General features: G+C 38.3%; 3 protein-coding genes and 1 long non-coding RNA gene across 6 annotated transcripts; 3 read left to right on the top strand and 1 right to left on the bottom strand.

The window, feature by feature from the left end:
* The first annotated feature begins 7,004 nt into the window (after window positions 1–7,004).
* Window positions 7,005–8,763, top strand: LOC124861628. The gene is made up of 3 exons (XR_007036691.1): window positions 7,005–7,137; window positions 7,445–7,498; window positions 8,026–8,763. It is a non-coding gene; the product is annotated as an uncharacterized LOC124861628 (long non-coding RNA).
* Window positions 8,764–17,476: 8,713 nt separating this feature from the next.
* LOC124861623 (ribonuclease-like 3) lies at window positions 17,477–18,847 on the bottom strand. Of its 2 annotated transcripts, none has more exons than XM_047355498.1 (2): window positions 18,805–18,847; window positions 17,477–18,177 (listed from the first exon to the last, which is right to left on the bottom strand). In XM_047355498.1, exon 2 carries the CDS (start codon window positions 18,166–18,168, stop codon window positions 17,698–17,700), a length of 471 nt encoding a protein of 156 aa, XP_047211454.1. In that variant the 5' UTR covers window positions 18,169–18,177; window positions 18,805–18,847; the 3' UTR covers window positions 17,477–17,697. The 2 variants fall into 2 exon arrangements, with proteins under 2 accessions (XP_047211454.1, XP_047211455.1); XM_047355499.1 differs by having other exon boundaries at window positions 17,477–18,174.
* A 3,806-nt stretch (window positions 18,848–22,653) lies between these two features.
* On the top strand, window positions 22,654–48,941 carry LOC124861188 (NACHT, LRR and PYD domains-containing protein 3-like). Its single transcript, XM_047354711.1, is given in 16 exon segments — window positions 22,654–22,699; window positions 24,162–24,329; window positions 24,466–24,548; window positions 24,818–24,978; window positions 25,713–25,835; window positions 25,920–26,039; window positions 26,768–26,846; window positions 27,008–27,236; window positions 27,375–29,166; window positions 30,247–30,456; window positions 32,557–32,718; window positions 46,084–46,156; window positions 46,260–46,488; window positions 46,623–47,259; window positions 47,833–47,876; window positions 48,025–48,941. Coding segments are annotated over 12 exon segments (4,188 nt in total). The 5' UTR covers window positions 22,654–22,699; window positions 24,162–24,329; window positions 24,466–24,548; window positions 24,818–24,978; window positions 25,713–25,746; the 3' UTR covers window positions 48,549–48,941.
* Window positions 35,341–47,792, top strand: LOC124861600. Of its 2 annotated transcripts, XM_047355463.1 has the most exons (8): window positions 41,765–41,866; window positions 41,995–42,050; window positions 43,444–43,565; window positions 43,649–43,750; window positions 43,849–43,965; window positions 46,084–46,156; window positions 46,260–46,488; window positions 46,623–47,792. In XM_047355463.1, the coding sequence occupies exons 3-8, from the start codon at window positions 43,489–43,491 to the stop codon at window positions 47,294–47,296; spliced, it is 1,272 nt and encodes a 423-aa protein (XP_047211419.1). In that variant the 5' UTR covers window positions 41,765–41,866; window positions 41,995–42,050; window positions 43,444–43,488; the 3' UTR covers window positions 47,297–47,792. The 2 variants fall into 2 exon arrangements, with proteins under 2 accessions (XP_047211420.1, XP_047211419.1); XM_047355464.1 differs by lacking the exons at window positions 41,765–41,866; window positions 41,995–42,050 and adding an exon at window positions 35,341–36,549.
* Window positions 48,942–72,089: the final 23,148 nt, after the last annotated feature.

Genomic DNA, 72,089 nt, shown 5'->3' with positions numbered 1-72,089 from the left:
TGGTTTAGTTCAGGGATTCTCAACCATGGTCCTCAGGACCCACTGTCCATTTCATTTTTTTATTTATATAGCCTTTTAAAAACAGCCGACCAGGCATTCAAATGCTTTACATTATAGTCATAAAAACAGAAAACATCAAACATCCAAAAACAATAACAATAAAAACAGTAAGGAAACTGGAATAAAATGCTACGGGATTTTAAAAGCCTTTCTGAATGAAAACGTTTTAGATGAGCACCTGATTCAAATGACAGCAGAACCTCCTCAGCTGCCATCAAGTGCTGCAGAAACCTGATTTAAATGAGGTGTGTGGCAGCAGGGAAACACATAAAACATGCAGGAAACGTTTCCTGAGGACCAGGGTTGAGAACCACTGGTTAAGTTCATCTCCAGCTGCAGATCAGAAGGTCCTGCAGTGTGACCTGATGTCCTCTGTCAGTTTAACGAAGAGTAATGTTACCCTCTGAAATGTCCTTCACACTTCTGATCCTTCTATTTGGTTCAGACCATTTCTCTCATTGATTAGAGAAATAATTATACTTATGAAGGAAATGCAAATTTGCCCAGAGGCAGCCAGAGTCACATTGCATGTTTGTCTTTTCAGTTCTTGTTACTTCTTGTTACTTACATACTTGGTACACACTGACATAACACTTCTGGTTCTTTTTAAAGCGTTTCTCACCTCCCCATGTCTTAGAAAAGCTGTAAGGTGTGATGGGTTTTAGCTGTGTTGGCATGCTTTGTCACATTTGATGTTTCACTGGGACTGCAGCTGACAAGTTCTTCAAAGTTTGACCCATCATGTGTTTCAAATGTTTATTATATACTACACATGAATAAATAACCAATCCCTGTAATTTAAGATCAATATGGAATAGAATAGAATAGAATAGAATAGAAAAACTTTGTTTGTCCCAGATGGTAACAGAAAGCACTGCTGCACTTAAAATACAATAAACAATTCAAAACATGCATAAGAAGCTCATTAAAAGACACCAAAGGGGATCATCTTAATTTTAAAAAGCAAGATTTATCTTTATATCAGTTTTCTTATAAATACTATGTTAAAGGTCTTCAATACATCTGTGAAACAGCCATGACACTGAACAGATCAGAAGTATGATCACGTACATTTCCTAAGCGGGAAATATGTTTGTTTTGATATAATTTTATGTAAATATTTTGCAGAAAGAACTTTAATGAATGTTGTAATAAATATCCTTATTTTTATTATAATTTTTTATTATTATACAGGTCCTTCTCAAAATATTAGCATATTGTGATAAAGTTCATTATTTTCCATAATGTCATGGTGAAAATTTAACATTAATATATTTTAGATTCATTGCACACTAACTGAAATATTTCAGGTCTTTTATTGTCTTAATACGGATGATTTTGGCATACAGCTCATGAAAACCCAAAATTCCTATCTCACAAAATTAGCATATTTCATCCGACCAATAAAAGAAAAGTGTTTTTAATACAAAAAACGTCAACCTTCAAATAATCATGTACAGTTATGCACTCAATACTTGGTCGGGAATCCTTTGGCAGAAATTACTGCTTCAATGCGGCGTGGCATGGAGGCAATCAGCCTGTGGCACTGCTGAGGTCTTATGGAGGCCCAGGATGCTTCGATAGCGGCCTTTAGCTCATCCAGAGTGTTGGGTCTTGAGTCTCTCAACGTTCTCTTCACAATATCCCACAGATTGTTGGGAATGATTAAGCAACAAACTATTTAAAACATTGGGTGCAAATATTTGACGTTTTTGTGGATTGATCCAGGGTCAAATATATACACTGCTCAAAAAAATAAAGGGAACACTCAAATAACACATCCAAGATCTGAATAAATGAAATATTCTCATTGAATACTTTTTTCTGTACAAAGTTGAATGTGCTGACAACAAAATAGAACAAAAATCATCAATGGAAATCAAATTTATTAACCAATGGAGGCCTGGATTTGGAGTCACACACAAAATTAAAGTGGAAAAACACACTACAGGCTGATCCAACTTTGATGTAATGTCCTTAAAACAAGTCAAAATGAGGCTCAGTATTGTGTGTGACCTCCATGTGTCTGTATGACCTCCCTACAACGCCTGGGCATGCTCCTGATGAGACGGCGGATGGTCTCCTGAGGGATCTCCTCCCAGACCTGGACTAAAGCATCCACCAACTCCTGGACAGTCTGTGGTACAACGTGACGTTGGTGGATGGAGCGAGACATGATGTCCCAGATGTGCTCAATCGGATTCAGGTCTGGGGAACAGGCGGGCCAGTCCATAGCTTCAATGTCTTCATCTTGCAGGAACTGCTGACACACTCATGAGGTCTAGCATTGTCCTGCATTAGGAGGAACCCAGGACCAACCACACCAGCATATAGTCTCACAAGGGGTCTGAGGATCTCATCTCGGTACCTAATGGCAGTCAGGCTACCTCTGGTGAGCACATGGAGGGCCATGCAGCCCTCCAAAGAAATGCCACCCCACACCATTACTGACCCAATGCCAAACCAGTCATGCTGAAGGATGTTGCAGGCAGCAGATCGCTCTCCACGGTGTCTCCAGACTCTGTCCAGACTCTGCTCACAATATGCTAATATTTTGAGAAGGACCTGTACAGCAGCTGTTTGCTCTGTGAGACTAAATTTAATCGTGTAAACAAGATGCTTTCGCATTTTGGCTGGCTTCATTGCTCTTTATGTCCACCTTTCTAGAACATTTGGTTTTATTCAGTGTGAAATCAAGTGTTAAAAACATCTCAACAAGCATCAAAAGCAGGAGGAAGCTGCAGACTGTCAACTCATCCAATGATAAGCCACAAACAGATGTGAGAAAATAATGTTTGTGTCTTTTTTCTCCAAGAAATGCAGAGTTATAGTCTGTTTTACTATAACGGAGTTTATGAGTTTAGAGGCAAACTGAGGGATTTGAATTTCTCAGCAGCGTCTGCATAACTTATATTATTAACAGCTTTGACTTGCTCAGTTTCCACTGCCTTTCTCCATAGGTCTCCCTGCGCTGTCCTCCATTGTTATCATGTCCATTTTTACACTCATCACATCTGTTCTCTGCCCCACACTTTGGACACCTCTGCTTCCCCTTACATGCTGCAACATTTTGTCCATACCTCTGATATTTCCATCTAAGAGAATCTTAACAAGCGTCACCTCTCCAAACTCATTTTTTAATTCTCCCGACAGAACTAATGGACTTAGTTGTACTCCCTCATCCTCCTTCCTATATTTTAGGATTATTTCAAATTTTCCCCTAACAACCTTTTTGCAAACTTCATAACCTTCAGCAGAACAGTTTACTTCAAGGCTCAGTTTACTACTGAGTCCCCATCAGATTTCCATCCTCCCTTCTACTTCTCTCTCTTCCTGACCTTCTACCACGCATCAGAGTCCAGTCACCTAAACCCATCTCATCATCTCCATCATCCTTAAAATGAGATGCCACTGCAGTCAAGTCACAGTTTTATGCCAACCGCCAACATGTTTTAGTAATAGTGATGAAGATTAGTCAGCTTCCTCTTCCCCACATGATAGGTTATGTTCAGTTTGTGTTAAATTCAGCCTGTTATTTTACATTGTAAGTTTCTGACTTGTTCGTTATGATGCCAATACTTTTTTTCATAAGGTGACAATTTGTGTGAGATGATGGAAACTTAAACTTACTGATCCCAACCCAATTGAAAATGTTTGGACTCCAATAATAAGTTCAAGAGAAGTTGGTAAATATGCAACCACAACTTTGCCAAAACCTTTTTAAATGGCTACAAGAACTGTGAGGTCAGCTTGCTGAGGGACATTTAACCAAAATCTCATGAGGGTGTATGTACACTGCTCAAAAAAATAAAGGGAACATTTAAACAACACCATATAACTCCAAGTAAATTAACCTTCTGTGAAATCAAACTGTCCACTTAGGAAGCACCACTGATTGACAATCAATTTCACATGTTGTTGACGGACTCTACAACCCACACAAGTGGCTCAGGTAGTGCAGCTCATCCAGGATGGTACATCAATGTGAGCTGTGGCAAGAAGGTTTGCTGTGTCTGTCAGCGTAGTGTCCAGAGCCTGGAGGCGCTACCAGGAGACAGACCAGTACACCAGGAGACGTGGAGGAGGCCGTAGGAGGGCAACAACCCAGCAGGACCACTACCTCCACCTTTGTGCAAGGAGGAACAGGAGGAGCACTGCCGGAGCCCTGCAAAATGACCTCCAGCAGGCCACAAATGTGCATGTGTCTGCACAAATGGTTAGAAACCGACTCCATGAGGATGGTATGAGGGCCCGACGTCCACAAATGGGGTCTGTGCTCACAGCCCAACACCGTGCAGGACGCTTGGCATTTGCCAGAGAAGACCAGGATTGGCAAATTCACCACGGGCGCCCTGTGCTCTTCACAGATGAAAGCAAGTTCACACTGAGCACATTTGACAGACGTGACAGAGTCTGGAGACACCATGGAGAGCGATCTGCTGCCAGCAACATCCTTCAGCATGACTGGTTTGGCAGTGGGTCAGTAATGGTGTGGGGTGGCATTTCTTTGGAGGGTCACATGGCCCTCCATGTGCTCGCCAGATGTAGCCTGACTGCCATTAGGTACCGAGATGAGATCCTCAGACCTCTTGTGAGACCATATTCTGGTGCGGTTGGCCCTGGGTTCCTCCTAATGCAGGACAATGCTAGACCTCATGTGGCTGGAGTGTGTCAGCAGTTCCTGCAAGATGAAGACATTGAAGCTATGGACTGGCCCGCCCGTTCCCCAGACCTGAATCCGATTGAGCACATCTGGGACATCATGTCTCGCTCCATCCACCAACGTCACGTTGCACCACAGACTGTCCAGGAGTTGGAGGATGCTTTAGTCCAGGTCTGGGAGGAGATCCCTCAGGAGATCATCCACAGTCTCATCAGGAGCATGTCCAGGCGTTGTAGGGAGGTCATACAGACACGTGGAGGTCACACACAATACTGAGCCTCATTTTGACTTGTTTTAAGGACATTACATCAAAGTTGGATCAGCCTGTAGTGTGTTTTTCCACTTTAATTTTGTGTGTGACTCCAAATCCAGGCCTCCATTGGTTAATAAATCTGATTTCCATTGATGATTTTTGTTCTATTTTGTTGTCAGCACATTCAACTTTGTACAGAACAAAGTATTCAATGAGAATATTTCATTTATTCAGATCTTGGATGTGTTATTTGAGTGTTCCCTTTATTTTTTTGAGCAGTGTATATATTTGACCCTGGATCAATCCACAAAAACGTCAAATATTTGCACCCAATGTTTTAAATAGTTTGTTGCTTAATCATTCCCAACAAAAAGAGCCGTGTTCAGATGCATCATTTTGATGATCAGCAGGTATTTGTATGAATTTGGGTTTTAACTGCAGTGCAGTCCTGATTATATCACAACCTTGTTTTTGCAAAATGTATTTTCCGAATAATTTTGGTATTGTGTAATGACAATTGCTTAAGCGATTTATGCTCAGATAATATTACAACAGAAACAGTTTCCCTATATTAAACTATATATAAAGGATCTAAGGGAAACCAAGTTTCAGCTTTAGTGACTTTGCCTCATCTCCAGTGAGGACCGTCTGCTGAGCCCAACAACCTTCTGCCTCTACGACTGCGTGAACTTTCAAATTCAAGCTACCTAGCAGATGAGAAGAAATAAAAAGAAACAAGTGACTTCAAATGTTGAAGATGGTTTGAATTTAGCTCTATAAATAATGATTGAAAGATTTTTGAAAAGTTTAGTTGTTTTTTTTTAAAGACTTCGTATATCTGTTCTTTTAGCTCTTTCTCTAACAGCATCTGACCAAACCACTCGGTACCAGTTAACCAGTTAACCAGCTAACCAACTAACCAACTTGTGTAAGTGACTCTTTGAAAGTCTTAAGGTTCACACAAAAACGGACATGTTTAATCTGCTGATTAGTTTCCTATTGGTGAACTTTGTTGTTTCTGTCAATCTTTTAGCAATAATGATGAAGATCCCCACAGCTGCCTTCCTGCTGGTGCTGCTTCCTGCAGCAGTCTTGTCCTGGCTGAACTTCTTTGACAAACATGTGGTCTCTGTAAACTGGCAGTCCTGCGATAGCAACATGAGGAATATCAATAATGAAAAAAGACAATGTAAGGACATAAATACTTTCATCTTTGACCCAAAAAAAGAATTTAACACCATCTGTAGCTCAGGTGAAGAGTTTGTAACAAGTTACTCTGTGTTTGATATTGTTGACTGTAAACATGATGGAAGAAGCCAGTATCCCAACTGTGTTTACCAAGATCTAAATCTTAAGGCAACATACATTAAAATCCAATGTAAAAATGGATATCCTGTGCACTTGTTTACGCCTCCTAAAGGAACGGGTTAGTAACCTGTAGTGTCAAGTTTTACAGTCAAATTGTCTGCGTTTTTTCTTTGCCCCAGATTGTGTTGATAATTTCCTGTTGTTTTTCATTGTATATCTCTGTATTTTCTGCAAGAAATGTATCAGTTTATTAAATGATTTCATGTTGGTGTGCACATTTCCATTATGTGCTTTGCATGTCGTTTGACCAACATTTAGTGTCATGAAAGGAAAAATAAAATAATATAATAATAAGTTACCTTCATATTAAGTCCAGACTACACATCATAATGAATTGCTCATTCTGTTTTCTTAACTTGTTGATTTAAGTCAAAGCTTCAAAATAAAATAACTTCAAAAATAAGCTGCTAATGTTGAGTTTTGTCATTAATGCCTAACTTTGACAGACGTCCTCATGTTACGGATTCATCTTGCATGAACTTTACTTTTGTTCTGTGCTGCTGTTCACATTTTCACACCATGTGGCCACTGAGCTTAAAGCTAATTATTCAATGTGTGGACTCAGATATTTCTTAATATGGTATCAAATAGAAAGCTTCAGCTGTGGATAGGTTAGTGAGTGAACTCCTCCTTCAGATTGTTGTGTATTAAAGGAGAAGAGAAGTAGAATTTGGGGTAATTTCATTACAATCACACCTCGCCTTGACGCTTAAAAATCAAAAGACCTTTTCTTTTGATTCCTGCTCAGATGCGAAAGCTGTGAAACTTTTTCTCAACTTAATTTTTCAAAGTGGTGAGTAAGAATAAATACCATTTTCTATCTGGGAATCATAAATGTTGCATGGGATCTCTTTGAAGGTGACCCAAAAATAGAAGTCAAGTTAAAGCTATGACTCTGCCATTTTGATTCTTAACAGAAAGATCTATCTGTGTTAAATATCTTTAATAAGTAATCATTCCAGTTTAAAGCAGCAAGGTTGAAATATCGCTACAAAGCAGGTCAGACAAAGAGCAGATGAAAATATGTACAGCTTAATAAACCAAGCAATCAGTTTAAAAGTTATGCACAAATGTTAAAACTACTATAACTCTGTTTATAGAAACACTCAAAGAACCAGTTACCACGTCTGAGACCAGTAAAGCAAAAAAAGGCAGTAAGTTTCACATCTGGGAAATATTCATATTGGAAATATGTTTGTGTTGATTTCATAATTTAATCATTGCTCTTCATGCCCACTTTAAACATTTGATTTTATTTGATTTAAAGTCAAATGTCATAAACATCTCAACAATCATAAAAAGCAGAAGGAAGCTGCAGACTGTGAACTCATCTAGTGATGAGTCACAAACTAATGTAAGGAAATAATGTTTGTGGCTTTTTTTCTCAGAGAAAGAAATGGGTGTAGAGGTGTAGTCTGTTTATTATAACAGAGGCTATGAGTTTATACTTTATGCACTTCTTTCATTAATATTTCCTCTCAGCAGCAGCACCCTCTTCTGTTTAAACAGACAGGTGTAAAATTATAAATACAATCATCTGTTTGAAACTGTCTTTAAATATAAGCTGCTTGTTGCTTTTTGCAGGATCAGACAAAAATACCCAAACTAGCTGACTGCTGAATGCAAAGACATTTACTGGATTAAATTCATTCATCAACCAATGTTTCTGCTCTTCTTTCAGCAACAATGAGCATCTTCCCTGTTTGCCTGCTTGTCTGTTTGCTGCTGGTCCAGGTTGTTTCCCCTGAGACGATTGAAGAATCAGAAAAAGGCTTTCAGGAGTTTGTTAGACAGCATATTATTGAAGCCATGGATCCAAACGACTGCACAAGAGAGATGAAAAAAATAAACTTAATAAAGAAGGTCAGTACAAAAGATAGAAACAAAAAAGATGACACCAAAGGACCAAAGAAAATCAACACATTCATCATTGCTAATGAAAATGACATGAAAGCCATTTGTGATGGCCTAACTGAAACAAAAAAAAAAAAAGTAAAAAAAGATTTAACGTGGTTGTCTGTAAGCTTATAGAGACAGGGCACTATGAAGGCAGCAGAAAGGATGACCAAATTCTTGAGGTACAATGTGCAAATAATTTACCTGTGCATTTTTGCAAACAAATAAGCGGTAATAAATAATTGTGCTCTGCATCCCCCACATCCTCTGCTCAGCAATCAGAAAGCAGATATTAATAATCTTTTATCATGTGCCCTATAATATATCTTATCACTATGTTAATAAAGGTACATTGTACGCTAAGCATCAAACTATTTTCTTCTTTCTCAAGTGTAACTAGTTTTGCATGACCTTTTATTATGGTACCTATATCTGTTTCATTGCATTTAAAGAATAATCCAGGAATTAAACAATGATAGCTTTTGATCACACATTGTTCAATGAATAAAGAAATAAAACTCAACTTGTATTTTGTTGTGCTTATACTTTTAAATCAGGTGAAACTGTTTTATTTTGCCAGGTTGATACTTATTTGCATCAGGCTTAAAAATAAGCCTTAACTTGCCCACATTTACATTTAGGATTCTTATACTGATTAATGTACACTGATCCTTTTAAATACAAATTATATTAATTAGTGTTGCACTTTGGACTGCGAGCAGAGTAAAGTCTGAAAGCAGTAATTTCACCACGATTTAACTTAATGTGTCTAGCAGCTGTAACCCCATTATGACTTTTTACAGATTTATATGGAAAACATTACACTCATGAAGATGCTTTTATGCTATATGTTGCAGTGACATGATTTGTTTTCATGCAAGCTAAGTTATCCACATTTTTTACATGTCAGCAACTGAATCTGAAGGAATGAAACACTCACACACCTCATATGTAAACTTTGACCTACAGAACTGTTTTCTGTTAATGAAGACGATTCCAGAATGAAGCGGAGCACAGCAGACATGCAGGGATATGAAGTGAGACGATATTAGTTGTTAATTGGCCCTATTTACTCGTATTCATTGTCTTTCGCTTATCCGGAACCGGGTCACAGAGGCAGCAGTCTCAGTAGAGACGCCCAGACTTTCCTCTCCCCAGACACCTCCTCCAGCTCCTCTGGAGGAAGCCCAAGATGTTCCCAGGCTAGTCAAAAGACACAGTACCTCCAGAGAGTCCTTGGCTTTGTCCTGGGCCTCCTGCCAGTAGGAGGTGCCTAGAAAACCTAGCGAGGGAGGCATCCAGGGGGCATCCAAAAATATATGCCCGAGGAACCGCCGCTAACTTCTCTTGATGTGGAGGAGTAGCGGCTCTACTCCAAGCTCCACCTGGATGGCCGCGCTCATGGCCCCATCTCTAAGTAAGTGCCTGGCTAACCTGCAGAGGAAGCTCCTTTTAGCCACTTATGTCCAGGATCTCATTCTTTCAGTCATGACCCAAAGTTCATGCACATAGGTGAGGGTGGGAACGAAGACCGACCTGTAAATCAAGACCTTTGCTTGGCACTATTTAATTAAACTGAATTGAATTAGCATTAGTGCTAAATGCAGACTATTTTAATGTAAAACTTGAATAGCATTAGTAGCTAGGCTCTGCCCTTCCCCTACACTAGGGGATCTGTTGTCACAAATCTACATTTTCATATAAGAAAGTTCCTAAGGTTTTTCAGCTTATGCTAAACACTGTTGGCTGAGTGTCACATTATCATCCTGCGTTGAAGGCCAGCAGTTAACCAAACCCAAGCTGGATTTCAATGTGCCAGAATAAAATACAAGGAGAGCAAGGGAGGGACTAAAGCTCAGACAATATGGGACCAAAGTTGGTGATAACCTAAACTTAAGATTGCAGCGATAATGATAAACAGATAAATGTCCACAAAAGTAGTGAGAAATTGTTTGAGGCAACAGTTCAATGTGATACACTAAAGTACCGTTTAAGTTCCTGGTTCGAGCCAACAGATCTAGCAATAAAATGTGTTTAAATAAAATAGTCAGTCAGTCATTTTCTACCACTTATTCCATAGTGGGTCACGGGGAAGCTGGTGCCTATCTCCAGCAGTCTATGGGCGAGAGGCGGGGTACACCCTGGACAGGTCGCCAGTCCATCACAGGGCTAAATAAAATATCTTAAGATAATTTATTAGCTTTACTTAGTTTTCCATTGCTTTAAAATTTGAATTTAACTTTAAATTTAGTAGCAAAATTCCCATTACCTGAGCCAACGGTTCAGAGATCATGACTAAAGGCTTTAAGATACAACAACAAAGTGTCTGTTTGACAGCTGAAGCTGTTTGCTCAGAGATCAGAAACATGGATGTCATGTAGATATCCATCTACAGTCTGGGGGATAACCAAGCTGTTTAATAATACAAAATTAGGAATAGTGACTTCAACAGTGACATGTAAGTGTGCATCAGTCACCAGAAGAAGCTGCGTAATTATGCTCAGATTAGCATAAACTTTAGCTCATATGTTGCAGAAATCTTAGAAACTCATAGCCAAGGTCAGTGCCAAACTCACCTGTTTCCAACTGACCTGTTCACCTGTGAAACGTTCCAAACAGGTGTGCTTGTTTAGTTGCGCCTTTTCCAGCTTTTTTGGAACGTGTTACTAGCGTCAAATTAAAAATGAGTGAATATTTGCGAAAAAACAATACAGTTTGTCTATATCTTGTCTTTATAGTGGATTTAATTGCATTCAGGTTGAACAGGATTTGCCAATCATTGTTTCTATTTACATTTTACATTACGTCCCAACTTTGTTGGAATTGGGGTTGTAATATCTGTTGTGAGCCAGGGTTATGATTTCAGAACCAGTCTGAATGCGAATCATTTTCTCTTTCCAAAGCCTTACAGAGTATATGGCCTTTCGCTTGTTTAGTCCTTTTTATTTTTCTAAGTCATGTTTCCAATCTCTGAAGCCTTTTTCTTTAAATACTGATTATGATGTGTTAGAAATAACCTGTCTGCAAGGGAACCAGTATGCTACATCCCTTTTTACTGAATATTCTAGCCAGGGTCTGTTTTGGTACCATGCAAAGAAAAAGCATTTTTTTAAGAGAAATGTTGAACAGGAGGATCAATTTCAAGACGTGCAAAATGTCTCTACAGCCTCCAAAAGTCCAACTTAATAGTCCACAGCACCCTCTGCTGGTTGTCTTGTGTCAGTCCATTGCATAGGTGCAACTTAATTTGTGTTGGTGTTGTAATCTGTCTTGGGAGGCCCGGATACCTGAATGGGTGGGCCTGGGCCTGTTCAGGAGGTTGGGGTTGCTCCTCATTTCCAGTTAAAGTAACTGTAAATGTTTCAGCATACCAAAGGCATGATGGATAATTTCATATTGCTAACTTTACATGAAGAGTTTGTGGATGGCTCCTTCATGTTCCAACAGGATAGATAGATAGATAGATAGATAGATAGATAGATAGATAGATAGATAGATAGATAGATAGATAGATAGATAGATAGATAGATAGATAGATAGATAGATAGATATAGATAGATAGATAGATAGATAGATAGATAGATAGATAGATAGATAGATAGATAGATAGATAGATAGATAGATAGATAGATAGATAGATAGATAGATAGATAGATAGATAGATAGATAGATAGATAGATAGATAGATAGATAGATAGATAGATAGATAGATAGATAGATAGATAGATAGATAGATAGATAGATAGATAGATAGATAGATAGATAGATAGATAGATAGATAGAGATTTTGATAGCTTTGCAGAAAAAACAAAACAAACAAAATTTAATCTACAAAATATGAATCCCGGGCCTCTTCATTTAGGAGAAATGATGACGTGATCAAAGCAAGAAGCCAGCAACACATCCTTTGTTGTTAGCATTCAACAGCCTTTCATTTTTTGTCTCTTTGCTGTTGTGTTATGCACCTCCTAGCCGATGCATATCGTCTTTAAAAATTCAAGAAGGGGGCTACTTGAAAAAGTTAACAAACAGCAACATCAAAAGCCGGCGCACTCCTGCAGCAGATCCCTCTGAGCCTTGTGGTTTTAAAACAAACTTCCCGTTTTAAACAGTTTCAGCTTACAGTTAGTACTCAGTATCAACAAAAATTGCTACAGGACCTTTGGTAGAATCTTGCCTTCCACAAGACGCTGATCAGTTTGTTTTTAGCTGTTGCCATAGGAAACTGCCTACTTCGTGTTGTCATACAGGTTCTACTTAAGTGATTTCTTGAGTCTGACAGTAATCAGGCTTGGTTGTGAATGATGAACTTCCTATTTTTATCACATAATGTCAGGCTGGTTTGGAAAGCTTTTTTTCAGTTAATGTTTTTGTTGAAAAACATAATTTTTGAATTTACTCAAGTTTTTGTCTGATATAAAATAATTTATTGATCAAAACATTTAAGTGTGATTAAAATGCAAAAAACGGAAATCTGTAGGTTGGTAAATATTTTTCCTAGTGCTGTACATGTTTTCACCATGGAAACTACAATACTTGTTACATTGCTTGTAATAAAACAACAGAAACCTTACTAGCAAGCTTTATTCATACCATTTTATTCATATTCTTTTTTCTTACCTCACTTGTGATACATTTTATAAAATTCTTACAATGGCATAACTGAAGTCATAATTGTTATGAGTGCAACACAAATTATTACACTTTAAACATTTTGACAAATGCACCTTTATTCTTTTTAAACTAAGAAACAGTCAAAGGCAGCATATATTCACTGAAGAAGAATATTTATTTACTCCAAGTATCCTAATGTTGTTGTCAATTTTTGTGTGGATGTAGGTTGGTAGTTAGAAAGCAGACTGAATATAATTAAGTACTTAATAATAATAATGGAAACTTGGTGTAGATCATATTCATAATTCAAACAGAAAAGATTTATCAGCACAAACAGGAACCAACAGTGGATGTTAAACTGAATAAACCAGTAAGGAATATATACAGGGAAGATGGATTACTGGGACAAAGAACTGGTGAGATTGCTTAACTAAATGGAAACAGCTGAGAAGGAAACGGGAAACTGAAACACTTGAGGAAAAAAATTACTGATTAGAAACTGAGGTTCAAAAAACAATATCTCTGAGCAGAACATAACCCAAGAATGACTATGTGACAATGACAGAGGAGCCCCAAGCAGAACTGGAAGTAAATTAGTGGAAAAAAGGAATCAGATTGCCAAAATAAAACAGAAACAAAGGTCTACAAAGAGAAAGAGGTAACAAACTAAAAGCAAGAAATTAACCAATTCATGAATCAGAGCTTCTGGCATTTAAAAACAATTTCAAAGCGGCATGACAAGAGTTTGTCCTGATGTCATGAAAATGCAGCTGTCTTTAAATGATTCAATTTTACAAACATCTTGCATCTATAAAACACAATTATTCTTCAAAGGTCAAAATGTCTTCCTGATAGTGAACAGGTAAACTTGTGCATTTCACCACAATTCTGCTTGTGCGCAGCTGTCCTGTGTACTGACATGATCCTTTTTTGGGTTTTTTCATGTGTTTACATACAAGCGTTTGGAACGTGTTTTCACTCCTGGTCAAATGACTTTCATTGAGATATTCTCCCTGGTCTTCACAGATGGCTATGATGTTTTTCTCATCATTGAGAATGAACGTGTTAGTCGCCGTACAGCTTCTTTTCCCATTGATGTTCCTCTGTTTTATCTCTGATGTGCAGTCAGTTGGAGCCATGCGCTGGGCCATATGCTGTCTTTTAAACTTCTCATAATCTTTTTCTAAAGTTGGTCCTTCTTTTGGTTTAGAGCTGTTTGTTTTATTTGAGACGGAGGCAGCGACCTGCAGCTGCAAGAAACACACAAGGAGGTAAACGGGTCGGATCCTCATTGTTCTGTGCTAGAAGAACAAGAAGATTTGTTTGTGAATTCAACATATTAACAGAAAAACCTCATAATAAAAACATACAATGACTCTAATTCCAGTCTTTTATACAACAAATGTACCATCTTTCCAAACATCATGTTTGTAAAGTTGTAAATAATTTCCTACATGTCCTAAAATGTGGACCTCCGGTTTTATAAAACAGGCATTTTGGTTAAGAAATTCTCTCCACAGGTTTACAAAACAACAGAAATTCATACAGTTTATAATTTGCAAACCAACTAAACCTAAATTTGCAGTCATGGCACAAAGAAAGTGCACCCTCTATTATTTCCAAGGTTTAAATGTAAAAAAAATAAGATGATCTTTCACAGGTTGTACATTTATCAACATTTTATCTTAAGTGTACAGAAACAGAACCGATTCTACTATGTCATCATTTATTGAACAATTAAGGAGAAATGCAAAAGCTTCTAAGAACAAAATACAATAAACACTAGGACATGGTGAATTTTGTTTTTATCATGAATTTAACTTCCCAATTGCAAAGTTTAAAGCTAAGTTTAGGTAAACCTAGGAAACGTATAAATGATTATTTTTCCTTTTGCTTTGGGCTCAGTTTGTGTCCTTCTGAATTCGGTACTTTTGTCATATATCTACACATACAAACAAGTAGTATAGCCCTAATGTATGATCCCTTTTCATAAATATTCATGAAAAGATTAAGCTAATTTAAAGCATGGTTCATGCAGTTCATGCAGTGAAAAGTTGGTCTGCTAAATTCTGCCTCAGGGGAGCTGAACACAAATGCACGCCACACTTTTCAGATCATAACAAGTAAAAAACTTTAAAAGCAAGCATTATTTTCCTTCCATTTCACAATTATGACCTACATTGTGTTGGTCTCTCATATAAAATAAAATAAATATTTTACCTGAAATAAAGAAGTGGAAAGTCCCCCCAGGTAAAAAATGAGACAAAGAAAGAAGAAAGTGTTCAGTGCTTTCAGATGTCAAAGTGAGGTGTGACTTCAGCAATCAGAAATCCCCCTTTTTCTCTCTCATCATCGAGCATTTTGCTTCAGTACCCTGAAGGGCGTTTCTAACTAGCCAATACAAAAGCTGTTTTTCATATGCTACCAAATAAAGGCATACCTGTTAAGTTGCTTTAAGCATTGATAATGAATAATAGGTTTAAAAACCACTAATTGGTGATTTGACGCCACAATGATCATTACTCAATAGCCTTAAGTATCTGTATCTTCTATAAATCTTGGGAGAATTTCAGTGTTGCATAACAGGACAAGCACCCATTAAGATACGGTGTATTCTTACCCAAGTTTTTCATTCATTATTTTAATTGTTCAGCTGCACTGTATGCTCTTGGTAGATGAGTTCTCTCATGCGCAGAAAGGTGTGAAGAACTTAGACTGAGAGGACGACAAAACCACTGATGTAAAGACACAAAGTTTAGTCTTGACTGCATTTATAGAAATACAAGGTTTAACCTATCTAGGAAACCAAGGGACTTTTGTGACAATAGTGACCTTTCCTTTTTAGTTACTGGCCAGAAAGAAGGGGGAAGACATGCAGCAAATGGCTCATGGTCGGGAATCGAACCGGAGACTGAAGCCTCTGCATATGATGCACCTACTCTACCACTGAGGCATAGACCGCCACAGGAAATTTTGTTTGACCATAATCAGAAAACCAGTGTTAGTTTCACATGACAAGAACTAGTTTGAAGTTAATTTCCCACAGAAAAAAACTGAACTGCAGTAATTCATGTTCAAAGTTCACAAGGTAACAAAGCTAAACTCACAGTCCCAGAATGGCATTATGTTGCATTGCCCATCCTTGACAATCAAAACTAGATATAACCCCAATCAGAAAATCTGGCCATGTTCTTGACATAAAATTGAGCTTGTTTGTGCTTCAGTACCCTGAAGGGCGTTTCTAACTAGCCAATACAAAAGCTGTTTTTCATATGCTACCAAATAAAGGCATACCTGTTAAGTTGCTTTAAGCATGGATAATGAATAATAGGTTTAAAAACCACTGATTGGTGATTTAACGTCACAATGATCATCACTCAATAGCCATAAGTATCTGTATCTTCTATGAATCTTGGCAGAATTTCACTGTTGCATAACAGGACAAACACCCATTAAGATATGGTGTATTCTTAACTATGTTTTTCATTCATTATTTTAATTGTTTAGCTGCACTTTAGGCTCCTAGTAGATGAGTTCTCTCATGAGCAGAAAGGTGTGAAGAATTCAGACTGAGAGGATGACAAAACCACTGGTGTAAAGACACAAAGTTTAGTCTTTGTCAAAGTTTGTTTGATCATAACCACAAAACCAGAGTTAGTTTCACATGACAAGAACTAGTTTGAAGTTAATTTCCCCACAGATTAAAACTGAACTGCAGTAATTCATGTTCAAAGTTCACAAGGTGAGATGCAAAACCAAATTCACAGTCCCAGAATGACATTGTGTTGCATTGCCCATACTGAACAATCAAACCTAGATATAACCCAAATCAGAAACTCTGGCCATGTTCTTGACATAAAGTTGAGCTTGTTTGGGCTTTAGGATGGACCTCACAGTGGTGCCCCCCTAACATCTGATCCTGTTGGTGATCGGGTTTTTTACATAATTATGTAGGCCTTTAGGACAGGGTATTTCTTTGCTCTAGATGATATACCATAAACTGAAAAAGTTAAAAGACATATTTGCCCCACACAGATTTCTCCTCTTTTCCACATCTGACATTGTCTCTGGTTCAGAGATGGTTTTACACCAGGAATGTCAGTTATAGCCCATATTCTTGATCCGGCTGTGTGGGATGGCTCACTCTGTGACTTGTGAGTTTTCCCCAAATTCTTGAATGAACTTTGTGTCTTCATTCTTTCAAGGCTATAGTTTTCTCTGTTGCTTATGGACCGTACTCTGCCACAGTTTTTCCTTCCACTCTATTTTCCCTTAATATGTTAAGATGGAGCACTCTGTGAACAGCTAGCTTTTTTTTTTAGCAATTCCCAGTTTTGGCTTATCCTCTTCATAGAGGGTGTCAGTGGCTGGCTGTTCGACAACAGTCTTCCCTCCGTCTGTGTAGACCATAACATGTCCATGAGATAAAAAAAATAAAAATCCTGTTTTACACAAGAATAAATGTTTTGAAGATATTCAAATTTGTTGAAATGCATGCATTAAGTTAAGTATTTTTTTAGCAATCATAATAAGGACAACTCAAATTATTTCCTGTTTTTGAACAAGGGTTGAGATTTTGTGAAATAGAGCCTCTGTGAGGCAGTTTGTTATAGTACGTTTATTCTTTGCATACTGTGGTACAGACGTTTTGTACAATGCACGAAAAGTCAAAATGTACATGCCAGATGTCCAAATGAAGATCAAGGTTTGCTGTTTTTAGAGAAAACACAATAATGGACACATTAATAGAACAAGGTTTGTTCAACAGCAGATAGACACACAAAAAGGAACATCCCCTTTTAAATGGTTGTGGTTACAAAGATCTGGGGCGTTCAGAGGACAATTAGTCTTCAAAGTTTAAAACGTTTTCTGCATATTGCACAGGTACACCTGTGCACTGCACTACAACAAATCTGCTGTTGTACAGCTTTCCCTCATACTGACATCTGGGTTTCCGGGCTTTCTTAGTCAGTGTGCAAACAACAACCTTGAACTTTCTTTTACTCTTTGTCAAATGTTTTTCATGAAGATAATCTCCTTGTCCCTCGCAGATGGATTTGACCTCGTTTGCATCAGCGAGGATGAACGTATTTGTCTCCTTACAACTGTTGTCGTTGCTGTAGATGCTTTTCTGGTTTATCACATCTGTGCATTTCTTCTCAGTCATTTGCTTATCTACATGCTGTCTTTTAAACTTCTTATAACGTTCAAATATTGTTTTTCCCGGTCCAGAAACGTCATCATTCAGGGATTCAGAGACGACAGCCTCTATTAGCAGCAAACAGACAAGCAGGTGAACAGGAAGGGTTTTCATTTTTCTCTGCTGATAGAAAAAAAAAACAGTTCATGATATTAATTTATTTTAAATGCAGTATTTGTTTAAAATCAAGATGCAATAGAAGCATGCGTGTGTTTGAAGCACTGAACGCATTTGGATACCCAGAGTTAGGATCACACAGATCTCAGTGCTATGCCACGCTCCTTTAGTTGCCAAATCCCAGTTGGATGTTTTAAAAGCATTTATGGCCTTTTGATTTCACCGGGTCAACATTTAATGTGGAAGTGAGTCATTAAAAGTGGGATTTTGTTTATTGGAGCACTATGACCCACCATCCAGCTGTTTGTACCACCCCCAGGCAGAATGACACCCCAGGAGGGGAGCCATATCACCCAAATGAAAATACTCCAGATATAAAGTACAAAGTCTGATGTTTTTTCTTGTTCAAAGGCTCACACTTTAAACTGTTCTAAAGGAAATACCAATGGCAATTCAAAATATCAATTAAATATTACTATAAACTCATCTGCAGTGGAATTAATGTGACTAACAGCAAGTTGCTACACCTTCAAAAAGATTACATCCAACATTTATTTTTTATCATAACAGAAGTAAGCATAAAATAACTTTGCTAAACAATATGAAGAAACAAGAATTTTAGCTGAATCATACCTCACAGATGGAAGGGAGGCAAAACAAGAAGAAAGTCGTCTGGTTTTTCAGAGGTTAAAGTGGGGTGTGACTTCAGTAAGATCAGCTTATAAAGGTCCTTTAATGCACAAGAAACAATAGGAGGAGTTCTCAAACTAACTGTTACCAATCTGACGTCCTCCATGAAATGCCAAATAAGAATACACAACAATGCACAATTAGTTGCATGAAGTGATTGGACATTTCATGTCAACAAGATCAATATTCATAAAGCTAAATTATTGTCTCAAACACTATAGGTCACAAGGTCTATGTAGCATAAAAAGTCGCTTTGCATACAGCCTTGCAGCTAAAAATAATCACTATTCAGTCAGTTGAGCAGCTTTCAGAGAAGGTAAAGGGGAAACAAACATGGCTGACCACAAACAAGATCAGTTGAGCGTTTTCACACTATGGTATCAAAAGGAAACTAAAAACGTTTAATTTTTGGAACAAATATAAGTAAACCCAAGTGGCTTTATTCACATTTAACATCTTATAATATTAATAACTCATTTATTTGCACTGTTTTTATTCATGTTTCATAAGCAAATAGCTACATACTTTATTACCAATCTATGCAGAGAGGTTTTTTTTTTCTTTTTTTCTGATGAAGGTTTAGACTGTGCCAACAACAAAGCCACAGGTGCAACAGCAGCCAAAGGTGCAAGAACAGATTAAGCTGTGAAGAGAAGCTGAAGGCTGTTTTTCAATGTATTTGTATTTAAACAAGTTGTAAACTAGGTTGTCTCAGTAAAAACTTATCTTGAATCTGATGGTCAACAGTTGGTTTTATTTGAAATGATATTAGAAAAACACACATTTCCTAACTAAATGCCATCATAAATTATGAAATATTAAAAAATTCAGGATAAGTGTGACATTTTTGTGGTTTTTGGGGCAGTAGAAAAAAACAAAAGTATTCGAATCAACAACATGCAGCAACTAATATTAACTAACTGAACTAATATTGTTGAAAAACCTTGAGTTGGTCAACATTTATTCTGGGAAGACCTTCAAAGTCCTCTGGACAATAGTTATAATGTGACTTTATTGTTTGTGGTTTTATTAGACTGGTCCTGGTAGAGAAACTAGTCCTACTCCAGTGGGTGAGTGAGGGAAGGTTTAATGGAAGGGGTTTTAAGCTCCAAAACCACAACTTTGTTGCTGTGCATAAAGGCTTCAGACACCAACAAGCAGGATGTTTTGTACTGACACACTTTCACTCCTGTTACATTCTTTTCTGTTGGCTAAGCAAAACTTTGATACCAGTAACTTTAAGCGTATAACCATCCTAACCTGTTAATGTGGAGTAAGACTGAGGAAACGGGGACAAATTGAGACCTCAGTCAACCTGCTTTCAAAGGCTGATTTATATCAAACTTCTTAACATGGAAACTCTAAACCAGATCATCCACATTGGTTTTCCAAAGAATATGTGTCAAACTCAGACTTGCGGGCCAGTAGTTGTAATTATATAAGCCCCGCACAATAGTTTCAAATGTCAACTAGAGCTGGCCTGCTGACACACAGCGCTTGCACCATTAATAATACAAATCCCAAAATGTTGTTGCATTAGGGCATCAATCAAGACCCACAAGCCCCCCTCCTCTGTTGATATGCCTTAGCAACATTATCTCCTAACTGGTCAAATCAAGCCACCCCTCCCAAAAATTGAGAAGCAAAAGGTGTAAATCAGAAGCTTTTGAGACAGGCGGAGAGAAGAATTTCTGTTTAAAAAGGTAAAGTTGTCTTGTGTGTGGAGCCCGCGTAGCTGTAACCAAATAATAGAACTTATAACATTTGTTGAACAAATATAAAGAATGACCTGCAACTTTGTCCAAGTTTTGAATTTTGGTCCACTCTGTATTGGAGCTGGATACCCCGGTTCTAGAGAAACATCTCCTCTCAGAATGAAGAATGAACTCGCAAAGCCTGATAATATTACCTTCTGGGTTAGAACATGCTAAATTCATCAGAGGGACTTGAATAAGTCAAGAAAAACATCCACATGGTCAACATCAGAAATTAAGAAGAAAACAACTTCTTCAAGCAGTTAGCGGATCACAGCGTAAATTCGCTGTTCTCCTCAAAATAACTCAACACACAGCCATTAAACTGCTGCCAACAAAAGTGAGTACATCCCTAAGTGAAAATTGCCAAATTACGCCCAATTAGCCATTCCTCTCCCTGGAGTCATGTGACTCATTGGTGTTACAAGTTGTTAGGTGTGAATGGAGAACAGGTGTGTTAAATTTGGTGTTATTGCTCTCACACCCGCTCATTCTGGTCACTGGAAGTTCAACATGGCACCTCATGTCAAAGAGCTATCTGAGGATCTGAGAAAAAGAAGTGCTGCAAGATGGCCTGGGCTATAAGAGGATTGCCAGGTTCCACTCAAAACAGGCCTTGTAATGGTCGACCAAAGAAGTGGAGTATGTGTTCTCTCAACAGTTTGCTGAAGACCAGCAGACTAAGGACATGGATATCTGGAACCATGTCCTGTGGTCTGATGAGACCAAGATTAAGTTACTTGGTTCATATGGTGTCAAGCGTGTGTGTAGGCAACCAGGTGAGGAGTACAAAAACAAGTGTGTCTTGTCACAGTCAGGCATGGGGTGAGAGAGTCATGGTTTGGGGCTGCATGAGTGCTGTTAGCTGTGGGGAGCCACAGTTTAGGGAACCATGAGTGCCAACATGTACTGGGCCGCAGGGCAGTATTCCAACATGATAAGGACCCCAAAAACACCTTCAACACGACCACTGCCTTGCTAAAGTAGAAGAATCACCGCAGTCTGTCTGAATGAGTTTTTATCATTTTAATCTGAAACAAACACTTAACAATTTCTTTCAAAAAGGCCAGATTGGAAGCAAGTGTCCTTAAAAACTGCTTTAAAAAATTGTTAAATAGATTTATTTTAACCTTTGGTTTGAATTTCTAAATTTCAGTAGGGGGCAGTAATTTGCCCAGTGACATTTCAGACATGCTGACCAACGTGTGAATGTTGAGAAACAGGCTTTGTTATTTTCTCAGGATGATTATTGAGGAAAAGTCTGTTACAGAATGATTTATTGGCAGTTATTCAAAGTGGATCTTGTAGAGATCTTTAATGGAAAGATGTGACCTAATACTACCTAGAATTGGCTTGAGTTAATCATCTGTTTCCTTTCAGAACACAAACTGTTGTTCTTTGTGTTATAGGGATCCTGACTTTTTTGTGTTTGTCTGATTTTCTTTTCAGTTTATGTCTTGTTTCTTCCATATAAAACACAGACTGCTGACGTGTCATTCTCCCACAGAAAAGAGGAATTGTCTCTTTCAGTGTTGTGGTAATAATGGGTCTGCACCATATTCTTGCGGGAGCACATAGGAAAGGGTGGAGTAGGTGGGGTCTTTTTGCTGAAACGTAGCATTATAATGCTCTATATCAACAGGCATGTATGGAGATGCAGCCCTTAGAGGCAGCAGACACTGTGACCATTATGGCTGAAATAAACACAGCTGTCAGTGAAAGGTGTCATCTCCTCCTGCTCCTGTCTCATCGCTCCTCATCATCTCTAGCTGGGTTATCTGCTTGTAAATTGCAAAGGAGCAGACCCACTTTTCACACAACTCCCAACTGGTCAGAAGTTTATCAAAATAACTAAATTTAAATACCAGTTTATTCTAAGAAAGTTAGACTTGCTGCTCTTGTTAGAAATAGGTTAGAGGAAAGCTTGTAATCATTTAGTTCTGTCTTTGTTTCTGTTTTGACTGTTTTCTCAGCAGCCAAAATCGAAAGTAAATTTCAGTTCCTCCCAATGAAAACGTGCTTCATGAAAGAGAACCTGGATGTTTTGGCGTAGTTTGTTTGCTTCACGGAAACCTCCATTTGCAGTAAGTGTTTCATGTTTCTATTTGTAAAATTATTCTGAGTAGTTAGTTTCTCACCTGGCGCAGACAACAATTAGTTCCTCTCTGAACACGGAGGTCTGGGTTGTAACAGCATGTTACATGTTGCTGAAGGGTTGACCATTCATACCATCACATCTACACTCAGTATATTGTGGAATTTTTAGTTTATTGCTGATGTTTTATATTAACGTATCACTGACCCATTGGCCAGGAAAGTTCCAGTTCTGATACATGGTTCCACGTTTATATAGTTGTGAGTAAACTGAGTTTTCTTGTGCTTTTGGGTGGGGCGCACTCACCATCACCACCACCACCACCAAACCAGGAAGCGACTGCCCAGGTTTCTGGTTGTAAACAACAATTGCAGAACTGTGAAAGAGACACCGACCAGAGTCTGAGTTTTCATCATCGTTACCATAGTTACTGGTGCAGTCACTAATGGTGACGGGGTGAATCTTGTCTATATTTTCATAATCAACATGTTTGTGAGGACAAAGTCTAACTGGGAGGAGGAATGGTGGACTGGTCAGAACAAGGTGGCAAGGAATGTTCGGTGACAACAACAAGCATCAACAACAAGCAACAAGCATTTTGTTATTTTTTTTGTACTGCTTTGTCAGCTGTGATAAGTTGATGTTCTGCTAGATCTATCAAAATCTGGATTGAGGACCACATTTTATCCCCTCCCTACTATGAATGATGAGCTGAAGAACAGTGATAGAAGGAGCGGTTGTCAGTATTTGGACCATAAACATTACCAATATACCAGGTTATGTAGTCACACTACTCACAAAAAGTTAAGGATATTTGGCTTTGAGGTGAAATTTATAGAAAACATGCAAATTTCACACTGATATTATATTATGAAAGTGGGGAATTTAATGCAAGGTGCTTTCTTCATCTCAAGCATTTTATTGAACCAAAAGCCAGCAACAGTGTTGGGTATACCACAACAAAACGTCTGTCTCAATAACGTGTGTGTATTTGAGCATCAATTACAGCTTGACAACGATGTCTCATGCTTTTCAAAAGTCGACCTCTTATCTGTTGAGGCCTGGCCTCCCGCTCTTCTTGAAGGGCAGCCCTCGGGTCATTGAGGTTTTGGGGTACAGAGTTATGAGCCTCTAGACGGTGACTCAGCTTTTCTCTGAGATTCAAGTCTGAAGAAAGTGCAGGCCTTTCCATTTGAGGTACCCCAGTCCCCAGCAGCTGTTCCCTGATGATGTGACCTTGATGAGCTGGACAACTATCATTCATGAAGTTGAAATTAGGCCTATGTTGTTCATGCAGGGGCACAATGACTGAATTAATGATGTTGTTCAGGTAGTATGGGCATGTCATTGTGACATTCACATAGTGTAGGGCAGTTCTGTATTGACCAGACATACCTGCCTACATTGTAACACCACCACCACCATCTTAATGTCTTGTCTGGTGATAACAGTGGCTGATGCATAAGGCTCTCCTTGATGTCGTCAACGGCCATCGTTCCTGCTCAACGTGAATCAACTTTCATCAGAGAACAGCCCTGAGGCCCACCGGTTTCTCGTCCAGCATAAATGCTCCCTGGCCCGTGCAGGACAATGCAGCCTGTGCCTGGTGGTGTGGTCAGGTACCCTTGCAGGTTGTCTAGAACACAGACCATGCTGATGTAAACAGTTTTAAGTGGTCTGAGGTGACACTTGGGTGCCTCTCACCCCCCTTAAATGTGCCTGGAGTTGACTGGCATTCTTCATCCGCTTCTGCAGAGCACTGTTCACAATAAAGGAGACAGGAGGCATCAGTTTCAGAGAGAGCACATGAAGGTTCAGAGGTCAGCAGTTCAATAAATGTAGGTTTAAACTATATTATGTTTAATTACAGATTGTAAAAAGAAGTCAGTTGAAGCAGACAGTATGTGTGTGATGCTTATTTTTATGTATGTATAAATTGACAAGGCACAAATACAAATCTCAAAATTATTAATTTTTATTTCCTTACATTTACAAATTTAGACACCTATGCAAACATTTATTTTATTTTTACACTTATCTTACCCCATACTAAAGTTTCTGAAAATGTCTGAGAAACTGGTGCTGCACCTCTTACTTGTCTCTTTAGGCTCCACCTCCATCAAAGGTGATGCTCTGAATGCTGCTGCTCCTCCTCCTGCCTCCATCGTAGGTGAAGTTCTGACTCGTTCCAAGAAGCTGCTCTGGTGCCTCTGAGTTTGTTTTGTTCAGACAAGTCTTCTTCTGGTCTGTGACTTGCTGAAAGAAACCGTAAGTTTACTTTGTTTCATAGTTAAAGTTGATTTTAACTTTAACAGTGTTTTTGCTTTCTGGTCTTTGGAGACCATGTTCTCCTCTTATTTTAGAACCAAGTTTTAGTTTTACTGTATATGAAGGAAAATCTACAGGATTATTAGATTATTGTCTGAAACAGTTAACATGATGAGCAGCTGATGTTTTTTTTTTCACAAAACAAACAACTTCGTTTTCAGGTCTTTAATTAAAATTTCATTTTTACCTTTGAAGTCAACAGAACAGCTGCTTCCTCTCCAGCCTTTCAAAATAAGATGACATCAATGTTGTTAAAATGTTTCATGTTATTAATGGTGTAAAACTTTCATGGAACATATAATCCATCTGCATAGTTTCATGAATAAGAAATACAGCAGGTCCAGATGTTCAGAGTTTGTTCTGCTTCATTTTGTGGAGCTGCAGCAGATGAACTTTGACTGATTTTATATCTTCACAACATGCAGTGTTTGAGTCTGCAGCTCCTTCACTTTACAGCCAAACGGCAATAATTTCATTCATTTAAACAACTTTTCAGCTTCAACAAATGTCCAACAATCTGTTCTTTCTATTATTAATGCTAAATATGATTTAGTGTCATAAACTTTGTTTTTTGGAGGTAGAGGAACAACAACTCACTTGATTGTTAATTTGTTTCTGCAGGTGTGTGTCAGTGAATGAAAATGTATCTTCATCATTTGTGTTCTTGGCTGCAGCTACATTTGTGTGAGCTGATGTGAACTGAGCAGCATGGATCAGTGTGAGGACAGAGAGGACAGAGTCCCTCCATCTGAAACCACTCTGTGTGGAGAACATGGGGACCAGAGCAAAGCTCAGAGGTTAGATCACCATCTCTAACTGTCCAGGACTCTTTTCCATGTCAGAGCTCAGCTCTCACATTACCAAGTCATCTTTATTCACAGGAAACTACCTGAACCAGAGCCTGAATCTGGACCTGAAGCCAGCTGGGTGTCCTTAAAGAGCAATGAATCAAAGGGTATTATTATTGAATTTAAATCAGAGCAACATTCAACTGCAAACAGGTGAGCTGTTTCTAAATGTTCAAACTAATTAGTTTAAACTTTTTTCCAACATATTATTGTATGTATAACTCTTTCTCACACATGTCTGTTTACATGTGAAGCTGTGTGTGATAGATGCTAAATAATTGATATAATAAAACAACTGCATTATTGTGATAATATGAAATGATCTTGTCAGATGATATTGGAGCTAAAATAAGTTGTTCTTCCATCCAGTTAAATCATTCTGTATCACCTTGTGTCACATTAGTTAATCAGAGTTGGTGCTTCTGCAGACCTTAAGGAATAAAAAATATGAATAAAAATAAATAATCTAAAACTAAAAGTTTGGAATAAAACTTAAATATTTTAAGAAAGACAACTGTTCAAATATACCACATATACCAAAATATTTTACAATGAACCCCATGAAGGAAATGTATTGAAATGAAATTCAAATGTCCACAACTGAACCACTGGTCCACAATCTGCTTCATGTTCCTCTGCATGTTCAGTTTAAAGTTCTTGTAATCAGCAAGTGGAACAACTGAGCATTAAGAGCCATTAATCAGCCATGTTTCAACACGGTTACCATGACAACTCATACTCTGCTCAGGTAGGAACTTTTGTCCAGCTGTCCCTGGATGGGAAAAGACATGTAGCTTTTGGAGCAGGAAACCACATGGACTCATCTTTGTCTGTTTGTTGTTCTACTGAATGTGATCTAATGCTTCCTGGTTCCTCCACAGAGTGGACCAGCAGAACTCAGACGTTCCCAGTGGTCTGTCTACCCAGCAGCATCAGACACAGCTGGACTCCATATTTATGGTCTGTAAATGTACAACAACTACTTCTCCATCAGGTCTATTCATAGTCATCTCCATGCTGCACTTCGTAGACCAGAGGACTGTCAGTCTGTCCAACAAGGACCTGATGTTTGGCTTCATGATTTCAGTCTGATGTGTTCTTCATAAATTGATCTGTTCCAGCTGCTGGAGGACAACATTGTTACTTTTGTGAAGAACGAGCTGAAGAAGGTCAAGAAAGTTCTGAGTCCAGATTACCAAGAAGGTTTAGAGAGTAAGTGGAGAGATGAGGAGGTGTTGGAAGGTGATGATAAAGAGGATATAAGGAGCAGCAGAGAGGCTTTTGTGAAGATCACAGTGAACTTCCTGAAGAAAATGAAGCAGGAGGAGCTGACTGAACATCTGCAGAGCAGTAAGAGGATTTCTCTACAGATTTAACCTGCAGGATAAATGTTAAATTTCTTTCAGTCTTAAAAGCAGAAAACACATATTTGAATGCACTATTTAGAGGAATTTGTTTCATTTCTAATAATATTTTGTTTTCCTTCAGGTCTTTCACACTCAGTTTGTCAACGTAAACTTAAATCTGGTCTGAAGAAGAGGTTCCAGTCTATGTTTGAGGGGATTGCTGAAGCAGGACGTCCAACCCTTCTGAACCAGATCTACACGGAGCTCTACATCACAGAGGGAAGGACCGGAGAGGTCAATGATGAACATGAGGTCAGACAGTTTGAAACAGCTTCCAGGTCACAAGACAGGCCAGAAACAACAATCAGACAAGAAGACATCTTTAAACTCTCACCTGAAAGAGATCAACCAATCAGGACAGTGATGACAAAGGGTGTGGCTAGCATTGGGAAAACAGTCTTAACCCAGAAGTTCACTCTGGACTGGGCTGAAGACAAAGCTAACCAGAACATCCAGTTCATATTTCCATTCACCCTCAGAGAGCTGAATGTGCTGAAAGAGAAAAAGTTCAGCTTGGTGGAACTTGTTCATCACTTCTTTACTGAAACCAAAGAAATCTGCAGCTTTGAGGACTTCCAGGTTCTGTTCATCTTTGATGGTCTGGATGAGAGTCGACTTCCTCTGGACTTCTACAAAATGGAGATCCTGACTGATGTTACAAAGTCCACCTCAGTGGATGTTCTGCTGACAAACCTCATCAGGGGGAAACTGCTTCCCTCTGCTCGCCTCTGGATAACCACACAACCTGCGGCAGCCAATCAGATCCCTCCTGAGTGTGTTGCCATGGTGACAGAGGTCAGAGGGTTCACTGACCCCCAGAAGGAGGAGTACTTCAGGAAGAGATTCACGGATGAGGAGAAGGCCAACAGAATCATTTTCAACATGAAGACATCACGAAGCCTCCACATCATGTGCCACATCCCAGTCTTCTGCTGGATCACTGCTACAGTTCTGGAGGATGTGTTGGAGACCAGAGACGTAGGAGAGCTACCCAAGACCCTGACTGAGATGTATATTCATTTCCTGGTGGTTCAGACCAAAGTGAAGAAGGTCAAGTACGATGTAGGATCTGAGACAGATCCACACTGGAGTCCAGAGAGCAGGAAGATGATTGAGTCTCTGGGAAAACTGGCTTTTGATCAGCTGCAGAATGGAAACCTGATCTTCTATGAATCAGACCTGACAGAGTGTGGCATCAATATCAGAGCAGCCTCAGTGTACTCAGGAGTGTTCACACAGATCTTTAAAGAGGAGAGAGGGCTGTACCAAGACAAGGTGTTCTGCTTCGTCCATCTGAGTGTTCAGGAGTTTCTGGCGGCTCTTTATGTCCATCAGACCTTCATTAACCATGGTGTCAATCTGATAGGAACCCAAAAAAACATGTATCTTACATCTAGATTATTTAACAAACCAAATCTAACAAGTCTCCATCAGAGTGCTGTGGACAAGGCCTTACAGAGTCCAAATGGACACCTAGACTTGTTCCTCTGCTACCTCTTGGGCCTTTCAGTGGAAACCAATCAGACTCTCCTATGAGGTCTGCTGACAAAGACAGGAAGTAGCTCACAGACCAATCTGGAAACAGTTCAGTACATCAAGGAGAAAATCAATAAGAATCTGTCTGCAGAGAAAAGCATCAACCTGTTCCACTGTCTGAATGAACTGAATGATCGTTCTCTGGTCCAGGAGATCAAACAGTCTCTGAGTTCAGGAAGTCTCTCCACAGATAAACTGTCTTCTGCTCATTGGTCAGCTCTGGTCTTCATCTTACTGTCATCAGGACCTCTGGATGTGTTTGACCTGAAGAAATACTTTGCTTCGGATGAGGCTCTTTTCAGGCTGCTGTCAGTGGTCAAAGCTTCAAACAAAGTTCTGTAAGTTCTGACAGAATTTGGGTTTAGGCAGCAGGAGCTAAAACCAGGAAAGAGTGACTATTATCCTGATATTCTGCTCAACAACTAAGGATTTACTAGAAAGCATAAATGTTAATGATTGACTGTCAGTTCTCTTAAAATGTGTTTAGTAAAAATAAACACTTGCCAAGTTGTTTTATAAACTATTTAACATTTTATTCCAAAAGACCTGACTGACACTTACAATCTGGTACCAAACTTTTTCCTCTCATAAAAGTAGAACAAAAATTATTATTTTAGTCGTGTGGTGACTGTGGCTCAGGTGCTATAAGTCCGTACTGCAACCAGTTTAAACCCCCGCTCTGTCCGTGTTAGTTGTTGTGCCCTTGGGTATGACACTTCACCCGCCTTGTCTAATGATGGTGGTCAGAGGGCCTGGTGGCGCCAATTGAATGGCAGCCTTCTGTCAGTCTCCCCCAGGGCAGCTATGGCTATAATGTAGTCAACCACTGTCACACATTCACAGTGTGTGAATGTGTGTATGAATGGGTGGATAACTGATTGTAGTGTAACGAAGTCAGTCAGTCAGTCAGTCATTTTCTACCGCTTATTCCATAGTGAGTCACGGGGAAGCTGGTACCTACCTCCAGCAGTCTATGGGCGAGAGGCAGGGTACACCCTGGACAGGTCGCCAGTCCATCGCAAGTGTAATGAAGTCCTATTAAATATTTATATTGAATTATTTATTTTCCACTTTTATCACATAAATTCTTTTCAGCTTCTTCAGACCTAAAAAAGATAAGTCCATTTATGTATTTACTTAAAGTTTTGATGTTTTTTTCAATGTTTTATCACGATAACCCCAGATATCTAAACAACAACAGGTCGTGTTTGCAGCTCAATCTACAGATAAAAGCATCATTCAAAGTTTAAGTGGGTCACAGAACCTTTAAATTGGTGCAAATGACATTTTGTTCTGTTTTAGGGTTTTGACATGTATTGCATTGCTTTTGAGTTTCTAAATTCTTATTTCTTTAAGAAGTTTCATTTGTCTTGTTTAATACTATAAGATTTTTTTTTATTTTGTTTTTTTTCCAACAGAATTATTCTTATTCATTTTAATCTCTGTCTCTTCAGATTGATGAACTGTAACCTCTCAAAGACGAGCTGTAAAGGTCTGGCCTCAGTTCTCAGGTCCCAGTCCTCTAATCTGAGAGAGATGGACCTAAGTAACAACAACCTGCAGGATTCTGGAGTGGAGCTGCTGTCTTCTGGACTGAAGAGTCCACACTGCAATCTGGAAACTCACAGGTCAGAACAATGTTAATGTCTTTATTATTCTAAACATCATCTAGTTTCTGATGTCACAATATATATACATACATATAATCATCTTCCACAAGGTTTAGGATTGTGTTCATAGATGGATAAAAAAACCAGAATTATATCCTCTGCTCTAAACACATACCAAAGGTGTTCAAGAAGGTTGAGGTCAGTACTGGAGGTCAGTCAAGTTTCTCTTTTTACACCTGTAGCCAGAGAAATGTTTGGAACATAGGATTTCAATGATTTGGTGGCTTGACCTGATACTTTTGGTAATATAGTGTATATACTGAGCTTTTTTTTTACCATGACAACAAGGTTTTTGTTTACATTAGGAATGGGCAATTAAAGTGCTGTTTATCCTAATCATGAATAACAAGATTAGCATGATAAAAACTGAGATTTATGTTTATAACAATAAACTAAATGAAGAAGAGAGTAAGGCTGGGATTGTTAGTTTTCGTGTTTAAACAGTTTGTTCCACTGTTGGTTCAATGAAATCTTAAATTAACTAAATATTGACAAATATACAGTTACAGTAATTATGAATACAGTTATTGTGTCATGTTTATGGGTGTAATTGTATTACTTAAAGTAACTTATTTGATGATGACTAACTTTAATAGTTAGAGCAGTATTTGTGTTTGTGGGGCTCTTGTGGTTTGCATTGAAATATTAAAAAATATTGTGATAAATTTTTAAATATTCTTTATCTTAAAATGTATCATTATCACAATAGATACCATAAAATATTGTTATAAAATATAAAGTCCATATTCCCAATTCCTAGAGTCCACTACGGTAACCTACATGGGACAACAAGTCTCTGCTCTTTTGCTCTCACTCTGAGGGCTTTTGTTAAAATAATGTGGCACAGTTGGTGGTGTCATATGCTTTAAAGTTAGGAAGGTATTGTTGAAGCTATAACAGATTAATGTGGCACATTCAGGAATCTGGGACTTGTATCCAAGGTGGAAACAGATTTGTGAAATCTTGGATGACTTTGTTTATTTCTTTAATGATGTCACACAAGAAGGTAATGTGTTCGACAGGCCTTAATATACATCCACAGATGTGCCTCCGTTTAAGTAAAGTAAATCAGAAACTCACAAAGCCATGAGATCATTATCTGGGGTTTTATTTATAAAACGTTGCATAGGATCCATACTAAAAGTGTACATACTGTATGGCCAAAAATGGCATACGGCAAAAAAAAAATCCATACCTATAAAACCATGCTCACGCACCCCAGAAAGCAAATTACCCTTTATAAATCACAGCTGCACCACAATGTTTGAATACAAGGTTCTGTATCATGTTCTGGACTCTACATGCCCACATTCAACCATAAATGGTCAATGCAAAGCACCTCATGAATGTCATTGTGTATTTCAATGAGCCAGCTGATCAATGTTATTCCATGGTTAAAAATGCCAACCACTGAGGAAAGAGCAAAGAAACGCAATTTCACCGAGGCAGAAATCTGTGTGTTGGGGAGTGAGGTGGAGAGCTGAAAAAATATAATGTTTGGTAGCCATAGAAGTGGCGCGACAAATAGTGTTGTGTCACCATAGTATTAGTATGTTTACGGCACTCTGTGTTATTGCCTTGTGTTAATCTGTGGTACACATCACCCTGGTCATCATCAGGCAGAGGAATGTGATGATGAGAAAACTTTGATCAAATGTTGTGCTGACTTTGATTTAAGATTTAAGTTGGCTTATAGGCCTTTTTTTAATTTATGTTAAAGGTCCTTCTCTATATTTATAGTTTATATATATATAATAGTTAATATATATAATATAATATAGTTTATATTTATATATATATTATATATATATATATATATATATATAGTTATGACTCACCAGCACAAGCATAAATAACTGCAGCTTTTAATGCATATGATTAAGTCGATCTATGATTAAAGTCTGATGTGGAGTGAAACTGAACAGTGTAACATAAACACCTACCCAAACTAGGGTTTCTATTTTTATCTGAGCAAACTTTAATTATCCATGACAAAGTTTTTACGTACAAATAATCTATTTTTGTTCTTCTTTTGACTTGTTTCATTTTGTCTTTCAGACTTAGATCCTGTAACCTCTCAGGGAGAACTTGTGAGGTTCTGTCATCAGTTCTTAGCTCTAAGTCCTGCTGTCTGAAAGAGGTTGACCTGCAGAACAACGACCTAGAAGATTCAGGGGGGATGTTGCCATGTGGCTCAGAATGTACACTGGAAATATTCAGGTGAAGATTCATCAAACTGTTTCTTATGGGTTTTAATGAGGAACAGTGTGAACCTCAGCACTTTCCCATTCCAACCTCAGTTAAAAAAAACACAGGAGAACACAAATAGTGAAAAACCATCCATTCATCCAATGTCTTTTTTCTGCTTATCCCATTGGACCAGATATGGGGTACACACTAGAGGCTGACATTTTTTCGGGAGTCCCACGGGTCACGGGATTCCCACGGGAAACCCGCGGGACGGGAGACAGCTTCAGTAAAGATCCCGTGATTGGGACGGTACAGGATAAAAAATGAACGGGAGCAGACGGGAGCGGGAGCTAACTAATAGGAGGGAAAATAAACTAGGATCAATTGTCCTTGGAAATGTAAACTGAGACTTTGTTATAAACTTTAAGAAAAAAAAAAACTTGAATCGACGCCGCCATTGTGTAGTTTTTTTCCAAGAAGCCTATACTATAATGTGAGTCAAACGAACTACACGACCCACAAGCCAACAGTGCTTCTGCTCGATGTATGCTGCTTGTAAAACGTGTTTAGTTGTAATCAAGTTCACCAGTGATTAAGGGACACTTGTAAAACAGATTCTGGATTAAATCAGCCCTGCATCTCTTCATTCATCAAACCAAAAGTACCAACATGTGTCAAGTCTCATCTGACCAACAAAATTGCTGCATGTGCTCTAAAGATTTAAGAGGTAAGGTACGGAAGCCCGTGAGGGGACATGGGGAAATTTATTACTTTTGCGTCTCCACGCAATACTTTTGCGTTCGGCATTTCGGAGCAACAGCACAGATGATAAACTGCTCATAAAACAAACACTGATATGTCATTGATATGGTTTATGTCATATGCAGGTTAACACGCAGTAAACAATGTGATGAAATGCTTAGGATAAGAAGAACCGTTCAGTCTCCTCTGACTCACTGATCCACCTCCATACCTTCAACACCACATTCACTGAACCTCTTTATGCTGGATTCTGCATCTGGTCTGGTTCCTCAATATTTCTGTGTTGAGTCTAAAGAGTCTCCTCCTGTCAGAGAAACACTCTCACTGTTGAACGGATCTCTACATCTCTGTCTCTTTCATTCGGAAACATTTTCACATTCAGTCGGTTTCTTTCTGAAACTCTTGGAAAAGATGCCTTGTAAAGTTCGTCCTCTTCCAGTCCTTTAAAGATGGAAGCTGGGATTATTCCAGGATCCAAAGGTTTTGTTCTGTTTCCAGACAAAGCTTCATTTAGGGTATTTCCGTCAATGTGCTTCCAGTGCTTTACCAAGGCTGCTACCGGAGTTGGTTCTTCCCTGGCTCTCATCTCTTCCAGTAAATGTTTGATCCTGGCCCTTAATTTCACAATCAGGAGAGGTTTTAACATTTCCATCTAAAATCTTTGCTGTCATGTTTCCTGTTTGTGAAACTGTAATGGAGACCAGTAGTTCCATTACTTTATATAATGGGATTATTGATGTTGTGTGATGTATCATTAAGTTACAGATCATATAGTTGAGTTGTTTGAGTTGTTTATTCTAGTTCTGTTCAGACATTTTTAGACACATTCTTGAGAAGCAGGAAGACTGGCCATCCTTTCTGTATAAAGAGAGTGTAGGTACAAATGTCAATTTGTGTTTCCTTAGATTTTTGTTCTGCTTCTTCTTCTAGAGTTTATCTGGCAATTAACTTGGCAAACCAAGTTAAGGTGCATTTACTGCCACCTATCGAATTGGAATGTGGACATTAGAGATAGTCAGAGGGAACTTATAATAATAAATTAAACGTGGTTAAACAACCCAGTATTTTTAAGAAATCCCATCACGTTTTTAACATTTCTAGATGTATCCCCCAGTATATTACCTAAGTAAGTGCTTTTCCTTCTCTACTTAGTAGTCTTGCCAGATATTTCCATTCTTTTATGTACTTGTTACATTCTAATAAAATATGTTCAACCATTTCTGACTGACCACAATAGCTACATGTTCCTGTCTGATGTTTTCCTATTTGGTACAGAGTCCCATTAAGGCCTGAATGACCAAGCCTCAGACGAGTCATCACTGCCTCCTCTCTCTGGCTATCATCCTTCCACCTATTACCCCCTATATTCCATTGTATTTGATACAGATATCTACCAGTGTCTTTATTTTCCCATTGTTCTTGCCACATCCTAATGACCCTTTCCTGAATCAACGATTTTCCCTCAGCTTTGCTCAATGGGATGTTGATGTTAATGTCATCTAACTTAAGGGCCTGTTTTGCTAGTGTATCAACCTCTTAATTTCCCTCAATACCTATAGGGGCACAGATCCAAATAAATTGAACATTATTATTATTATTATATAATGGAACAATATGCATTGCAGTTTATACAACAGATCAAGTCTACATGATTTACCTGATTTAATGCTTTATTATATTTATTGACTGTCTGATGCAATAACAGCTTTGCTAATGCCCATGATGTTACTAACAAGCAACTGTTTAAGTGCTTTTATGATAGCAATTATGTCGACACTCTGCACTGCAAGATAATCTGATCTTCTTCTTTTAATCTTAACATTATATTATGGGATGTTTACTGCAGCCCCAAAGGGTGAGACTTGCTCCAGATGTTGCTTAAAAGCTCTTGGAGCAAACCAGTAGTGCTTGGCGTAGTTGCGCTAAATTTTATGGATTCTTTTGATTGACCTTAGATTCATTTAGTTGTAAAGGTTTAAATTTATGTTAATATTTTCTGGTTATTCTTTATTGTTTTGGTGTTAGTTCAGTGTAAATATTTTTTATCTCTTGCTGTCTGATTATTTCACTTACAACAACTTGAAGCTTTGTCTAAATTAATACTTGTGAGGATAAAACTGATCTACAATTAGATGTGTTGGATTGTTAAATCACCAATTTATATTTTGTGTAACTGTCAGGGATAGAAATTTAAGGCAAAATAATCACTTTAGTCACTCATAATTGATTTATTTCTTTGTCCACGATTGTGTATTTTTTCAATAATGTGACAGCTACAGTGCCTTAAAAACGTATTCCTAACCATTTAACTTTTTACATTTTATTCCTCTGACAACCATGATGTACTGAACAGGACAGACCAACTCGAAGTAGCATGTGATTGTAAAGGAAAATGGTACCTGATGTGGTATTTACCAGATTTTAATTTATAAGTGCAAGTAAATGAGAGGAGCTGTTCAACTAATCTCATTTAGAGGGGGATTTAAAGAAACTTAAAGTATATGTGGAGCACAGAGAATAACACACATCAGTTAATATGAATTCAGATTAGTTTGTCCTCACCAAAGTCTAGATTCTGATTGGGTTAACTGGGCAAACTTAATAAAGAAATGATGTCACGTTTGTTGCAAATGGTGTATTAATTCAAGTCCTGCCTACATCAGAATCTGGATTAGCAGAAAGCAGTTCAATGCAGTGGGTAGAGGAGGCTCTCTTTTAACAGGAATTGTAATAAATAAATGGAGGAAAAGCACAAAACAGGTTCTTCTGTCAGCAGATTAACACCTGACTTTAAGGTATCAATTGGAAACACGTGTAATGGCCCCTTGTCTGGTTTATTTTTGAGAAACACGCCGGCAGTCCAAATCTATCTCCAACTGATGCTTTGACCATCCTGAAGAAACTACATAGAATACCATCATGTTAGCGGATCACAAGAGAGATGATGGTCTTCTTGAGTGATATCAAAGTACGTCATCCTGCCCTGTTATTGGAGCCACGCCCTATAAAAGGAAGTGGAAGCCTTCACTTCCTGTTTGACGGTCTGACCTTTCACCTGAGCTGGTCTGGATGGAGGAAGCACATGGAGCCAACATTTGGGTAACCACACTTTGATTTAAATCAGTGACATTAAATCTGTAACTGTATTAATGTGACTGTGAATGTGGAGTTCAGATAGTGAATGAAGAGGAGAAGGTTTAGATGTGAGGAGACCTGAAACTGTTGCTTTAGTTCTCCAGCTTCTGGAAGAGCTCAATGAGATTGGTTTAAACGTTGGATTCAAATGAAAGTTTGTTGCACTGAAACACTGAAGACTGCTTCTGATCTTTTAATTGTTATCCATTTTTTATTGTTTTACAGACATACGCAAGGTAACCTAGGTATGTTTTTTTTTATTGAAACCTGGGGGGGGGCAAGCTTTCAGAATGATGAGCAGCAAAAATGATGCAATGATAACAGGCTATCACAGGAGCAGAACATTCAACCAACTTCGCAGATTGGTAGGTGTGACTATTATAACCACACAGCCACAGGTCTAAACAGGACATCCACATAAAATAGTATGGTACATCAGTTTTATTAAGAGATTGGGGGTTATTTAAATTATGGCTAGAGCAAAATGTGGTACAAGAAGTAAGAATAGAGGAGCAAAATGTCTCAGTTCCTTCTAGGTTTGCAAACGTTTGCAACAATGTAAGGTTCTGATATAATATGGTATATGGTAAAAGGCCTGAACTTGCATAGTGCTTTCACATCCCCAGAGACCCCAGAGCGCTTTACACTACAGTCATTCACCCATTCATGCACACATTCACACACTGACAGCGGTGAGCTACAATGTAGCCACAGCTGCCCTGGGGCAAACTGACAGAAGTGAGGCTGCTATACACAGGAGAGTCAAGACTGAAGGATCACAGCAAATACACCGACAGCAGGTTTATAGACCAGAACAGACTGTAAAGAGGTCTATAGACCAGAGTAGACCATCACACCTAGGTACCATGTGAGGGATATTTGCAGCAAATTATATGTGGATATAACAGCTGTGCTGTGTTTAGACTTCACATATATAAGTAGCAGAAACAAAAAGAACTGCTACCAGCCATCATCAGTATGAGACTCATAAATGAATGATGGAAGCTGCCCTGATAAGTCATGAATGAAAACAGCATCTCCACATAAATGTCAAATGCAAAAAGCCCAAGCAACTGTTCTTTGCATTAAAACAGGTGAAAATCTGTTTAAACACAAACCTTAAATGTGTAAACCTTAAATGGCTTCAAACGTGTGAGCAATAACTGCAGAAACTAATATCTTTGTGTTAACCTTTGTAAATCTGTGCCATCAGCTCAGAGTTCAAGCATATCTGAAGAGAAAACAGCTTCATCCCTTGAGCTGGACAGCTCTATGACTTCAAAATAACTGACAAGAAGCAGAAAACTCCGCTTCATTGATGTCAGTTTTTGATAATTCCAGGAATGATTTGACTTTGAGTCCAAAAATGTCTCGCTGTGGCGCTCTACTGAAACCATCTCCCCAGGAATAGAGTCTATAACAATGAAAAAAGCCTTTTGGCCTCCTGTTCACTATCCTGCTCTTGGTGACCGAGTGTCTCTTTCAGCAGAACACAGGAGCCTGATGGGGTCTTTTAGAGTATTTTTATCCTTTGCTGATTCTCTGTCATAAATCACTTTCCAGATAATATCCAACCTCCACTAGAGGGCACTTTTGCACAGAAACATGCTGTAAAGTAACTTACTGTTAATGAAATATCCAAATGTACAAAAGTCATAATACACAATAATTAACAATGTTACAAAATAACAATTTTGGCTCAAACAAAGCTGTTTGTTGTGTTGTCAGGCTTAAAAACCCCTAAAACTCCTGGCAGAGATAACAAATACAGTAACTGTGTCAACTCAGACTTTAGGTTTCAGGTTTCCTCCACAAAGGACTAGTTCATGCATGATTTAATGCTTCTTTTATTTACAAGACAGTGAACAGTGAATTTACTTATAAAGGAACATAAAAAACAACACCCAGCCTACAGACACCACCATTACTGTCTTCCCTGACACTATTCAGACACAAAGACTACAGTTATACAGAGGAATAGGATAGATATACAGTACCTTGCAAAATAATTAATACGCCTTGAGCTTGTTAACAATAAATCACGTTATAACCTCAAACTTGAAGGTCTTTTTTTGTGTTTTAATGTGATGGATCAACACAAAGTAGTGAATAAATGTGTGGTGGAAAGGAACATTTCCATGTTTTCAAAATTATTTTACAAATAAAAATCTGAGCAGTGTCAAAGTTAACATTGGGCTTCATTTGTGAAAAATTGATAATGACTGAATGTTGATATCACCAAGTTCCACTTGTGATTTATGAAATGTACGTATACTTGTCATTTCTATACTACAAACATTCAATTAATGATAGATTTAATGAAGCAGTAATTTATACAGCACATTCCTGGTTATTCATAGTTTTGATGACCTGGCCCACAGAATATGTGACAAAAATGGTAAAATAGAGACACTCATAGAAACACACAGATAAAAATAATAAAATATTACTAAGGCTTTATGGGTAAGCTGCAGTAAACAGTGATATTTTCACTCCTGATTTAAAGGAGCCAATAGTTTCTTCACATCTCAGGTTTTCAAGCAGTTGGTTCCAGACATGGTGTCATGATCTTCACGTACTTGTTTTTGGTTTTCTTTTATATACTTTTATATAAATATATCTTATATATATATATATATCTTTTATATACAGTTTTAAAAGTAAGTTTAGGATTTGAAGTCTGACAGAAGCTGGTACTTACTGGATTAAATTCTCTGTTTAGTTGTTAATGTTAAATTTTGCCTGAATATTAGCTGATGATTTTCTAGAAATGTATTTTATCAATTCCATATGAGCCTTTTAAAATATTAAATAAGGAGATTTACCCCTTTACTATTCTATGTAGGAACGCTAAAAGCCCTTTTTTTTTAATATACTACATATTAATGAATAATTTATGTTCATCATACGATTTTAGCCTTATGTAACGTTAAGCATGGAGCTTTAATGATTTGAACAAAGTCTGGTCATAGAGAATATATAGTTTATTTTAGGAAGGACCATAATTTTGACTGAAGACAACCTTTAACTCATTTAAATATTGATTGTCATGTAGGAAGTTTTTAATTTTTTTAAATGTATTTATCTTCCCTGTTACATTGATAAATTCCATACATGTTAGGTTTTAGCTCTTTGTATCATACTCTTTAGTTTTTCCAAGTAAACTTGGCTCCAAATGATCATCAGTGATGGTACAACAGTGGCTTTTTATATTCATCATATAAGAAAAGGAAAACTGGATAAAAGTCAAAGTGGAAGCACATTTCCTTGTGCTTAGGGCATTTCTTCAGTCAGCAAGTTTCATTAAAAAGCATTTTCCTCTGCAGGAGATTTCAGATTCAGATCAGTGTTTCTATTGTTGATGCAAGGGAAACCACCTCAGTACCTTAGCTAAATGAGAAGCACATAGAAGAAGAAACTGGCTGAAGAAAACCAGATTCTGAAGTCTAGGGTACTTTCAAGCTGGGTACATGGCTTCCTGTGATTTTTAGTTCTCCTAGTCAATGCAATCTTGCTACAAAGCCTTAACTGAGGTAATCTGAGGTAATGTTTTAGTCTTTTCAGCTTTAGAGCTCTAAACTAAGCTCAGATGTTTTGATCTAAATCATTAAAAATATCAAGGCAGCAGCTAGTGTCATTGAGTTCTTTGCTTAGTTTCCTTGCTGATAGCTGAAGTGCTTTGATTGGATACAGTTATGGGATGTTCTTTGTTAAAAACCAATCAACAGACTGAAGCTTGTTGCTTCACAATAGAGTGACTGACTCAGAACGATCAGAGATTTATGCGATTTGTTAACTTCTACCATTGAATTATCCAGAACTGCAGTTGGACCGCCGCTCCACTTTCCTCCACCAAGACCACTTTCATCTTGACCCAGAAGCCGACAAAGCCTTCCTTGAGTTTAAAAAACTTCCTGAAGCTTCAGTTCTTATCGAGCCCAACCCAAATCAAACTGTCAATCTTAGAAGCAGATGCTTCAGATTCGAGGTTGGAGCTGTTCTCCCACAACGTTCTGGTGGAAATGAGAAACTCCACTTATGTGCTTTTCCGACAATTTTCCTACATGTCCCCAGCTTTTCAGTCAAAGAGGAGCGCAAGGTTTCAACATCAAGATCAGGATACAAATGTGTTGCAAACACACTCACAAGCCTGGTTTTGACTACAGGGATCTTTCAGTCATTGCTGATACCAATTAGTCCTGTTTTCCTACGATTTTTAGTGTGCAGCATCCCTTCATTGGACTTGTTTTTGACAGTTTCTGGTCCTTATGTTTTCCTTTTCTTACAACTCAGCTCAATGTTGGGAACAGCGGTCAGCCACACGATTGTTACTGTATAGCATTAATAACTGATGCACTGAAAAATTGTGGTCTTGATAAATTCACATTCTAGTGTTTTGTTTAATCTTATAATATAATTATTTTCATGGAAAATAAAAACTAAAAGCCCTTAAGCTAATTAGGGATTCTATTTTTTGCCATATTAAGAGTTGCAGTAATCATGTAGTTTTTTCCCATCTACATTTAGGTTTGTGATTCATCATCAGGTGTAGTGAGGGAGAAACAGCAAAGTGTGCTCCAGGATGGCAGATCTTTACAGATCCATCAGTGAAACTCGTGAGCAGCTCCAGAATGAATGTAGGCGAGTATCAAGCAAGTCTAGTACATTTCAGACCTTGCATAGGATATTCTCTGGAGGCTTTTTTTCTGTAAATTGGTATTTATGTCACTTTAAATGCAGTAAATATCCTTTCAAAAGTGTAAATCTGCACGGATAGATAATCATTTTTCCTATCTGTTATTTAGAGAGAATGTTAAATCCATCTGGATGGATTAGTGAGAGTGATTTCAGAGGGTGAAGTGGTGATTACTGTGGGAAGGTCCAAATTTCACTGTTTGAAAGTGAATCTAGACTGGATTAGTTTACACTGAAGATATACTAGACGTCACTAATTGTTCAGGAACTTCAAATATAAAATGTTTGTTAGCATGTGTTAAATTACTACAGTTACAAATAGTGAATCATAACAGATAAAGAACTCACTCTCCCCATTTCTCATTATTTCCTAATACATTTGACTTTCAGTTCTCATTTTCTTTGAGTTCAGATTTCTTAACATTTAGCAAATGAAAAGCAGGTTTATTCAGGTTTGTTGAATAGTCACCATAACAGTTGCTGTTGATGCAGTATAAACTGTAGATTTTCCTTTGGTATCATTTAATAACTAGATAGCCATAAGATCTGCTGGAGTTTAGTGTAATAAAGTGGGATCATATGATAGGTAAGTGCTGACACATGTCATCACTTCCTTAAACTGTTGACACATGTCAACAGTTTAAGGAAGTGTTGACATGAAGTTTATGAAGTTTATGAACCTGCTGTGAAGCACTAACTTCTGTGACCTACAAGGAAAAACATCAGAGCATCAAGAGCCAGAGAATCCTGAAAAGAATATCTATCAACATGTGAGTACAGAGCACGCATCAGTCTGGTTTAAATTCTCTCATTTCTGCTGCAACGAGCTTCTGAGCTTAAAGAATTACAGCTCAATAAATAATCATGTTGTATATGAACTATTCTTAAATCTAAATATGTACTGATGTGATTCCGTCACAAACTATAACACTGATATTGAAGACCCTCTAAAGGAGAATGTAATTACTGTAACCCATTATTTGTTGCCCTCACAAGTGAGAATTTATTCATTTTCCTGTTTATTTTGACAAATTATTGTGTTTTACATGAGATAGGATGTAAAATGCTGAACAATCAAATCTAAAGAGAAATTTACATGGAGACATGATCTCCTGAACTAAAACAACATCCAGAGTGACTCTAATGGCGACTGGGTCAGAAGTTTACATCCATTCCTCATGGGCATGAAGAATAATTTTAGCCTTTTAGCTATGTATTTGAACCATTCATTTTGCATGTATGTATACTTAGAAGCTCAAATATATTCATACACCCCTTACTAATAGTTGGTCAAATTTACCTTACCAATTTATCCCTTGGCCACCCAGGTTTTTGAATCTCCGGTAAGGTTCTAGCATGATTCTGTTGTGACATTTGACAACTTTATTGTAGAAAAGTTCACAAATTGTCATTTCAGATGTTTAATGTTAGTCTGCTTTATTCATTCTAAACCCAGTTTATATGAGTGTCCAGGTTTGTTGTGCTGGTAAAACACAACAAACACAACATATGTAATGGACCACTACCCCTGACAGAGAAACAGTCCCACATGCTACCATCCTCAGGCATGACAGATGGCACAATGTTATTATGTTTAAAAGCCCATACTTGACTCCTCCAGTCTTCTTTTCTGTGTGAATAGCTGCATATTTCAATCCAGTTTGAAGATGTCAGCTTTGGAGTGAGGCATTCTTTCTTAGTTGGCATCCTCTCAGTAAATGGTGATTTAAAACTAGCTTCATGGTGGACAGTGACACTGGTGTTCTAGCAGTTTTCAGTTCATGTCAGCTTGAGCTTTGGTTTCTGGGTTCTTCCAAAATGTCCTGACCAATTTCCTCTCACCTGAGGACAAGAATCAGACAGTTGAAGCATGAAAAACTGACAAATAACAGATCACGTTTAAGGGCTGAAGCTGCAACAGTGTTTACCTCAAACTGGGTAGTAAATGGTTTGAAGAAGTACAGCAGCTCATGTGAGTTTCTCTTTCACACTGCTGACTGTCTCATGGTTTTGTCTTTTTTGGTGCTTCTCTCTTAAACATGTTCCTCAGTCTTTGGTCTGAGTTTTCCCTGATGTTTTACCTCAAGTCAACATTTTACTGGACCTGTGTTTCTTGGAGTTTTCTTCCTTAAACTGTAAAAAGGCCTTTTGTTTCCTCTGTAGTTGAAGGTAGAAGGTGTGTTTGTGAGCTGATGTGAACTGAGCAGCATGGATCAGTGTGAGGACAGAAAGGACAGACTCCCTCCCACTAAAGCCACTTTGTGTGAAAAACATGAGAACCTGAGGTGAGATCACCATTTCTAGCTGTCCAGGACTCTTCTCCTATCAGAGCTCAGCACTCACATCACCAAACCATCTTTATTCACAGGAAACTACTGGAACCAGAACCCAGCTGTGTGTCCTTTAAGAGCAGTGGGTCAAAGGACAACCCATTCAGCAACTTTAGAGCCCATTTTGCTTTGAGACAAGAGTACGTTTACATTTTACCGATTTGACTAATTGGAACATTTAACTAAACTTAACTATCCAGGACATACCAAAAGAAATTCATGATGAAGTCATTTTTAGGATCCGAGAAAGATCTTACACTTCTGAGCCTGGATGTGGTCGTGTGTCCTTCAAGAGCAACTGGTCAAATGATCACCCACTGGTCAACTTTAAGAGACAGCCTGCCTCTAAATCAGAGTAAGTCAACATCTTTTACTCTGAAAACACTGACTTTCTCTAGTTAGTTCAAACTCAACATGAATTACTGTGAAACACAGCATGTTAGCTGTTATATGAACAGTTACTTGTGTCCTTAATGGGTATTTTTACAGAGAAACATTCTCTAATTAATGAATAATAGGAAGTTAATATAAAACAAAGGTGAGCCGAAAGTAATCTTGAGCATTTAAAATCATATATGTAATAATACAAGAGTTGTGATGAGATCTGAATTATACATCACAATCATAGATCAGAGCTTGAATATGATGTTGGCTTACAGTCACATGATCCTGGAGTGTTTCTGAGTTGCTTGTTTGGTTGTCTCTCTCCCACCTCTTACTGTGTTGTTGATCTCCTTTGAAAATGAGACCAGAAGGAGTCAGACTCTTTACCAGATTATATGTCTATGATTCTGAATGTCTTACTTGGCGCTTCATGTCCTTGGCTATCATGTTCTGTCAAAGTACGGATCACCCCCTGGTTCAATACTTCAGGGTAGCTGGATTTACTACAAACATTTCAAAGATGCCACATTTTTAACTGATCCTTTCTTTCCATGGTGCTTGATGTAATATTTCTGTAATTAGTTTCCCTCAGAAACTTAGTAATTGTGTTGCCCAAACAAATAAACGTTATACCCTGATATTTATCAGTCAAAGCTTTTAATCTTTAAAAGAGTCTGTTAAAGAAACTTTAACCTTTTACAGTCTAAAGTGTGCCTTAAAAACGTCGGCATCACTTACTGATTAAGAGCACTTTTCAAAGCATAACTTCTCTATGATTCAGTCAACTGCTCTTAAAATGTTAAGGGCCTTGCTCCTGGATATATGTTTTTCCCTTTGTTGATCCCTTTTGCACTTGGTGTGTTTTGCCTGAAGAGAGGAGCCTGATGCAGTATTTGGTGCACATTGCTCAGATCTGTTGGACTTGAGGTTTTTGGTCTGGATTTAATAATGCAATTTACAGCACAAATCTGGTGCAGATGCCTTGAGCAAAACATCTACACAAAATGGATCAAACTGTTAGACTTGTAGCATCGCCCCTCAGATTCAATGCAAATTATTGTATAACATGTATCTAAAGCCTGGCACAGGCTTTGTGATTTTACAAATTTTATATGATTTGTTAATGGTAACTTCAATCACATTGCTTGATTTACGATGTCAGAATTTACAATGTGGGAGCTGCTGGAGAAATTTCCAGCAAACATTCTTGCAGTGTTATTGCTCTTATGATTAGAGTCATGCTCTGAAAATTTGAGGAGAGGAAGAGAAGAAGAAGATGGCTTTGGATGCACTCAGTACTGGGATAAAAGAAACAGAAATCAAACATAATTTGTAGCTGCAGTGACTCTGCTTGATTTTCTAAGATTTCTGCCACTGCTTGATGTGGGTTGTAGCTCATCTTCATTTGGCAAAAAGCTAATGTGGCTCTTGGTGCACCTGTCACACTCACTGAATAAAAACAACTGGTTCACGGTTTACATGCCACCATGATTGTGGTGACATGTAAACCGGACAACCAAACTCTCATGACCCCCACTTAGTGTAACATACTGTAAGCCCACTGTTACACAGTCAGGATCGAAGCCACATTGCTCGTATATAGTCTAAAGTTTGAGTCCAAAACCTTTGTCCATTCCTGGTGCCCTGCTACTGGGGAGCGTTTCAACTACCACACAATGTCTGTGTGGCAGCCTCCTCTGCCACCAGATCTAACACACTAGCAGGTCACATTCAGTTGACATCACTGTCCTCTTCACCCAAATGTCCAAGACATAATGCGTTGGTCTGATATTGCAAAAGGGGGCATCAAACTCTGGCCCAAGTATCTTGGTACCAGTACATTAATGAAACAGGCCCCAGCCCTAGCTTGTCTCATAGTTTGCAAAGTTCACAGATGATTTTGGGATACATTGCTAGCACTATTGTCAGTATGAATCTGGATAACAAATGTTAATTTGTCTTATCTTTATCTACTACACAGATTGGTCATAAAGTCTGTAAATCTCTAAAATTTTGAATTGTAATGTGATAACCACAGCATCCTAAGGTTTTACTGAAAACTATTTTAATGATTACTTCAATTTTTAAGAGTGGACCAACAGAACATCCCCAGTGGCCAGTCAACCAATCAGTATCAAACACAGATGGACTCCATATTTATGGTCTGTATATGTACAACAACTACCTGCTGAAACCAGTCTACACAACATGGATCTGTTTATTGGTTCTATGATTAGTCAGATGTGTTATATTGTTCTGTTCCAGCTGCTGGAGGACAACATTGTGACTTTTGTGAAGAAGGAACTACGACAAATCCAGAAGGTTTTGAGTTTTGATTACCCAGAATTTTCAATGAGTCCGGTGGAGAGTGAGGAGAGGCTGGAGGATGAAGATGAAGAGCAGAGGAGGAGCAGCAGAGAGGCATTTGAGAAGATCACATTGTATTTCCTAAGAAGGATGAAACAAGGCAACATGGCTGACTGTCTGCAAAGCAGTAAGAGATTTATTTAGCTAGATCAGTGATGCATTTACCCAGTGAATGAAAAGATTGTTTTGTTATTGAAGTCCTTTTCTTTTAGGAGAAACATATTGTTTCAATACAAAATCTTGTTCTTTGTCCTGATTAAGAACTTTTTGCTGCACTTTGTCATCGTAAACTTAAATCTGGTCTGAAGAAGAGGTACCAGTGTATGTTTGAGGGGATTGCTAAAGCAGGACGTCCAACCCTACTGAACCAGATCTACACGGAGCTCTACATCACAGAGGGAGGGACTGGAGAGGTCAACCGAGAACATGAGGTCAGACAGATTGAAACAGCTTCCAGGTCACCAGACAGGCCAGAAACAACAATCAGACAAGAAGACATCTTTAAACTCTCACCTGGAAGAGATCAACCAATCAGAACAGTGATGACAAAGGGTGTGGCTGGCATTGGGAAAACAGTCTTAACAAAGAAGTTTACTCTGGACTGGGCTGAAGACAAAGCTAACCAGAACATCCAGTTCATATTTCCATTCACCTTCAGAGAGTTGAGTCTGCTGAAAGAGAAAAAGTTCAGCTTGGTGGAACTTGTTCATCACTTCTTTAATGAAATAAAAGGAATTAGCAATTTTGAACAGTTCCAGGTTCTGTTCATATTTGATGGTCTGGATGAGAGTCGACTTTCACTGGACTTCCACAAAATGGAGATCCTGACTGATGTTACAAAGTCCAGCTCAGTGGATGTTCTGCTGACAAACCTCAATTTTATGCTTGAAATTTTCAGGTCAGAAGTTATCAAACTATCTGAAGTGTGTCTTTGATATGCCTGCAAAATGGTGCTTTATTATAGGTTAATTTTTATATTTCTCAAGATGGTTATCCATTGTTTTGTCTGTAATCCACTAATAACTCACGTACATGCATGTGCTTAAGATAGGTCACACATTTTGGATCAACGTTTTAGGTTTGGTTCGCTGCTGACAAGGAAATTAGATTTATGCTTAAACTTGGCAATGTCAGGAATTTACAGCTTCTTTAATATAGGAGATGTGTCCAGATGATGAAATGATCCTTTATCTGTAAAGAACAATGGGCACCACAGTTGGCCCCGCAGTAAAGGGCACAACTCTTGTACGGAGTCCTCGACACAGCTGTCACGGGTTTGAGTTCCAGCCTGTTTACGTTTGCTGCATCTCCAACTAATTTCCCGTCAGCTCACTTTCGGGAAAAAGTTAGAAAAATAAAGGCCACTAGTGCCTAAAAAATATTTTTTAAAGGAACAATCTATGTATGAGAGCCATATAATATACATGTTTGTTGCAGAAAGAGCCTGATGGTCTGACTCCCCTCCTTTCAGAGAGCCTGCTGGAATCCGATGGTTGAAACCAGGTCTGAGGAAGTGTAAGTATGTTTTTCATTTGATTCATGACAACAAAATAGCTCACATTCAACCATCTTCAAACTGTCCATCACTCATTCAGGAGTCATCATCAAAGTGTCAATAATTGATCAATAACTGCAGCTGGATTGTGTTTGTTCTCTCCATCAGACTCCTGTCAGCTCACAATCGACACAAACACAGAGAACAGAAGACTCCAACTGTCTGAAGACAACAGGAAGGTGACACATGTGGAGGAGCTTCAGGCATATCATCAACATCCAGACAGATTCGATGAGTGGCCTCAGCTGCTGTGTAGTGGTGGTCTGACTGGTCGCTGTTACTGGGAGGTAGAGTGGGAGGGAGGAGTTTTTATATCAGTACGTTACAGAGGAATATGCAGGAAGGGATGCAATGATGACTGTGTGCTTGGGTGGAATGATCAATCCTGGAGTCTACACTGCTCTGAGGATCGATACTCTATCTGTCACAATAACAGAGGAACACCCACCTCCTCCTCCTCCGTCTCTAACAGAGTAGCAGCGTATGTGGATTGTCCTGCTGGCATCCTGTCCTTCTACAGAGTTTCCTCTGACTCACTGATCCACCTCCACACCTTCAACACCACATTCACTGAGGCCTTCTATGTTGGATTTGCAGTCTGGTCTCCTGGTTCCTCGGTGTTTCTGTGTTGAATTGAGCAGAAAGAGCAGAAAGTAAAAATAAAATGGCTTTACTCATAAAATTTTGCAAAAACAGCCTCTTTACTGAGAGAAAAACTATTTAAACCAATAATTCAGTCTGTGCAAGTCTCTTCTTTTCACTCACCAAAATATGTTCAAATTGATGAATATAATCTGTTTCTGTTTCATGAATGAAAATTAATCTTAGTCCTTTAAAGATGAAATCTTAGCTTATTTTTCAGACATTTCAGCATGATTGTGTTTATGCTGAATTGCACCCACAAGTTGATTTATTTTAACTTCATAAATGTGTCTGTTTTCTTTATTTCCCCAAAACATTTTTAATCACAAAATATTGTAATATAAATGTGAGATTTTAATAAAAATATTCAAACAAAAACCTTTCATATTTAGACTTGTTATTCTGTTTCATCAGCAGTTTGTACCTGTATAATGTATACATTTGTGATGGGATATGATGAAAAAAAAATCTAATTAATACATTACATTCTTTATTAAATACCAATATTTTGCCAAATAAAGGTTTTTCAGTTCCAATAAATAGACAAAATTTGGTTTATGATGATGATGCAATTTCTATCTAAATTTTGTCGAAGCAGGAATTTAGTGGCTTCATGCAGAGGTTCATCCAACCATACAGATCCAGACGTATTTACATTTTAAATGTCTTACTAGTATTAAACTAGCAGCTTTACTAATATAGTCGTCTAAATTATGCAACTGTGTTGGGAAAGAAGTTTAATAATGCTTTATTTTACAGAACAAGTATTCTGTCACTTTGTTCTATGTTCTGAAGTGTGTTTATCCTCTCTCTGTGCCAAAAAATATAGATTTAAAAAGCAATAATAAAGTCTTAATGCTGTTCTAAACCATAATAACGAGGTACAGCTGCAGTCCCTGAGGTATCTCACTGTTTCTGTCCAGGATCTTTTCTTATACTTCAAATCCATAGTTAATGTCAGCATCTTCACAAAGAAAAGCTGAGGCAGGGGAACTTCAGGTTGGTGCAGATTATTTTATCCATGAAAGAACATTTCTTTTTTGAACTTTTTGACAAAGTTATCAAATAACACTGATTGCTGTAATTTCAGCAGAAGGTAACTGAGCTGGTACATTGCAGAGAGATGATCATTCTTGATCAGTGTCTCTATAAATCAGATGTTTTTTCTGTGTTTCTGTCCTTTCTCCAGTTTGTGATCTGTGGACAGTCCAGATATCCAGCCCTGATAGTGGAGTCTGCCTGGCTCCGCCCTATAAAAGGAAGTGGAAGCTGTCACTTCCTGTTTGACAGTCTGACCTTTCACCTGAGCTGGTCTGGATGGAGGAAGCACATGGAGCCAACATTTGGGTAACTATACTTTGATTTCAATCAGTGACTTTAAATCTGTAGCTGTATTAATGTGACTGTGAATGTGGAGCTCAGATGGTGAGGAAGAGGAGAAGGTTTAGATGTGAGGAGACCTGAAACTGCTGCTTTGGTTCTCCAGCTTCTGGATGAGCTCAATGAGATTGGTTTAAATGTTGGATTCAAATAAAAGTTTGTTGCATTGAGACACTAACTGAGGTCATTTAGATCCAAGGTTCTTCTAGTCAGCTTTGGAGTTTGATCTGTTTGCTGAAGAACTTTCACAACATGTTGGTGTTAGCATGTGGAGCAGAACATGCTAACTGGTTTGAACTGCTTGAAGATGTTTGACTGTCTTCAGAGACTTGAGTTCAGCTGAGATGTTGAGTTTCTGAAGGTTGGTTGAACTTCTTTCAGCAGTTTAGCTGAATTTAGCATGTTGTTCTCCAGATGCTGATGCTGAGATGTTTTATAAGTTTCTGCTGAAACTCAGATCAGATGTTGCTGTTGAACCAATCTGGATGATCTGTTTTAGAGTTTCTATGTAAGAAAGTTTAATCTGAATTCAACTTTAAATGCGTTTTGTTTGAGAAGATCCAGAAGCTGAAGAAAGAAAGCAGCAGCTACAGGTTCTACTCAGGTCCAAAGTTTCTCCTGTTGTTCTCCCAGTAGAACTCTACATTCCCAGTGAGTTTAATACAGTTTCAGTTTTAAAGTCACTGGTATCAAAGTTTAGTTTGACTTAATGCGAAGAAGTCCAAGCAGTGGAGAAGATCCAACATGTGCAATAAAATATTGAGCTTGTGTTGTTTAGAAAATCATAACCTCCTCCATTTACCTCCTGATTATCCGGGGAGGGGACACGGCCCCCTCACCCACTCTCTGCAGCAGGTCTAGATCTTCTCTCCAGGTCGTCTCAGGCAGGACTTGAACCCAGGAACTCCACCACTGGCATCTTCTGGTCACAGACAGTTCCTCCACACCATCGGGTCCACTCCCTTCTTAGCTCTCTTCTCTTGGTGCTTTTCAACTTTTCAGTTTGAACCCTGAACTCCTCAAAATATAACCTATGAGGTTCTTCACAAGAAATCAGCTCCTAAATGGTGCCTGATGAGAAGTTGAAACCAGACTTTCTTTCATTGCCATCTTATGGTCTGTCATGTTGACTTATTGACTCGCTCTGAGTAAACTCTTTGAAATGTTGTTCAAATTTCTCTCAAATTGTTTGGTTTTATTTTTTTAAAACAAGGAACATCTCAGTCTTGATCTCATGACTTCCTTGTTGCTGATCTCTGAACAAACACCTTGAGCTATCCAACCAGACACTATGCTGTTGTCTACTAAATCCTTTAAGTCATGACCTCTGACCTATTGTCTCAATCTGATGGTTGAAGTTGACAGCAGGTGGTTCTTCAGCTGATGTAACTTTTCTTTCAACTTTACTAACTGATGTCAAGTTGAATCCATTGATAAAATTAGAGAAAAATGTCTGAAGGTTTGAACTATCTTAACATAATTTATGCTGAAGATCTATTGATAAAAGCTCTATGGACAGTTGGGGACTTGAACTAGGACACTGAAGGTTGTCAGTACTTCAGCTTATCATACTGAGCTGTTTGCTCAGGCATGTCTATAATTATTTTTGTGGGACTTTTATTTTTACAGTGAGGCTGACAAGGTCACCAGTGACTTTAATACCACACTGTCTGAGATTTATTCCCTTCCCTTCTCTCCTATTATGTTCTCACACATTGAAGTCATACTGGTGTTTGGTTTCTTTACTCTGTAATTCTTAATAAATTTTGTTGAGTCAGAAAGCTGGGCGTTGCTTCTTAAAACAATTTGAAGAAAAGAAAAACACAGACTGATATTTCTTTATTCAAAGACTTGACAAAGTAGTCAATAACTCTGAATGCAGTTATTTCATCAAGTTTGAAGAACATGTGAAAGTATCTGGGCTCCCTCTAGTGGATAGATTAGTTGTAGCAGAAGGTAACAGAGCAGGAACATAGCAGAGATGATCATTCTTGATCAGTGTCTCAATGAATCATGTTTTAGCTCACATCACTGGCTTTGATGCTCTGCCTCGATACCAACAGGAAATTGACAATTTGGTCCAAGGGTTTTGTGAAAATGTCTTGCAGCTGAATGTCACAAAGACCAATGAATTGTTTTGGGGGCAGATATAAAGATGCCAGATCATTACTGTTTCAGCCATATTCACACTAAAATAGTTTATCCTGAGAGTGTTAAAAACTATACTTTGATGTACAGCCTCCAGCTGTATGATGTAAACATGGACACAGGAGTTTTGTTGATGAAAGTGAAGGCAGTGGTTGAAGACCCAAGCACAGCGCCTCTACACACTTGGCCAAACAAGCAGTCGACTAGAAAAAGTATCTAGGTTGTACATATCACACTATACAGGTGCTGGTCAGAAAACTTGAATATCATGAAAATAATTTATTTATTTCAATAATTTCACTCAAAAAGTGCAACTTGTATATTATATTCATTCATTACACACAGACTGATATATTTTAAATGTTTATTTCTTTTAATTTTGATGATTATAACTGACAACTAATGAAAACCCCATGTTTAGTATCTCAGAAAATTAGAATATTACTTAAGACCAATACAAAAAAGGATTTTTAGAAATGTTGGCCAACTCAAAGGTATGAACATGAAAAGTATGAGCATGTACAGCGCTAAATACTTAGTTGGGGCTCCTTTTGCCTGGATTACTGCAGCAATGTGGCGTGGCATGGAGTCGATCAGTCTGTGCTCCTGCTCAGGTGTTATGAGAACCCAGGGTGCTCTGATAGTGGCGTTCACCTCTCCTGAATTGTTGGGTCTGTCATATTACATCTTCCTCTTCACAGTACCCAATAGATTTTCTTTGGGGTTAAGGTCAGGCGAGTTTGCTGGCCAATTAAGAACATGGATACCATGGTCCTTCAACCAGGTATTGGTAGCTTTGGCACTGTGTGCAGGTGCCAAGTCCTGTTGAAAAATGAAATCTGCATCTCCATAAAGTTGGTCAGCAGCAGGAAGCATGAAGTGCTCTAAAACGTCCTGGTAGACACCTGGGTTGACCTTGGACCTTAGAAAACACAGTGGACCAACACCAGCAGATAACATGGCACCCCAAACCATCACTGACTGTGGAAACTTAACACTGGACGTTAAGCAACATGGATACTGTGCCTTTCCTCTCTCCCTCCAGACTCTGGGACCTTGATTTCCAAAGGAAATGCTAAATTTACTTTCATCGAAGAACATAATTTGGACCACTCAGCAGCAGCCCAGGCAAGGTCTCTGGTTCAAGAGTGGCTTGAATCAAGGAATGGGACAGAGGAAACCAGGTCTTGCATACGTCTGTTAGTGGTGGTTCTTGAAGCACTGACTAGAGCTATAGTCCGCTCTTTGTAAATCTCCCTCGCATTTTTGAATGGTTTTGTTTTACAATCCTCTCCAGGGTGCAGTCATCCTACTACTGCTTGTACACTATTTCTACCACATCTTTTCCTTCCCTTCGCCTCACCATTAATGTGCTTGGACACAGGTGCTCTGTGAACAGCCAGCCGCTTTAGCAATGACCTTTTGTGTCTTGCCCTCCTTGTACAAGGTGTCAATGGTCGTCTTTTGGACAACTGTCAAGTCAGCAGTCTTCACCATGATTGACAGAATTAGACTGAGAGACCATTTAAAGACCTTTGCAGGTGTTCTGAGTTCATTAGCTGATCAGTGTGACACCAGGTGTCTTCAATATTGAACCTTTTCACAATATTCTAATTTTCTGAGATACTGAATTTGGGGTTTTCATTAGTTGTCAGTTATAATCATCAAAATTAAAATTAAAATATCAGTTTGTGTCTAATGGATGTATAAAATATACAAGTTTCAATGAAATAAATAAATTTTTTCATAATATTCTATTCATGATATTCTTGATGACAACACCTGTACTTGTTTTTCTGAGGGTGCTAAAAATTATCCTCTGATGCACCTTCTCAATTAGTAGTTCTGATTGTCATTTAAAGTTACAATATATGAACTTAGAGCCAAAACATTTATTGGTAAAAAACTACAGGTTACATTAAAGTGGGTTTGAACCCCAGGTTTTCAGGTCTACAGGATGGTGTCGTTTCCCACTTGGCCAACAAACCAGTCTCTGTAGGAAGAGATCCAGGTTGTACAAATCACCCAAACTCACATCAAATTTGGTAAACAGACTTTCATGCAGTTACTCCAACTCCAGCCATGGTGTAGCCTCTACAAATCTTGTAAGTCCTAAAATGGACTTCCACAATGTTTTAGTTTGATTATTTCCATGCGCTGATTTTCTTGACACTTGTGAAAAACTACATTTTAATGTATCTGTTGAACATAAAGATACTAACTTTTATGTGTAAATATTACAACATGGAGTTAGAAGATGTTTTCCTACTGAAGAAAGAGGTTGTCAATGACAGGAATTGAACCCAAAAACCACCAAAACTGCACCACAACACCTCTAACCACATGGCCAACCAACTAGCAAACACTTAAGAGGACCCAGCTTGTGACAATCTTGTGATTATCCTTGGAAATGAAACTAGAACTGGTTGGTCAAACCTCAAGGAGAAATTACAGACCATGATGGTGAAGGTCTGCAACCTTTTCTCTGCAAAATTAAAACAGCAATAAAATAAATATAGGTAACAATGTAAATAACACAAAGATACTAGTGCTACAAGTTCATCTATGACTGTAGCCTTTCTGTTGGGGTTATTGGCTGTAAGGCCTTTAATAAGGAGACCAGATTAAAGGATGTAAAAGAGAGCAGACACCTGGCAGCAATTTTAACCCTAGAATCAGTTCTGCAAATAGTTCAATGAGTCTAGTTCATAATAAACTCTTTAGATGGAACAAATATGTCTTCAAGTTCATATAAACATTTTCCAAATTCATTAAACATATTACAACATATACAAAATACTCTTGAAAATCCAAGGTGTACAGAAGAGGTGTATGTTGGTAAAGAAATTCAAAGTGTTTTAACTTTGCTACAAATATCAAGTTTTTAAAATCACATTTATTAGAAAAAAAATTTCCAGCTGAAAATAAAACTATTTAAAGTTCATATGTAAATGTGTTTTAGATTTATTTATGGTTTATGAAGTGTTGCCTTTCCTACTTTTCTGGACAGGGAGCTGGATCGCCATTTGTAAAAGTCTTCAGACACACAGGATGTAGTAACTGTAACCTGGTAGAGACGTTGATAAGGATCTGAGTCATTGGCGGGATTTGTGACGTGTACCATTGTGTTGACAGACATGGAAAAGAGGACTGTCTGCTGTAGGGGAAACGTTCAACTAATTTCAGTCAATAAGGTGGCATTTAGATTTTTCTTAACATATATTTGATATATGGACTAGGACAGGATCTTCTTGGTGCAGAGCAACAGTGCTGACCACTGCACCGCCTGTAAGAGGAGAAATATCTTAGAATTAGAACCTGATCCAAAGTGAACACAGGGAACAACTCCTCCTGGAAAATGAAATCAGCATCTCCAAATTAAGATGCAGTCTTGATTTCATCAAATCAATGAGGATTGCATCTTAAAATATAATCTTTGTAGAGAAAAACTGCTTGGCAGATGCTGGCGAGCAGCTACTCCATACGGTATGTATGAAATACCTTGTTGAGGGAGTCAATCATTGTCTGCTGGAAAAGTCAACAGTCTTTCCTGGGATTCTGTAGGAGAAATCATGGCCATAACATTACGGCCATACGGTCATCTTAGACCCGACAGAAGAGTTGGACAACATCTGTAGCCCTGATCAGTGGAAAGTGCTTCCTAATTGTCAGTGAATCTGATGAAGCCAGAAACATTAAAGTTAAATGAAAAAAATGGGTAACCTCTACCTGGTTAGTAAAGCCAGAGCATTTATTGGTTAGGTTCTGACTTTTGTACCAGTCTCAAATATCTACTGAAATATTAAAGGTTCTACTTAAGTTCTGCTTTATTACACGTCTAAGTTGCCATTTAAGACACTTTGTAAAAGGATGAGAAAAACAGTGTTGGAAGCTTTTCCTTCTTTGTAAAAACAGCAGAGGTCACAGGGTTCAGTAAACTTTATTAGTTATTGTTTAAAGTTTGTTATGATTTCATGCAGTTAAATAAATATTTCCACATAAATTATATTTTTCATGAGTGACAGGCTAGTACACCAGGAGACGTGGAGGAGGCCGTAGGAGGGCAACAACCCAGCAGCAGGACCGCTACCTCCACGTTTGTGCAAGGAGGAACAGGAGGAGCACTGCCAGAGCCCTGCAAAATGACCTCCAGCAGGCCACAAATGTGCATGTGTCTGCACAAACGGTTAGAAACCGACTCCATGAGGATGGTATGAGGGCCCGACGTCCACAAATGGGGGTTGTGCTCACAGCCCAACACCGTGCAGGACGCTTGGCATTTGCCAGAGAACACCAGGATTGGCAAATTCACCACTGGCGCCCTGTGGTCTTCACAGATGAAAGCAGGTCCACACTGAGCACATGTGACAGATGTGACAGAGTCTGGGGACACCATGGAGAGTGATCTGCTGCCTGCAACATCCTTCAGCATGACCGGTTTGGCTGTGGGTCAGTAATGGTGTGGGGTGGCATTTCTTTGGAGGGCTGCATGGCCCTCCATGTACTCGCCAGAGGTAGCCTGACTGCCATTAGGTACCGATATGAGATCCTCAGACCCCTTGTGAGACCATATGCTGTTGCGGTTGGCCCTGGGTTCCTCCTATTGCAGGACAATGCTAGACCTCATGTGGCTGGAGTGTGTCAGCAGTTCCTGCAAGATGAAGACATTGAACCATGGACTGGCCCGCCTGTTCCCCAGACCTTAATCCTATTGACCACATCTGGGACATCATGTCTCGCTCCATCCACCAACGTCACGTTGCACCACAGACTGTCCAGGAGTTGGTGGATGCTTTAGTCCAGGTCTGGGAGGAGATCCCTCAGGAGACCATCCGCCGTCTCATCAGGAGCATGCCCAGGCGTTGTAGGGAGGTCATACAGACACGTGGAGGTCACACACAATACTGAGCCTCATTTTGACTTGTTTTGAGGACATTACATCAAAGTTCGATCAGCCTGTAGTGTATTTTTCCACTTTAATTTTGTGTGTGACTCCAAATCCAGACTTCCATTGGTTAACAAATGTGATTTCCATTGATGATATTTGTGTGATTTTGTTGTCAGCACATTCAACTTTGTACAGAATAAAGTATTCAATGAGAATATTTCATTCATTCAGATCTAGGATGTTATTTGAGCGTTCTCTTTATTTTTTTGAGCAGTGTACTATGCAAATATGGCCTTTATGGAAGAGCAGCAAAATAAAGCCATTGAAGCAAGCCCACGATGTAGTTTACCACTTGCTACTATATGCAGGGGACACGGCGAGCACATCGTAAGATTAGACCAAAACTGAACAATTGGCCTACATGAAAAACGCAGAAAACTCACCGCGCATCACCCTGAAAACACCATGACCTCTGTGAAACATGGCAGCTTACAATCAGAGCTACTGTGGAATGGTTTAGATCAAAGCACATTCATGTGTTAGAATGGCCCAGTCAAAGTCCAGACCTAAATCGAATGGAAAATTTGTGCAAGACTTAATGTTAATGTTGACAGTTCCCATACAATCTGTTTGACTGTATGGGAATCAAACACTCAAACATCAGAAACTCTCTATTAATTTATTATCTAAGTGCCCCAATAGAGCAGGAACGAAAACTCTGCAATTAGAACTTCTGGCAGTCTTAAGAAAATAGACTTCCCTGTGCAACTGTCAATCTGCAAGCCTTGAAAGCCCATCTAGCATCCAGTGAAGCTAAAACTGTGGCAAACATCTCAACACTCAGAAAGATGTACTGTGGGCAAAGTGAAAAATAACCAGTTTTGTACCTGAAACCATATACTTAAATTCAAGCTTAAGTCTGATGCTCGACATTAAATGCTCAGACTTTCAGTCTGACAACACAGACAACTTTGCACAGGCCTGTGCTGCCTAAAACAATGTCAGACCTATGCTGAGGTTCGTTCAAGTAGTCCGTTATGGACTTTTCAAGCCTGCACGCCTCCACATCACCCACAATGGAGTGGAGAGAGAACCTAGAACAGCAGGAGAGGTTAATACGTCTGTTTAGACCTTCAATGCCAGATACACTATTTACATTATGAAAACAACACGCATCCATTATCTAGACCCACTTGTCCTTGTGCACATTTTGGACAGCGAAGACAGGTGGATTGAAAGAGGAGTGAAAGAAGACATCTATGTTAAATATGAAAAACTGATACTAAACAGAGGAGGCGGCCTAAGATTTAATCTATCTAACACTTACTCTGCAGCTCTGAGTTTTCTTTGTAGGTGATTTTACGGGAAAAACCGTCTGAGTCTGGCAATAGCCTTTACAGCTCTTGACCAGTTGGAGAACTTCTTTAATTGCTCTAGCACTGGGTTTGTTTCCGGGTCTTGTGCTTTGTCTTGTTCATTGAATTCGATTGGCGGTGAATTTAGAAATCTTTTTGCATCGTTACTTATACATGCCAATATGACTTGTGAATCTGTCCAATATTATTCCTGTAGGTTTTTGATTTCCAGTTTTCGTTTAATTACATGTGCATTGCGGACTGAGGTCGTCACCAGCTGAACATTCCCTCCACACATGATGGTGATGGGGCCCTTTCTGAATCACCATAACGCTCTGACCAGTGTGTTGGAGAGATCTGGCCCAGTCCGAAGGTGGTCATTGAGAGCTGTTCCCTGGAAGCGTGCTGAACAATCAAAACCACACGTATTTTTTTAGGTTGGTGGAGGTGGTAAACCTAGTGGTGTGGCATGTACCACGCTGTCTTGTTATCCAGCTATTGTTCTAGGACATTTTCTGCGTCTCCACGGGCTATGATGTTGTCTATGAACTTCACATAATCTTTATAGTATTTCTCATCCTTTTTGAGTCGATGTTCTAATGAAGACAATCTGTGTTCAGCACTTTGCTCCTTGTTTTCGAGATTCAGATTGTCTGTTTTGAATGGTAATGGGAGTTTGTAATAACCATCTTTCTTTTGGTTTATACCTTTGGTTACCTTTGACATGAACAAAATGTCTTCTTGATAGATTGGATTGTCATCTGTTAAATGGTCAGAGAAATCAGATTCCAAAGCCACATCACATCAATTGGACTGACTTCCTTTACTTGAGTTCTGTATACAAAATGCACTTCTTGCTTGAGTTTAATTTCTGGTTGTGACACAAGAGTGACTTCATGAACACTGATTCTGTGACTTGAAAGGCACAGACTTAACTGTACTTTAGGTTAGTTTTCTTTGCCTGCAAAAACATCTCATGGTGGGAGGGCTTGTTGACAGTTATAGCCGATAAGAAGACCAACCTCACATTCGAACATTGAAGGCAACTTATCTGCCATCTCTTTAAGATAAGGGGATTTCAGACGTCAGGATATGTGATCTGTTAACAGGGATAAACTCTCTTGTATACACTGGTGGCAATTTAATACTCTTCAAGCTCATATCCTCTGATTTGAAGATTTATCAGCTTTTCGCATGGTATAACTGTTGATTTGGCAGTAATGAAATTAATGAAAACCAGAGAGTATAAATACAGAAGAGGTGAGGAAAATGATGAATAAACAAAAAGGGCTAATTTGATGAGATGGGGAGCAGTTGGTGGAAAGGAAAATGCAGAGCAACTGAAGAAGGAAGTGGTAAGTGAGAACACTTACAAGTCCAGGGAGGTAACAGAAATATCAAAACACGTAAACGAACCAAAAACCTAATCTACCATGAATGAAGTGAAATCACGGTAGGGGACAGAGGTGTACAGAGGAGTACAGAGAAACAGACAAGAAACTCAAAACTCAAACAGATGAATCACAACAATTTCAATCATGAGTTTCACTTTTTGAAATGAGTTTTTTTTTAAATCACTTTTTCACAATATTTTATTTTTTAGATGTACCTGTAGATCCCAATTAATATGAAATCCACACATGTGGATAATGACAGGCTCCAACCCTGGACACGCCTTTAAAGTTGTTGTAGATGCAAATTAGTCCTGCATATGTGATTCTCCCCACAATGGTCATAGAAATAGCTTGAATCTGACAAAGGTAATAATGAAAAACAATTATATGAAAATAAAGAAATGAAAGTCAGACATTGCTTTTCAAACATGCTTCAACAGAATTATTTTAAAAAATAAAGCCATGAAACAGGCCTGGACAAAAATGATAGTACCCTTAACTTAATATTTTGTTGCACAACCTTTTGAGGCAATCACTGCAATCAAACGATTCCTATAACTGTCAATGAGATTTCTGCACCTCTCAGCAGGTATTTTGGTCCACTCCTCATGAGCAAACTGCTCCAGTTGTCTCAGGTTTGAAGGGTGCCTTTTCCAGACGGCATGTTTCAGCTCCTTCCAAAGATGCTCTGGATCTTAAATTTCTGAATAATATGTGCAATTGTAGTCACAGGAACATGAAGCTGCTTGGAGATGGTCTTATAACCTTTACCTTTTACATGCTTGTATATAATTTTCTTTCTAATCTCCTGAGACAACTCTTTCCTTCGCTTCCTCTAGTCCATGTTGAGTGTGGTACACACCATGTCACCAAACAGCACAGTGACTACCTGTAGCCCTATATATAGGCCCACTGACTGATTACAAGAATGTAGACACCTGTGATGCTAATTAATGGACATCTTGATTTAACATGTCCCTTTGGTCACATTATTTTCACGGGTACCATCGTTTTTGTCCAGGCCTGTGTCATGAGTTTATTTTTTAAAATCTGTTGAAGCATGTTTGAAAAGCAATGTCTGACTTTAATTTGTTCATTTTCATAAAATTTTTATTCATTATTATCTTTGTCAGATTCAAGTAATTTCTGTGACCACTGTGGGTTTTTCTTTCATTAACCAAGGGGTACCAACAATTTTGACCATGCATGTAATATCAAATGCTGTCACTCAGATCTACCAACAATTTATTTCTATTGAGCACGTATTTGCATAATTATGAAAATTAAGTGGGCATAGTGGACTATGAATTTACCTGAACTGAACTGAACATCTAGGTCTTTAGGGTAAACAGCATTGGTTTTGAGGTTAGAAAGGTCACACAGAGTTAATGTCAGGAGGGAGAAACCGAACCATGAAAACAATAACAGAAGCTGCTGTCTTTGCAAGAGTAAATTTACATTTTAAATGTATTTAAATACAATTCTATGCAGGAGAAAAAGCTCTGGCATGTTTAGCATCGACAGGTGCTTTTATTTAACAGTATTTACCACCTTCTGTGTGTCAAATGTAAGGTGAAAGTGTTATATGGGTGTTTTTCAATATTTTCAGGTAATAGTGAACCTCTGATCAAAATTTCTTGTTTATGCAATGTTTTATTATCAGTAGGTTCTAAATCTCATGTTAGACAAACAAATGCATTCATTGTTAATTGCTTTTCTTCTTTTGCAAGTGGAAAATATAACTTAATATACAGAAAGAAGGTTTAAACAGCGATAAGAGATTGGGACACAATTATTAAAGGACCCCAAGTTAAACCAGAGACATCTACAGCTACTATTTTCCAGAAAAAGAGTTTCACTGGTAAAAACTATGAACGCTACAACTAATTTCAAGCTTTTGTCACAGGTTAATGCATCATTTAGTGTCCTTGCACAGTCTATGTAGGTTATACATGTGTGTCTGCTGTTGCATCTGTGGCTTTGTGGGCTTCTCAGTCTCAACCATTTGTCCACAAGACGCATTAGAAAACTGTCCTCTATGCATCAGTTTAAACTAGTTCTGCTGTTATAAATGTTAAAAGCAGGAATTTTAATTAAGCTTTAATTAAGCATAAAATAAGCATTGAATAAGTCACATCTGGTAATAAACCAAAAGCTTTTTCCCAGCCAATTTTAAAATATCTAAATGTTTTTCTCTTAAATCAGGTTTGGAGATATATTTTTCTTTTCTCTCTACGTGTGAACAGGCACAGCACCTCGTCTTTGTGGCCAACCACGTTTGTTTCCCCTTTACCTTCTCGGAACGGTAACATACTTTTAGCTGCAGTGTTCCTGCATGGGGGGTTAGCAAATATTACGAGGCGTTTTCTCTTACACTGACATCAAGTTATTCACCCATCGGACCTATTGCATGTTCTTATGACGATTATGGATTATGAATATTAATCATGGTGGAATCAAATATCCAATCAGTTGATTTTAATCTAACTATGCATTATGTGTCCTTCTAGCAACATAATACTTATACCTTTACATGGTATCATGTAGAAAGGGTTTAGTTAAGAAACTCCTCCTTTAAAGGATATATATTCTGACTGCTGACACAAACCTCCCTTTGACAACTGAAAAGGCAGAAGACTTGATTCTTTTGGCTCCTGTTTATCTGGAAAAGGCTCTTCACTCATTTTGGTTCAGGTAAAATTGTCTTTGTTTACCTTTGCAGGTAAATTTTGCTTTTGTTTAACTAAATTAAGTTAAATGTTTCCAACATGAAGATAACATTGAGCAGTATTGTGTGTACCCCAAATACAGCTGGCACAAAAAAAATCAGGAATGTTTTTAAAAACAGAGTATGTGATTGCACGGCATAATTCATCTGCCCTCTTCACATATTCACAGTTTAAATGCAAATCCAGACTCTATCAAACTCTGTTAAGGGTTTCTATTGGAATCCACCGGGTCAACGAGGCACTGGCTGTGTCTTGTAACCACCGTTTACCATTTTGACTGCTAGATGCTCTGGAAACAGTCCAATAACACTGCTGCTCTATTCTCAACACCCTTTCTGATATCTCTTCTAGACGTTCCAGCTCCAGGTGCAGCTTTTCAGCCACTGAAAATATTATTTTGGTTGTCATTGCATCAATACTTGGACCACTGCAACTAAACCAGTTAACGGTTTTGCATTAAGCACAAAAGGTAGGTGTTCTACTTTTCAAATATTTGTATTAGACATGTTTACTCCTGTTTTACTAATTTCATTCCAGTTATACAGAATAAATGTCACATTATTTCTCTAAAAAGTTTTGAAATAATTTAACATGCCATTTAACAGAAGAAGGGATATAAACTTTTGTAGCTGTGGTTGTATGTTTAGACTGGTTATCCTGCTGGAAGCAGAACCTTCACTCTAGTCTCAAGTCTTCTGCAGCCTCTAGCAGGTTTTCTTCCAAGATTTCCTTGTATTTAGTTCCCTTCGTATTCCTGTCAGTCCTGATCTGCTTCCTTGTCCCAGCTGAAGAAAAGCCTCCTCACAGCATGACATTGTCACCACCATGTTTTAAAGTGGGGATGATGCTGAGGTTGATGTGCATTATTAAGTCAAGTCAAGTTTATTTATATAGTGATTTTCAGCAACAAGGCACTCCAGGCGCTGTACATAAGGAAAAACCTTACAATGATGATACAGAAAATCAAACAACAGAGGTGATTAAAAAAATAAAGTGAATATAATGATGGATAAAAAAGTGAAAGGAAAATTGGACTGAAAACTTAACTAATAATGTTTAGATGGTACAGTCAAAGGCCACTCTAAACAAATAAGTTTTTAATCTTAATTTAAAGCAATTTAGGGTTTTGGTGCTTTTACAGTTTTCTGGGAGTTTATTTCAGATTAGTGGAGCATAAGAACTAAAAACTGCTTCTCCATGTTTGGTTCTGGTTCTGGGTCTGCAGAGTAGATTTGAGCCAGAAGACCTGAGAGGTCTGGGTGGTTGATTCACTGACAACAAGTCTGTAATGTATTTTGGTGCTAAGCCATTCAGTGATTTATAGACTAACAGAAGTATTTTAAAGTCTATTCTCTGAGCTACAGGGAGCCAGTGTAGGGACTTTAGAACCGGGGTGATGTGCTCCACTTTCTTAGTTCTAGTGAGGACGCGGGCAGCAGCGTTCTGGATCAACTGCAGCTGTCTGATCAACTTTTTAGGCAGACCTGTGAAGACACCGTTGCAGTAATAAATTGTACTAAAGATAAACACATGAATTAGTTTTTCAAGGTCCTGCTGAGACATTAGTCCTTTAATCCTGGAGATGTTCTTTAGGTGATAGAAGGCCGACCTTGTTACTGTCTTTATGTGCCTCTGAATGTTCAGGTCTGAGTCCATCACTACACCCAGGTTTCGAGCCTGACTGGTGGTTTCTAGCTGTATTAACTGAAGCTGTGTGCTAACTTTTAAATGCTCTTCCTTTGGTCCAAAAGATAATTACTTTAGTTTTCTTTTTATTCAGCTGAAGAAAATTTTGGCACATCCAAGCACTGATTTCTTCTAAGTATTTACCCAGCGCTTGAATTTATTAGTTTATAATATAACATTATAGTTTTCCTCTAGTTGAGAATCTGACAAGAATACCTTCTCCTAAATAATTTTTTCTGAAGGTCTTAATTTAGTGAGTAAATGATTCTCCTTTTTTCTTTCTTTCAGCAAATAATTATGAAGATCCTGCAATTTTGCCTGCTTGTCTGTTTGCTACCTGTGCAGGCCTTTGCATCAGAGTCCATAAATAAAACCTGCACACCTGAACTGGGACAAGACCGGTTTGGACGTTATGAGAAGTTTAAAAAAGAGCACATAGATAAAAAAATGACTACACAAAAATGTACAGAAGTGATGAACCAGAAGAGGATCTACAACTATGACAACAGCTGCAAGGAGGTCAACACGTTTATTCTTGCTGATGAGAAGAAAGTCAAATCCATTTGTAAGGGTCAAGGCAAAAGTAATTCCACTGAGAGTAAAAAGAAGTTCAGTGTTGTTGTTTGTACAGTCATGAAACGAGCAAAGAAACCTGAGTGTGTATACAAGGGAACACTTCTCACTAACAGGATCATTGTTGTGAGTTGCCAAGATGATTTACCTGTCCACTGTGCAGGAGACCACGAGTTTGTTCTCTGATGCTGCCAACAATTCAGATTATAATGAGAAAAATACTTTAAAACTGAGTGCTAGTCTTCTCAGAATAAATGCCTCATAACTTGCTATAGCTTTTAAAGACACTTCTTTTCTCTGGCATCAGCAACATTTAAAGAAACAGCCTCATCTTTCTTTCTTTGATTTGCTTGGCTTCTAAAAACTATTGCATGAACATAATATGTCTTTATAAAGAAGAATAAACAAGCCATTATGAATCCACTGCTTAATAATGAAGCGTGTTGTGTTTATGTTGATTTCCATGACTCACATAATAATAAAAACTAGACTTTCAGAAAACAAAATGTTGAAATATATCACATGGGAGGCTGGTAATACAATTTATTTAATCAATACAACTCTCCAGTACTATGATTCATACTAGGATGTAACATATAGACATTTTATTTATTATTGCTATAAGCTGAGGCTCCTTTACTACTTATGTTTACTGAGGATGAGGAGGATGAGGAGGATGGAGGAATCATAAACAATTATTGACTTAACAATTTTTGCTACACTGCAAAAAATGTCAATCTTTACAAAATCTCACCACAAGGTAGGACTCAATAACCTATACATTTAATTTGGGCTCTCTGATACAGCCCTGGATAGATTTAAATCTTAGCTTGTTCAACACAAATCATTCACATCCCATCCGTCTTTCTCTCTTTTTTGGTGTACCTCAAGGCTCCGTGCTAGGACCGCTCCAGTACCTATTTTGTCTTGGTGGTATTTCTCATAAATATAAGGGTTATTTCCTTGATTATGAGGATGAAATCCAGATCTATCCCCCAACCAAACCCAGCCACATTTTTCCACAAATCCTTCACACAGATTAAGTCATCTGAGAATTTATGGGTGTCATCATTGGAGAGTCCTGTTAGTTTAAAATGAACCATATTTCTTTAGGCTAGGGGGGTCCAATGTGCGGCCTTTGAAACAATTATTTTGTGTGGCCCCCGACCACAAATTTGGCCCCCCAGCAAACGGAGCTGATGCAGATGGAAACTTATTGTAGGTTGAGATTTACAATGACCAATGTCTATTCTTACACATAAAATGTTAGGTACAACATCAAGCATTTTCTTTATTACTTATGTTTTCTTACGTTTCTTTGTGATATAGTAAGTAGAGCCACAAACATTTAGCGACTTTTTACGTGTGCACACCCATTCATTAAACTTGGTTAAATACAGCAAGGGTTTTTAAAGAAAATTCTTGTTTTTGTTACTTGGAAGGCACTAAAAAATATTTTCTAAGACCAAAAGCATAAACATTTGATCCAAACAACTGAGCGCCTTTCTTTTATTGAGGCAAATGATCCTTTTTTAGAACTACAATAATTCATTTTTTGCTACATAAAACATGTTTAATTTATTGCTGAGTAGGTAAAAGAAACGATTTCACAAAAAAACTTTTGCAATTTTTTATTGAAATGAAGGAAATCTATGGGTGCCTGACAGCTTTTAACGGGCCAATTTCAATACGCCATTAAAAGTTTGGACACAACTGCTCTAAATTAAAGGACATTTACAAAGACCAGCGGAGGTTGAACACTAGGGGGCGTCAAAAGCAAGAAGCCAATTGATGTTTTACATTTTTTTTAAAGCAAAGCTGGCAAAATCAAATGTCTAAAGCCAAACGCAACTTTCTCAAGTAATTTCTTTATCAGCATTGAACATTTATCGCTCATGGTTAAAAAGGCGAATAATCTTAGTGTGTAATTCAGATTGTGCTATCAACAGTTTAATAGGCTGGTGTTTTGTTGTTTATTTTGTTTGGTTCAAGTTTCATGTTTCTGATACAAAAAGTGAAGCAAATGTCAATTATTGGACACATTAGGAATACATCCAAACTAGAGTATTAAATTATTAAAAATCTAAATATAGAATTGGCTTTTTGGCCTGCATGCAAAACACCATGTGCTGAGGAAAAAGAACACCTCGCTCAAACAGTGAAACATGGTGGAGGCAGCATCATGCTGAGGCGATGCTTTTCTTAGGCAGGGACACTGAAGCTGTTCACAGTTGATGAGAAGATGGATGGAGCTAAAAACAGGACAATCCTGGATGAGAACCTGTTAGTAGCTGCAAAAGACATGAGACTGGAGCGAAGTCTTTCACCTGATCTTTATAAGACCTAGTGTCTTCAAACAGCCCGATTTGATAGCTTCATCCTCAAGGTATGCAAGATACCTGTCAGTTTTTCAGATAAGTCATTGTGACATCTGGAGACTCACCTTTGGTTGATTTGTCCCATCAAACAATTGATTGTGAAATAAAAGGCTGCAGTTCCCTCTGCAAATTGCAACTGATTGGTCCGATCATCAAATTTAGGAACGTGTTCCATGAGCTTTTCATCTTTCATCCCATGATCAGTCTAAAGAAGTTAAAACAAGACAGTATGGGTAGATAGGCCCCACCGATGAACACCCAGAATCAAACACATGGCTTGCTACCAGACCTCTGCAGACCTTGATGACATGCTGAGGAGATAATTCAGTCATTTCATTCAGGTGTGTTGGAGCACGGCTGTATCTAAAAGTTGTATTAGGACTGGAGTTGGAGACCCCTGATCTTAGGTAAAACCAGTCAGAATTTACCACAATGTTACTGGAAGACTTGGCCTTAGAAGCTTGAGGAAGAGTTTTCACTACCAAAGTTGTGTGCTTTTCTGGAGCACAAACAAGATTTTTTTCTTGATTGTATTGGAGAATATTTTCATCCATCCAACTTTTTACAGTCTAAGCACGTATGCAAGATCTGCAGTTCTGTGTGTCAAACTGCTGACCTGATTTCTTATGGATTTAGTAAAATAGGGTTATGCTGTAGACATCCAGCATAACCCTTGGCATTTTGAATGATTCTCTGATTAACACCTTCTTTTTTGGCCTTTTAGCATTGCTCTGTGACATAGTCAAAGCTTTGGAGTTTCATTTATAACCTAAACCTGTTTTAAACTTCTTCACTGACCTGTCTGCTGTGTTCCTTGGTCATCATGATGCTGCATTTATTCTGAGATTAAATTGCACTTCATAAATTAAGGGGTTCCTGAAGATTAGTTGCACTGAATTTTGTTTAGGGTTATCAGAGCAAAGGGAGAAAATGTAAATGTATGCAACATTGTTTAGAAATTAATTCATAAATAAAATGGAAATTGCCATTTTATTGCACAATTATGCACTACTTTGTGTTGGTCTTTCACATACAATATATTGTGACACAATACAAGAACAAACCTCTCTGGGGGGATTTTTTCTGTTTGATACTGGAAAAATGTCAACATAGAAAAATGTGAAGAGTAGCGGCTTGTCTGGGATTTTAATTCAGTTCAGTTCAGTTTTTATTTATATAGCGCCAATTCACAACACGTGTCGTCTCAAGGCACCTTACAGAGTCAATTCAATCGAATCATTCAGATTTCAAGTCAGGTTCATACATTCCAATGAATCCTAACTATCGAATAGTGCCGTCAGATTCAGTTATTTATTCAAATTGGTTACAAAGTTTTTCTATCTAAGGAAACCCATCAAATTGCATCGAGTCAGTGACTTGTCACTCCTCCTGGATGAGCATGTAGAGACGGTGGACAGTCACTGGCGTTGACTTTGCAGCAATCCCTCATACTGAGCATGCATGTAGCGACAGTGGAGAGGAAAAACTCCCTTTTAACAGGAAGAAACCTCCAGCAGAACCAGGCTCAGTGTGAGCGGCCATCTGCCACGATCGACTGGGGGTTTGAGAGAAAGAACAAAGCAGAGACACAAAACGAACACAGAAGCACTGATCCAGGAGTATTTTCTATGGGAAGGATATGTAAATGCTAATGGATGTAGCTCCTTTAGTGGTTTCATCTAGGAAGAAAAAAACAGATAAACTCTGTGCCAGTTTTTAAGTTTAGAGTATGAGACAGAGAGCACATAGAGTTAGTCACAACAAAATCTCAGTCAACTGCTATGTCTAGGAGAAAAATAGGGTTAAACACTGAAAGACAGGGCCAAGTGGATCATTGGTGGGAGGCTGAGCATTAAGTTGTTGCCAGCAGAAGCTTGGACAATGCCCTCTTCCAGGATAGTGTCACAGGTAGACACAGAGTCAGGCCAGGTGTAGCTTCTCGGAAGAGAAAAGAGAGAGAACAAAAAGTTAAAAGCTGAAATAACAGCAAATAACGCAAAATTGGAGAGTAGTATGAGAATGTAGGAGACAGAGTGACAGTGCTCATTGTGTCCTCCAGCAGCCTAAGCCTATAGCAGCATAACTACAGAGATAGCTCATAATTTTACCTATTGGAACCATATATATAGTAAAGAGAATTGGCCCAAGTACTGAATCCTGTGGTACTCCACAATTAACCCTGGTGTTTGAAGATGATTTATCATTTACATGAACAAACTGGAATCTGTCTGACAAATAAGATTTAAACCAGCCTAGCGCTGTTCCCCTGATCCCTACAGCATATTCCAGCCTTTCTAAGAGAATTTTGTGATCAACATTGATATAAGGGCCCCATCTGTAAGGTGGATGCCTTCTAGTTATTTATAAAACTTTGCAGAGAGCAGAGGTTTCCTCCATGCTCACCTCCCACAATACTGATTGTTCAAGCAATCACTTTCATATCAACAGTATCAAGAACCTGCTTTAGGTTCTGTGGTGACATTTTAGGACTCCTAGAGACTTCTTTTAGTATCTTGTGGTTTCAGGGTGAACTTGTTTGGATAGCCAGACCTGAGCATGTAGGAAGCTGTTTTGAATGTTGTCCATTTGTAGCCTATTGAATGTTTAATCCCTCATCACACCCACAAGCTGCTTCAAAGTTCTTTCTGAAGGCTTCAGACAGCTCTTGGTTCTCACCATAGTGTTAACTCTCATGTCAGGATCATCAAACTAAATGTCTGAGGAGTAAATGGGACAAACCTTTTAAATGCTGATTGATGATCATGTCGACCTAATCTGACACGCTGTGTGATTTGGCTCATTTTAAGTGGGAATAAATGTGGTGGTTTTCTTAGGGTGATATTTCATATATTTGATCCGATCAATAAATAAAACCTTAATAACCGGCGGGCAATCCTACGTACCTGTGGGCCACTCCCCCAACAGCTACGGCCGTCGAAGCTGGGGACCGTTCCCACTGCAGGGGTCTGGACTGAGGCTTCCTGCCTCGACTCAGAGTCCAGCCCATACACAGGCTCAGTAACATGTACAGCATGGAAACACCATATCCCAGACTGCTCGGCGAAAGAAAGAAGTGTAGAAAAGATGTGACTGAATACGTTTAATTGGTAAATATCTCCATCTGGGAGCTGGATCTTTATCAATGTGATGTGTGAGTGTTAATGTGAGGTATGGAGCAACATAACATACACTCTGCCAGACTGCCCATCAGAGGGACGCCAGCACCATCTCTGCAGTACCTGCAGGAAACAGGACACCAGATTACAGCATTACACATAGTGTAATATCTCAAACCTTTATTTCTTGTAATGTTGATGATTATGGCCTACAGATAATGAAAAGCATAAATTCTGCCTCTCGTAAACGTTTAACATTGTGAAAATGTTAAATATTGGAACCTCATGGTGTCTTCCTATTTAGCTAATTAATTCTATGCACTATAAAATATAACTTAATATACAGAAAGAAGGTCCAAACAGCAATAAGAGATTGGGACACAATTATTAAAGGACCCTAAGTTAAACCAGAGACATCTACAGCTACTATTTTCCAGAAAAAGAGTTTTACTGTTAAAAACCATGACAGCTACAACTAATTTCAAGCTTTTGTCACAGGTTAATGCATCATTTAGTGTCCTTGCACAGTCTATGTAGGTTATACATGTGTGTCTGCTGTTGCATCTGTGGCTTTGTGGGCTTCTCAGTCTCAACCATTTGTCCACAAGACCCATTAGAAAACTGTCCTCTATGCATCAGTTTAAACTAGTTCTGCTGTTATAAATGTTAACAGCAGGAACTATAATTCTTTATAAGCATTGAATAAGTCACATCTGGTAATAAACCTAAAGTTTTTTTCTAAAGAAAACCCCAGCTACTTTAAAATATCTAAATGTTTTTCTCTTAAATCAGGTTTGGAGATATATTTTTCTTTTCTCTCTACGTGTGAACAGGCACAGCACCTCGTCTTTGTGGCCAACCACGTTTGTTTCCCCTTTACCTTCTCGGAACGGTAACATACTTTTAGCTGCAGTGTTCCTGCATGGGGGGTTAGCAAATATTACGAGGCGTTTTCTCTTACACTGACATCAAGTTATTCACCCATCGGACCTATTGCATGTTCTTATGACGATTATGGATTATGAATATTAATCATGGTGGAATCAAATATCCAATCAGTTGATTTTAATCTAACTATGCATTATGTGTCCTTCTAGCAACATAATACTTATACCTTTACATGGTATCATGTAGAAAGGGTTTAGTTAAGAAACTCCTCCTTTAAAGGATATATATTCTGACTGCTGACACAAACCTCCCTTTGACAACTGAAAAGGCAGAAGACTTGATTCTTTTGGCTCCTGTTTATCTGGAAAAGGCTCTTCACTCATTTTGGTTCAGGTAAAATTGTCTTTGTTTACCTTTGCAGGTAAATTTTGTTTTTGTTTAACTAAATTAAGTTAAATGTTTCCAACATGAAGATAACATTGAGCAGTATTGTGTGTACCCCAAATACAGCTGGCACAAAAAAAATCAGGAATGTTTTTAAAAACAGAGTATGTGATTGCACGGCATAATTCATCTGCCCTCTTCACATATTCACAGTTTTAAGTGCAAATCCAGACTCTATCAAACTCTGTTAAGGGTTTCTATTGGAATCCACCGGGTCAACGAGGCACTGGCTGTGTCTTGTAACCACCGTTTACCATTTTGACTGCTAGATGCTCTTGAAACAGTCCAATAACACTGCTGCTCTATTCTCAACACCCTTTCTGATATCTCTTCTAGACGTTCCAGCTCCAGGTGCAGCTTTTCAGCCACTGAAAATATTATTTTGGTTGTCATTGCATCAATACTTGGACCACTGCAACTAAACCAGTTAACGGTTTTGCGTTAAGGACAAAAAGGTAGGTGTTCTACTCTTCAAATGTTTGTATTAGACATGTTTACTCCTGTTTTACTAATTTCATTCCAGTTATACAGAATAAATGTCACATTATTTCT

Source organism: Girardinichthys multiradiatus, chromosome 24 (genome assembly GCF_021462225.1).
Source record: "Girardinichthys multiradiatus isolate DD_20200921_A chromosome 24, DD_fGirMul_XY1, whole genome shotgun sequence".
In the NCBI taxonomy this organism is placed as follows: Eukaryota; Metazoa; Chordata; class Actinopteri; order Cyprinodontiformes; family Goodeidae; genus Girardinichthys; species Girardinichthys multiradiatus.
The sequence above is the reverse complement of the archived record's forward strand: the minus strand, read 5'-3'. Positions and strand labels throughout refer to the sequence as shown.

Coding starts and splice junctions, on each gene's coding strand:
- LOC124861623 (XM_047355498.1), bottom strand. CDS start 18,168: ATGAAAACCCTTCCTGTTCACCTGCTTGTCTGTTTGCTGCTAATAGAG.
- LOC124861600 (XM_047355464.1), top strand. CDS start 43,489: ATGGATCAGTGTGAGGACAGAAAGGACAGACTCCCTCCCACTAAAGCC. Junction 46,157..46,259: donor AGATGGACTCCATATTTATG/GTCTGTATATGT, acceptor GTTCTGTTCCAG/CTGCTGGAGGACAACATTGT. Junction 46,489..46,622: donor GGCTGACTGTCTGCAAAGCA/GTAAGAGATTTA, acceptor GTCCTGATTAAG/AACTTTTTGCTGCACTTTGT.